This window comes from Rutidosis leptorrhynchoides, chromosome 9, assembly GCF_046630445.1.
Source record: "Rutidosis leptorrhynchoides isolate AG116_Rl617_1_P2 chromosome 9, CSIRO_AGI_Rlap_v1, whole genome shotgun sequence".
NCBI classification, from domain to species: domain Eukaryota; kingdom Viridiplantae; phylum Streptophyta; class Magnoliopsida; order Asterales; family Asteraceae; genus Rutidosis; species Rutidosis leptorrhynchoides.
In genome coordinates this window covers 157071835-157143923 of record NC_092341.1, presented here as the reverse complement: position 1 = coordinate 157143923, position 72089 = coordinate 157071835, and the positions used below count along the sequence as shown (strand labels likewise).

Genomic DNA, 72089 nt, shown 5'->3' with positions numbered 1-72089 from the left:
TAACTCTTCCGTATTCACCTCAACAAAATGGTGTTGCGGAAAGAAAAAATAGGACCATTCTTGATATGGCCCGGAGTATGTTAAAAAGCAAAAGGATGCCTAAGGAGTTTTGGGCTGAGGCAGTGGACTGTGCAATCTATCTATCAAATCGCTCGCCCACTAGAAGTGTCAAGAACAAAACGCCCATTGAAGCTTGGAGTGGAAGGAAGCCCGGCATCTCACACCTTCGAGTGTTCGGAAGTGTGGCATATGCTCATGTACCAGATCAGAAGAGGACGAAGCTCGATGATAAAAGCGAGAAACTCATATTCGTGGGTTATGACTCAAGTTCGAAGGGTTACAAGTTATACAATCCCAAGACCGGTAAAGTAATCTCAAGTCGAGATGTGGTGTTCGATGAAGAAGCAACATGGGATTGGAATGTTCCCGAAGAGGAGAACTACGACTTTCTCCCTTATCCATTCGAAAGTACTGCAAGGAACGAAGAATATCTAGAAGTTCAAGAACCTTCTAGTACACCATCTCCGCACTCTCCACGTACTCCAACCACTACACCTAATGAAGTGACATCAACATCAGGAGGAGAATCAAGTAGGCTACAACATCACACAAGGAGCATTGAGGAGTTGTACGAGGTAACACAGCCTATGGAGGATCTATCATTGTTCTGCCTTCTTACCGATTGTGAGCCAATAAGCTATGAAGACGCAACAAAAAGCCAAAAGTGGAAACATGCTATGGACGAAGAGATTCAAGCAATCGAGAAGAATAATACGTGGGATCTTGCCACACTACCAAAGGGACATAAGGCTATTGGTGTAAAATGGGTGTACAAGGCCAAGAAGAATTCCAAAGGTGAAGTTGAAAGATATAAGGCAAGGTTGGTGGCGAAGGGATATAGTCAACGAGCCGGCATAGACTATGACGAGGTATTTGCTCCCGTCGCTCGTCTAGAAACTATAAGATTGATAATCTCACTTGCGGCTCAACATAATTGGAAGATTTATCAAATGGATGTCAAATCCGCGTTCCTTAATGGCCACTTAGAAGAAGAAGTCTATATAGAACAACCTTTGGGATACATCGTGAAAGGCCAAGAGAATAAGGTGCTGAAATTGAAAAGGGCCTTATATGGGTTGAAGCAAGCGCCTCGAGCATGGAATAGCAGGATAAACAAGTATTTCCAACAGAATGGCTTTACAAAATGCCCACATGAGCATGCTCTCTATACCAAAGTAAGCAAGGAAGGAGATGTTATGATTGTGTGCCTATATGTGGATGACTTGATATTCACTGGCAGTAATCCCAAAATGTTTGAGGAGTTCAAGAAAGCAATGGTTCGGGAGTTCGAGATGACCGACATCGGACTTATGGCTTACTATCTTGGGATTGAGGTAAAACAAAAGAAAGAAGGAATATTCATATCCCAAGAAGGTTATGCGAATGAGGTGCTCAAGAAGTTTAAGATGAATGAATGCAAGTCAATGAACACACCGGTGGATTGCAATCTCAAATTGACAAAAGATGACGAAGGATACTTGGTGGACCCAACACAATACAAGAGTTTGGTTGGAAGTCTGAGATACCTAACCTGCACGAGGCCAGATATTCTTTACGGAGTTGGACTAGTAAGTCGATACATGGAAGCACCTACAATAAATCACTTGAAGGCGGCCAAGAGGATACTTCGCTACATCAAAGGTACGATTGACTATGGGCTGTTTTATTCACCTTCTGATCACTTTAAACTAGTTGGATACAGTGATAGTGATTGGGCTGGAGACATAGATGATCGTAAGAGTACGAGTGGTTTCGTGTTCTATATGGGAGATACAGCGTTCACATGGAGCTCGAAGAAGCAACCCATTGTGACTCTGTCAACCTGTGAAGCCGAGTTTGTAGCAGCAACATCGTGCACCTGTCATGCAGTATGGCTCAGGAAGTTACTAAATAAGCTTAAGTTTTTTCAAAAGGAACCTACAGAGATATATGTGGATAACAAGTCTGCGATTGCTCTAGCAAAGAATCCAGTCTTCCATGATCGAAGCAAACACATCGATACAAAATACCATTACATAAGGGAGTGTGTTACAAATAAAGAGGTGCAGATAAAGTACGCGAAGTCACTTGACCAAGTTGCTGATATTTTCACAAAGCCTCTAAAACACGAGACGTTTCAGAGATTACGGAATATGCTCGGAGTAACGAAATCAAGTTTAAGGGGGGCTGTTGGAAAATAAACTTGATTTTGGGCTATGTGTTTTGGATATGGGCTTGCAAGTATACAAGTATATGGATCAAGATTGTAGTCCAATATCTAGAAACTTCTTGTAATATTTAGTAGTGAAAGTGTGTAGAATGTGTGTAGAATAATCTTGTAAAATATCTAGGTCTAGAAATACTAGGAAATATCTAGATAGTAGTAGATGATGGAGTGATCTAGACTACTCCATTGAGTAGTATAAATAGAGGGCTTCACCCCTCATTTGTAATCAAGCAACAAAGCAATTCAATAAGCAATAAAAGAAGAGTTTTCAAGAACAATCAAACTTCTAAATCATCAATCCTCTCTTCCACAAATAATATACATAACCTCCTATTTCTAACAATTAGTACCTTCTTTTTGAAATCCCTAAATAGAAAGTCAACCAAGGTGTCCGAATTGTTGGAAATATGTTCTCGGGTTGGCTATGGTTCGACCGTGGTTTGACCGTGGTACATATATTCCGAAGATATGCCCATGACATTAAATAATAAAAGTCCATTTATCCTATTCGGTCACACACAAAGGCCAATCGTAAATTGTTTGATATACCTTCTAATCGGAAATTAATTTATTAATCATTAGTTAATGGTTTAATAAATTAAGTAAGTTTTTTTTTATGTGTGTACATATACTTACAAATCTAAATATGTAGAGATTTGATTAGATTTTGCAAATCATATTTTATATAATATATAAGATTTGATTTGATATAAATAAGATTTGATTTGATTTGTAAATCTTATTTTATATAAAGATTTGTACTATAATCATATTTTATATAATATATAAGATTTGATTTGATATAAATAAGATTTGATTTGATTTGTAAATCGTATTTTATATAAAGATTTGTACTATAATCATATTTTATACAATATATAAGATTTGATTTGGTATAAATAAGATTTGATTTAATTTGTAAATCTTATTTTATATAAAGATTTGATTTTGCAAATCTTTCAAAGTCTTTCCAAATCTTTATATTTGTATTATATGTATTATTGTATCAATTTTAATTCTATATAATACCAAATCTTGGTATTGAAAAGATATAGAAACTTGAGATACAAAAACACACATACAAAATGATATTTCTCTTTCTCTTTTTCAAGTAACCAAAATACTTGAGATCTATAATTGGGTTCGGTTTTGGTGGAAATAAGGAAAAGAAAAAATCCGTTAAGTAGAAGGTATAGATTGAAACAAGGTTGGAACTTTGGGTGTCTACCGTTTAGAGGAACTCTTCTTTGGGTTTTTCAGATTCGATCTTCAAAAGGCTACAAAGGTTGTATTCTAATCTTCTCTTGTTTAATTTCGTTAATTTTGTTTTGTTTGCTAAAGTTTTGTACAATGATCCGTGGAAGAGTATGATTTTGTAAAGTTTTAAAAATGCTTCCGCTCGCTTTGAATTTGTATCATACTCCAACACGAATGTGTCCTGCCAAAATTTTATTATGAGTTACAAGTACTGCATGCTATTAAAATGAGAGTAATGTTATTTTAGGTGTTTATGCACAGGATGGGAAGACTAAGTGGTTTCATACTTACGATCAGGGTTGGGTACTAACTTATACCCGAAGGGGGTGCCCGCCCCGTCCGGATTTAAAAAAAAAAATTACACTAAAAAAAGAATTTTTTTACTATAAAATATGAGTTTTTATAGTGTTTACCCTCTATCACTGGTGTCGCCCCATCTGTGGTTCGCTCCAAGTTCCGTCACTGCTTACGATACTCCATTTAGTGGCCTCGCGTCTGGTGCTGCTTATAGGGTATTCATGCTGAACATGAGAGAGTTTACATTATTTTATAAGTTGTTCAACATGGTCATAGTAAGAATGCATTGGAGTTAATTATGTACTCAAGATCAACCATGCTAATTTCATCTCGGGTGAGTTTTCATCTGAACGTAGTTGCATATAATTCTAAATTTTAAAGGCTCATTTGAAATTTATCGACACATACTATTTGTTACAGTACATACATTTATGTATTGACCCTAGACTGACCCATTTTGACACATACCCATAGTGGCCCGTTACTGTTGATCATGTATTATACAGTAATGTATGACTAATTCATGAGCACTTAATTTAAGCTAAGTTCAAATTAAATGAATCCTCCTAAATCATTTCACAATCAATAATGAAATAACATAAACCCATGCACACGATTTTAATAAATAAGTTTTTTAATGAATTGTTCAAACTCTTCCTAGACAGTTTCTTGACCCAATTACACATAGTTGAATATTGACACGCTGACATTCTGTAAAAAAATGTATCACCTTTGGATAAAAAGTCTTTGTTGTCAACCAAAACCATACCTGGAATATTTGTTATGCTTTTTGGTCACTTGGACTAATATGAGGATGAGCCAATTTTGCATGAAATATAACAAAGACACGCCCACATTCTAATCAAGCAATTTTAACCATTAAATTCTTGTGCACTCTTAAAAATGAAAAAAAAAAAAAAAGACATAAAAAGCTGATTCAAGGCAAAATTGATTCAACAAAATTACCTTCTATTTCCAAATGTTGCTCGATGAATGTTGAATGTTGTTTTTGACAGCGGAAATTGGTTTACGGGGAAGTACTTTCCAAGCGGTTACAGCGGAAATTGTAACCAAAAACTCAGATTTTAGTAACCTTATGACAGGACAGATTAAAACCCATTCGCATGATATAGTATCTCTCAACTAAGGCACATAAAAAAACATACCCTATTTGCAAATATAGTATCTCTCTTTCTGTTCTCAAAGAAAGCGAGTTGGAATTTTCCCTCCATATACAATGAGCTTGCAATATTTAATGTCTAAAACAACAAAACAAAGTTATTGTACCAAATGATTCACCACCGCAAAGTGTTCACATGACTTGCAAAGGTTTTCCTCCTTTGATATAGACACACTCAAGTGATTCACCACCACCAACTGTTTGCATAAGTCTGTGCACTTTTGATCTTTGCTAATTTATACCCTGCATATGTGATGCCAAAACAAACTCATTCAATTCAGCGAAAAAATTTGTGGTCACAACGATGGATCAACTATAGTATACCATCACTTTTAATGGTTAAATAAATCAACCGGCACACTATACTAATATAACACGTAAGGGTTTGATAAATTGCAATATAACAATACACATACATATAGAGCTTAAAATTTCTCTTAATACATAAACAAATAAAAGTTATACTCACTCTAGCATAAAGCATTTTCTTATCTCAACTTATCTTGTAAAGGGATCATTCAGAGTGGATAGAGGATATACAACAGCATACACCTTCAAGAAACAAACCACGGAGCAAACTTAAACAACATGTACTCAATACATGCCAATATACTGACTACAAAGCCCTCCAAATTTTAAAACGGTTGAAACACATAAAATTGTTCTACAAAAAACAAACATACCATCAGCAAGCAAAGGTGTATGATCATCTTCAGGAAGAACATCAGTAGAGTAGCTTATAACATTATCCTCATTTGAATAGTTTTCCTACCTTAAGAAACTGTTAGAAATAGGAGGTTATGTATATTATTTGTGGAAGAGAGGATTGATGATTTAGAAGTTTGATTGTTCTTGAAAACTCTTCTTTTATTGCTTATTGAATTGCTTTGTTGCTTGATTACAAATGAGGGGTGAAGCCCTCTATTTATACTACTCAATGGAGTAGTCTAGATCACTCCATCATCTACTACTATCTAGATATTTCCTAGTATTTCTAGACCTAGATATTTTACAAGATTATTCTACACACATTCTACACACTTTCACTACTAAATATTACAAGAAGTTTCTAGATATTGGACTACAATCTTGATCCATATACTTGTATACTTGCAAGCCCATATCCAAAACACATAGCCCAAAATCAAGTTTATTTTCCAACAGCCCCCCTTAAACTTGATTTCGTTACTCCGAGCATATTCCGTAATCTCTGAAACGTCTCGTGTTTTAGAGGCTTTGTGAAAATATCAGCAACTTGGTCAAGTGACTTCGCGTACTTTATCTGCACCTCTTTATTTGTAACACACTCCCTTATGTAATGGTATTTTGTATCGATGTGTTTGCTTCGATCATGGAAGACTGGATTCTTTGCTAGAGCAATCGCAGACTTGTTATCCACATATATCTCTGTAGGTTCCTTTTGAAAAAACTTAAGCTTATTTAGTAACTTCCTGAGCCATACTGCATGACAGGTGCACGATGTTGCTGCTACAAACTCGGCTTCACAGGTTGACAGAGTCACAATGGGTTGCTTCTTCGAGCTCCATGTGAACGCTGTATCTCCCATATAGAACACGAAACCACTCGTACTCTTACGATCATCTATGTCTCCAGCCCAATCACTATCACTGTATCCAACTAGTTTAAAGTGATCAGAAGGTGAATAAAACAGCCCATAGTCAATCGTACCTTTGATGTAGCGAAGTATCCTCTTGGCCGCCTTCAAGTGATTTATTGTAGGTGCTTCCATGTATCGACTTACTAGTCCAACTCCGTAAAGAATATCTGGCCTCGTGCAGGTTAGGTATCTCAGACTTCCAACCAAACTCTTGTATTGTGTTGGGTCCACCAAGTATCCTTCGTCATCTTTTGTCAATTTGAGATTGCAATCCACCGGTGTGTTCATTGACTTGCATTCATTCATCTTAAACTTCTTGAGCACCTCATTCGCATAACCTTCTTGGGATATGAATATTCCTTCTTTCTTTTGTTTTACCTCAATCCCAAGATAGTAAGCCATAAGTCCGATGTCGGTCATCTCGAACTCCCGAACCATTGCTTTCTTGAACTCCTCAAACATTTTGGGATTACTGCCAGTGAATATCAAGTCATCCACATATAGGCACACAATCATAACATCTCCTTCCTTGCTTACTTTGGTATAGAGAGCATGCTCATGTGGGCATTTTGTAAAGCCATTCTGTTGGAAATACTTGTTTATCCTGCTATTCCATGCTCGAGGCGCTTGCTTCAACCCATATAAGGCCCTTTTCAATTTCAGCACCTTATTCTCTTGGCCTTTCACGATGTATCCCAAAGGTTGTTCTATATAGACTTCTTCTTCTAAGTGGCCATTAAGGAACGCGGATTTGACATCCATTTGATAAATCTTCCAATTATGTTGAGCCGCAAGTGAGATTATCAATCTTATAGTTTCTAGACGAGCGACGGGAGCAAATACCTCGTCATAGTCTATGCCGGCTCGTTGACTATATCCCTTCGCCACCAACCTTGCCTTATATCTTTCAACTTCACCTTTGGAATTCTTCTTGGCCTTGTACACCCATTTTACACCAATAGCCTTATGTCCCTTTGGTAGTGTGGCAAGATCCCACGTATTATTCTTCTCGATTGCTTGAATCTCTTCGTCCATAGCATGTTTCCACTTTTGGCTTTTTGTTGCGTCTTCATAGCTTATTGGCTCACAATCGGTAAGAAGGCAGAACAATGATAGATCCTCCATAGGCTGTGTTACCTCGTACAACTCCTCAATGCTCCTTGTGTGATGTTGTAGCCTACTTGATTCTCCTCCTGATGTTGATGTCACTTCATTAGGTGTAGTGGTTGGAGTACGTGGAGAGTGCGGAGATGGTGTACTAGAAGGTTCTTGAACTTCTAGATATTCTTCGTTCCTTGCAGTACTTTCGAATGGATAAGGGAGAAAGTCGTAGTTCTCCTCTTCGGGAACATTCCAATCCCATGTTGCTTCTTCATCGAACACCACATCTCGACTTGAGATTACTTTACCGGTCTTGGGATTGTATAACTTGTAACCCTTCGAACTTGAGTCATAACCCACGAATATGAGTTTCTCGCTTTTATCATCGAGCTTCGTCCTCTTCTGATCTGGTACATGAGCATATGCCACACTTCCGAACACTCGAAGGTGTGAGATGCCGGGCTTCCTTCCACTCCAAGCTTCAATGGGCGTTTTGTTCTTGACACTTCTAGTGGGCGAGCGATTTGATAGATAGATTGCACAGTCCACTGCCTCAGCCCAAAACTCCTTAGGCATCCTTTTGCTTTTTAACATACTCCGGGCCATATCAAGAATGGTCCTATTTTTTCTTTCCGCAACACCATTTTGTTGAGGTGAATACGGAAGAGTTAGAGGACGTCGTAACCCGTTGTTGTCGCAAAATTTCTTGAATTCCTTGGATGTGAACTCTCCTCCATGATCGGATCTCAACGCCTTTATGGTGAGACCACTTTGATTCTCCACAAATGCTTTAAACTTCTTGAACATTCCAAAAGCTTCCGACTTCTCTTTTAGAAAATAGACCCATGTTTTTCGACTAAAATCATCAATGAATAGAAGAAAATATCTATTTTTACCAAAAGACGGTGGGCTGATGGGTCCACACACATCCGTGTGAATAAGTTCTAGAGGTTTCTTCGCTCTACTAGAAGCTTCTGTTGGAAAACTGTTTCGAAAGTGCTTTCCTAGAAGGCATCCCTCACATATTTGATCCGGATGATTAATTGGAGGCAAACCCTTCACCATTCCTTTACTTGATAATAATTTTAAGCCTCCAAAATTTAAGTGCCCGTATCTCATGTGCCAAAGCCAAGAATTATCTTTGAAACATGCTTTTAAACATCTTGGAATGTCATGTTGAATATTTAGCATGAACATCCTATTCGTTGACATTGGCACCTTAGCAATCAAACCTCCTTTTTGGTCTCTTAAAGAAAGGGTACGATTTATCATGTGAATATCATAGCCTTTCTCCAAGAGTTGTCCAATACTCAGTATATTCGTCTTCATATTGGGCACATAATACACGTTAGAGATAAATTGATGCCTTCCATTTTTCAAGCGGATGAGAATCTTACCTTTGCCTTTAACCGGGACTTTAGAGGAATCTCCGAAGGTGATATTTCCACTAATTACCTCGTCTAACTCCACAAACATGTTTTTGTCACCGCACATATGGTTGCTTGCACCCGTGTCGAGATACCACAAATTTGATTCTCTGTTATCTTCACCTTTGCATGCTAGTAACAAAGTGTTTTCCACGGCTTCAGTATCTTCTTGTGCAAAATTTGCTCTTTCTTGCACGTAATTGTTTGACTTCTCGCATTCCGAAGCATAGTGGCCAAATTTATGACAATTATAGCATTTGGTTTGAGAATTGTCATACCTTGGCTTTCTACTTGTGTAACCTCTCCCACGACCTCTTGTCGGGTGAAAATCTTGACTTCTTTCTTCATTTTTGTAAGAACTATAACCTCCACGTTTGATATATCCTTGCCCTCGTCCTCGGCCACGTACTTGACCACGACCTCGTTGACTCGTTTGATGAGTCTTTTCACTGTTCTCTTCCTTGAAAGAGAGTTTTGCTTGTAAAGCTTGCTCCAAAGGCTCCTTATTTTTCTTATTGAACCTCTCTTCATGGGCTTGTAGTGAACCCATGAGTTCATCGATAGTCATTGATTCTAGATCTTTAGATTCTTCAATGGCTACGACTATATAGTCGAATTTTGAATCTAATGATCTAAGAATTTTCTCAATGACCCTCACATCACTTAAAGTTTCGCCATTCCTCTTTAATTGATTGACAACCGCCAAGACTCTTGTAAAATAATCAGAAATTGATTCTGAGTCTTTCTTATTTAAGGATTCGAACTCACCTCGTAGTGTTTGTAGTCGAACCTTTTTCACCTTATCAACTCCCTTATAAGAATTCTCCAAGATCTCCCATGCTTTCTTGGCGGTGGTTGCACTTGCAATTTTCTCAAAAGCTCCATCATCTACACTTTGTTGGATGATGGAAAGAGCCTTTTGATCGTTCGTCTTCATTAATTTTTTCTCCTTGCCGAGAGGACCTTTTTCTGCAGGTTCCTCATAGCCTTCCTCCACAATCTCCCATAAATCTTGTCCACCTAGGAAGGTCTTCATTTGGATGCTCCATCGATCATAATTATCCTTTGTGAGGCGAGGAAACGTGATGACATTGTTGGCCATCATCTTGTCGAACCAAGCTCTGATACCAATTTGTTAGAAATAGGAGGTTATGTATATTATTTGTGGAAGAGAGGATTGATGATTTAGAAGTTTGATTGTTCTTGAAAACTCTTCTTTTATTGCTTATTGAATTGCTTTGTTGCTTGATTACAAATGAGGGGTGAAGCCCTCTATTTATACTACTCAATGGAGTAGTCTAGATCACTCCATCATCTACTACTATCTAGATATTTCCTAGTATTTCTAGACCTAGATATTTTACAAGATTATTCTACACACATTCTACACACTTTCACTACTAAATATTACAAGAAGTTTCTAGATATTGGACTACAATCTTGATCCATATACTTGTATACTTGCAAGCCCATATCCAAAACACATAGCCCAAAATCAAGTTTATTTTCCAACAGAAACGACCTACCCTTAGCAACCTGTATTGAAAACGACAATGATCCGACAATAACACCAATATCAGCAGACATAGGCTGACCAGATGCGAAAATACTGTCACCACTTACCTTTCGTTTCTTTCTAGTAGCCATATTGGTATTTTATAATACAAAAAACCAATTAAAAAAACAGCAGCTAAGAATACGGCCAAAAAATTACGATAGTATTTAAAATGAAAAACTAATAATGACTATATCTAGAAAGAAAACACTGTAACGGAAACCATACCATGCAACTCTTTTCTTTGAAACATTTCATGGAACACCTTTAGTGCACTTGAATGAAAACAATTCAATTGACACTTGCACACCTGGATCAAACTTTCTAAAGCAAAAGCCTGCAAAAACACCTAAATAAAAAATATGAACCTGTAAGTTAACAAAAAAACTTTATATGTTTTTTAAAAGTAAGCATTTAATCACGCCGGTTGTTATCTTAACAAATACAGCGCTGTCATACGTTTATATATTAGTAACACTTATCATATTTACTTAAAATCACTTGCAAACAACTTCATTCTGTATGTAGCCTCAAAATAGCTAATGTGCCACATAAATTAGACGTGTTCAAACATATTAGGCCCCGTTTGGCTCGTGGATTTCCAAAGGAATTTGATGGAATTGGAATTGAATTCCTTAGACCGCTCTGTTTGGTTGACATAATTTGGAAGGAATTATATTCCTTGGAATCTTGAGATTCCTTCATCTATGGAATGTTCATTCCTTCAGGATGTTGATGGATTTGAATTCCTTTCAACATTGAAATTTTCGGGTCGCGACTCTAGAGCGCCTTTTTGGCGGTGAATTTCGAGGCACGTTTTCAGGGAGCTATTCGGCGCGCAGTTTCGGAGCGCGTTTTCAAGGAGCGTTTTAGACACGCATTTTTGGGTCCGCGTTTTCGGGTCGCGTTTTTATGCCGCGTTTCGTGGCGCGTTATCGTGGCGCGTTTCGAGTATTGTTTTTGAGACGTTTTTCGCGGATCGGGTCACTTTTTTGGTGCGTGTTTTCGTGTCGCGTTTTCAAAGCGTGTTTACGGGGCGCGTTTTCGGCTCAAGTTTTCGTGAAGCGTTTTCGCAGGGCGCCCGGAAACGCGCGTTTTCGCGGGGCGCCTGGAAACGCGCGTTCTCGCGGGGCGCGCGAAAACGCGCCTTTTCGTGGGGCGCCCGGAAACGCACATTTTCGCGGGCGCCCGGAAACGCGCGTTATCGCTGGGCGCCCGGAAACGCGCGTTTTCGCGGGCCGCCCGGAAACGCGCGTTTTCGCGGGGCGCCGGAAACGCGCGTTTTCGCTGGGCGCCCGGAAAAGCGCGTTTTCGATTGCCGTCCGAAAACACGCGTTTTCGCGGGCGTCCGAAAACGCGCGTTTTCGCGAGCCGTCCGGAAACGCGCGTTTACGCTGACGGTCCGGAAACGCGCGTTTTCGCGGGCCGCCCGGAAAAGCGCGTTTTTGCGGGCCGCCGGAAACGCGCATTTTCGCACGGCGCCCATAAATGCGCGTTTTCGCACGTCGCCCGGAAACGCGCGTTTTCGCACGGCGCCCGGAAACGCGCGTTTTCGCACGGCGCCCGGAAACGCACGTTTCGCAGGGCGCGCGAAAACGCGCCTTTTCGCAGGGCGCGCGACAGCGCGTTTTCGAAGGGCGCGCGGAAACGCGTTTTCGCAGGGCGCCCAGAAACGCGCGTTTTCGCGGGCCGCCCGAAACGCGCTTTTTCGCGGGCTGCCCGGAAACACGCGTTTTCGGGGGCCGCCCGGAAACGCGCGTTTTCGCGGGCCGCCGGAAACGCGCATTTTCGCACGGCGCCCGAAAACGCACGTTTCGTAGGGCGCGCGAAAACGCGCCTTTTCGCACGGCGCGCGAAAACGTGCGATATCGCAGGGCGCGTGGAAACGCCTTTTCGCAGGGCGTCCGGGAACGCGCGTTTTCGCGGGCGTCCGGGAATGCGCGTTTTCTGTCAAACCCCGTCCCAATCAGTCTGGACGAAGTCACCAATGAAATGTCCCGTTCTTATTGATTAAAAACGTTCCATATTAATTGATTTCGTTGCGAGGTTTTGACCTCTATATGAGACGTTTTTCAAAGACTGCATTCATTTTTAAAACAAACCATAACCTTTATTTCATAAATAAAGGTTTAAAAAGCTTTACGTAGATTATCAAATAATGATAATCTAAAATATCCTGTTTACACACGACCATTACATAATGGTTTACAATACAAATATGTTACATCGAAATCAGTTTCTTGAATGCAGTTTTTACACAATATCATACAAACATGGACTCCAAATCTTGTCCTTATTTTAGTATGCAACAGCGGAAGCTCTTAATATTCACCTGAGAATAAACATGCTTTAAACGTCAACAAAAATGTTGGTGAGTTATAGGTTTAACCTATATATATATCAAATCGTAACAATAGACCACAAGATTTCATATTTCAATACACATCCCATACATAGAGATAAAAATCATTCATATGGTGAACATCTGGTAACCGACATTAACAAGATGCATATATAAGAATATCCCCATCATTCCGGGACACCCTTCGGATATGATATAAATTTCGAAGTACTAAAGCATCCGGTACTTTGGATGGGGTTTGTTAGGCCCAATAGATCTATCTTTAGGATTCGCATCAATTAGGGTGTATGTTCCCTAATTCTTAGATTACCAGACTTAATAAAAAGGGGCATATTCAGTTTCGATCATTCAACCATAGAATGTAGTTTCACGTACTTGTGTCTATTTTGTAAATCATTTATAAAACCTGCATGTATTCTCATCCCAAAAATATTAGATTTTAAAAGTGGGACTATAACTCACTTTCACAGATTTTTACTTCGTCGGGAAGTAAGACTTGGCCACTGGTTGATTCACGAACCTATAACAATATATACATATATATCAAAATATGTTCAAAATATATTTACAACACTTTTAATATATTTTGATGTTTTAAGTTTATTAAGTCAGCTGTCCTCGTTAGTAACCTACAACTAGTTGTCCACAGTTAGATGTACAGAAATAAATCGATAAATATTATCTTGAATCAATCCACGACCCAGTGTATACGTATCTCAGTATTGATCACAACTCAAACTATATATATTTTGGAATCAACCTCAACCCTGTATAGCTAACTCCAACATTCACATATAGAGTGTCTATGGTTGTTCCGAAATATATATAGATGTGTCGACATGATAGGTCGAAACATTGTATACGTGTCTATGGTATCTCAAGATTACATAATATATAATACAAGTTGATTAAGTTATGGTTGGAATAGATTTGTTACCAATTTTCACGTAGCTAAAATGAGAAAAATTATCCAATCTTGTTTTACCCATAACTTCTTCATTTTAAATCCGTTTTGAGTGAATCAAATTGCTATGGTTTCATATTGAACTCTATTTTATGAATATAAACAAAAAAGTATAGGTTTCTAGTCGGAAAAATAAGTTACAAGTCGTTTTTGTAAAGGTAGTCATTTCAGTCGAAAGAACGACGTCTAGATGACCATTTTAGAAAACATACTTCCACTTTGAGTTTAACCATAATTTTTGGATATAGTTTCATGTTCATAATAAAAATCATTTTCTCAGAATAACAACTTTTAAATCAAAGTTTATCATAGTTTTTAATTAACTAACCCAAAACAGCCCGCGGTGTTACTACGACGGCGTAAATCCGGTTTTACGGTGTTTTTCGTGTTTCCAGGTTTTAAATCATTAAGTTAGCATATCATATAGATATAGAAGATGTGTTTAGTTGATTTTAAAAGTCAAGTTAGAAGGATTAACTTTTGTTTGCGAACAAGTTTAGAATTAACTAAACTATGTTCTAGTGATTACAAGTTTAAACCTTCGAATAAGATAGCTTTATATGTATGAATCGAATGATGTTATGAACATCATTACTACCTTAAGTTCCTTGGATAAACCTACTGGAAAAGAGAAAAATGGATCTAGCTTCAATGGATCCTTGGATGGCTCGAAGTTCTTGAAGCAGAATCATGACACGAAAACAAGTTCAAGTAAGATCATCACTTGAAATAAGATTGTTATAGTTATAGAAATTGAACCAAAGTTTGAATATGATTATTACCTTGTATTAGAATGATAACCTACTGTAAGAAACAAAGATTTCTTGAGGTTGGATGATCACCTTACAAGATTGGAAGTGAGCTAGCAAACTTGAAAGTATTCTTGATTTTATGAAACTAGAACTTTTGGAATTTATGAAGAACACTTAGAACTTGAAGATAGAACTTGAGAGAGATCAATTAGATGAAGAAAATTGAAGAATGAAAGTGTTTGTAGGTGTTTTTGGTCGTTGGTGTATGGATTAGATATAAAGGATATGTAATTTTGTTTTCATGTAAATAAGTCATGAATGATTACTCATATTTTTGTAATTTTATGAGATATTTCATGCTAGTTGCCAAATGATGGTTCCCACATGTGTTAGGTGACTCACATGGGCTGCTAAGAGCTGATCATTGGAGTGTATATACCAATAGTACATACATCTAAAAGCTGTATATTGTACGAGTACGAATACGGGTGCATACGAGTAGAATTGTTGATGAAACTGAACGAGGATGTAATTGTAAGCATTTTTGTTAAGTAGAAGTATTTTGATAAGTGTATTGAAGTCTTTCAAAAGTGTATAAATACATATTAAAACGCTACATGTATATACATTTTAACTGAGTCGTTAAGTCATCGTTAGTCGTTACATGTAAGTGTTGTTTTGAAACCTTTAGGTTAACGATCTTGTTAAATGTTGTTAACCCAATGTTTATAATATCAAATGAGATTTTAAATTATTATATTATCATGATATTATCATGTATGAATATCTCTTAATATGATATATATACATTAAATGTCTTTACAACGATAATCGTTACATATATGTCTCGTTTAAAAATCATTAAGTTAGTAGTCTTGTTTTTACATATGTAGTTCATTGTTAATATACTTAATGATATGTTTACTTATCATAGTATCATGTTAACTATATATATATCCATATATATGTCATCATATAGTTTTTACAAGTTTTAACGTTCGTGAATCACCGGTCAACTTGGGTGGTCAATTGTCTTTATGAAACATATTTCAATTAATCAAGTCTTAACAAGTTTGATTGCTTAACATGTTGGAAACATTTAATCATGTAAATATCAATCTCAATTAATATATATAAACATGGAAAAGTTCGGGTCACTACAGTACCTACCCGTTAAATAAATTTCGTCCCGAAATTTTAAGCTGTTGAAGGTGTTGACGAATCTTCTGGAAATAGATGCGGGTATTTCTTCTTCATCTGATCTTCATGCTCCCAGGTGAACTCGGGTCCTCTACGAGCATTCCATCGAACCTTAACAATTGGTATCTTGTTTTGCTTAAGTCTTTTAACCTCACGATCCATTATTTCGACGGGTTCTTCGATGAATTGAAGTTTTTCGTTGATTTGGATTTCATCTAACGGAATAGTGAGATCTTCTTTAGCAAAACATTTCTTTAAATTCGAGACGTGGAAAGTGTTATGTACAGCCGCGAGTTGTTGAGGTAACTCTAGTCGGTAAGCTACTGGTCCGATACGATCAATAATCTTGAATGGTCCAATATACCTTGGATTTAATTTCCCTCGTTTACCAAATCGAACAACCCCTTTCCAAGGTGCAACTTTAAGCATGACCATCTCTCCAATTTCAAATTCTATATCTTTTCTTTTAATGTCAGCGTAGCTCTTTTGTCGACTTTGGGCGGTTTTCAACCGTTGTTGAATTTGGATGATCTTCTCGGTAGTTTCTTGTATAATCTCCGGACCCGTAATCTGTCTATCCCCCACTTCACTCCAACAAATCGGAGACCTGCACTTTCTACCATAAAGTGCTTCAAACGGCGCCATCTCAATGCTTGAATGGTAGCTGTTGTTGTAGGAAAATTCTGCTAACGGTAGATGTCAATCCCAACTGTTTCCGAAATCAATAACACATGCTCGTAGCATGTCTTCAAGCGTTTGTATCGTCCTTTCGCTCTGCCCATCAGTTTGTGGATGATAGGCAGTACTCATGTCTAGACGAGTTCCTAATGCTTGTTGTAATGTCTGCCAGAATCTTGAAATAAATCTGCCATCCCTATTAGAGATAATAGAGATTGGTATTCCATGTCTGGAGATGACTTCCTTCAAATACAGTCGTGCTAACTTCTCCATCTTGTCATCTTCTCTTATTGGCAAGAAGTGTGCTGATTTGGTGAGACGGTCAACTATTACCCAAATAGTATCAAAACCACTTGCAGTCCTTGGCAATTTAGTGATGAAATCCATGGTAATGTTTTCCCATTTCCATTCCGGGATTTCGGGTTGTTGAAGTAGACCTGATGGTTTCTGATGCTCAGCTTTGACCTTAGAACACGTCAAACATTCTCCTACGTATTTAGCAACATCGGCTTTCATACCCGGCCACCAAAAATGTTTCTTGAGATCCTTGTACATCTTCCCCGTTCCAGGATGTATTGAGTATCTGGTTTTATGAGCTTCTCTAAGTACCATTTCTCTCATATCTCCAAATTTTGGTACCCAAATCCTTTCAGCCCTATACCGGGTTCCGTCTTCCCGAATATTAAGATGCTTCTCCGATCCTTTGGGTATTTCATCCTTTAAATTTCCCTCTTTTAAAACTCCTTGTTGCGCCTCCTTTATTTGAGTAGTAATGTTATTATGAATCATTATATTCATAGATTTTACTCGAATGGGTTCTCTGTCCTTCCTGCTCAAGGCATCGGCTACCACATTTGCCTTCCCCGGGTGGTAACGAATCTCAAAGTCGTAATCATTCAATAATTCAATCCACCTACGCTGCCTCATATTCAGTTGTTTCTGATTAAATATGTGTTGAAGACTTTTGTGGTCGGTATATATAATACTTTTGACCCCATATAAGTAGTGCCTCCAAGTCTTTAATGCAAAAACAACCGCGCCTAATTCCAAATCATGCGTCATATAATTTTGTTCGTGAATCTTCAATTGTCTAGACGCATAAGCAATCACCTTCGTTCGTTGCATTAATACACAACCGAGACCTTGCTTTGATGCATCACAATAAATCACAAAATCATCATTCCCTTCAGGCAATGACAATATAGGTGCCGTAGTTAGCTTTTTCTTCAATAACTGAAACGCTTTCTCTTGTTCATCATTCCATTCAAATTTCTTCCCTTTATGCGTTAATGCAGTCAAGGGTTTTGCTATTCTGGAAAAGTCTTGGATGAACCTTCTGTAGTAACCAGCTAGTCCTAAAAACTGGCGTATGTGTTTCGGAGTTTTCGGGGTTTCCCACTTTTCAACAGTTTCTATCTTTGCCGGATCCACCTTAATACCTTCTTTGTTCACTATGTGACCGAGGAATTGAACTTCTTCCAACCAAAATGCACAATTTGAAAACTTAGCGTATAATTCTTCCTTCCTCAATACTTCTAACACCTTTCTCAAATGTTCACCGTGTTCTTGGTCATTCTTTGAGTAAATAAGTATGTCATCAATGAAAACAATGACAAACTTGTCAAGGTATGGTCCACACACTCGGTTCTTAAGGTCCATGAACACAGCCGGTGCATTAGTTAAACCAAACGGCATGACCATAAACTCGTAATGACCGTAACGTGTTCTGAAAGCAGTCTTTGGAATATCATCTTCTTTCACCCGCATTTGATGATACCCGGAACGTAAGTCAATCTTTGAATAAACAGACGAGCCTTGTAGTTGATCAAATAAGTCATCGATTCTCGGTAGTGGGTAGCGGTTCTTGATGGTAAGTTTGTTCAACTCTCGGTAGTCGATACACAACCTGAATGTACCATCTTTCTTCTTGACAAACAAAACAGGAGCTCCCCACGGTGATGTGCTTGGTCGAATGAAACCACGCTCTAAAAGTTCTTGTAATTGGCTTTGTAGTTCTTTCATCTCGCTGGGTGCGAGTCTGTAAGGAGCACGAGCTATTGGTGCAGCTCCTGGTACAAGATCTATTTGAAATTCAACGGATCGATGTGGGGGTAATCCCGGTAATTCTTTCGGAAATACATCAGGAAATTCTTTTGCGACGGGAACATCATTTATGCTCTTTTCTTCAGTTTGTACTTTCTCGACGTGTGCTAGAACAGCATAGCAACCTTTTCTTATTAGTTTTTGTGCCTTCAAATTACTAATAAGATGTAGCTTCGTGTTGCCCTTTTCTCCGTACACCATTAAGGGTTTTCCTTTTTCTCGTATAATGCGAATTGCATTTTTGTAACAAACGATCTCCGCTTTCACTTCTTTCAACCAGTCCATACCGATTATCACATCAAAACTCCCTAACTCTACTGGTATCAAATCAATCTTAAATGTTTCGCTAACCAGTTTAATTTCTCGATTCCGACATATATTATCTGCTGAAATTAATTTACCATTTGCTAATTCGAGTAAAAATTTACTATCCAAAGGCGTCAATGGACAACTTAATTTAGCACAAAAATCTCTACTCATATAGCTTCTATCCGCACCCAAATCAAATAAAACGTAAGCAGATTTATTGTCAATAAGAAACGTACCCGTAACAAGCTCCGGGTCTTCCTGTGCCTCTGCCGCATTAATATTGAAAACTCTTCCACGGCCTTGTCCATTCGTGTTCTCCTGGTTCGGGCAATTTCTAATAATGTGGCCCGGTTTTCCACATTTATAACAAACTACATTGGCATAACTTGCTCCGACACTACTTGCTCCGCCATTACTCGTTCCGACACCATTTGTTCCTTTCGTTCTATTAACCCCTGGTCCGTAGACCTCACACTTCGCCGCGCTATGACCATTTCTTTTACACTTGTTGCAAAATTTGGTGCAGAACCCCGAGTGATTCTTTTCACACCTTTGGCATAGCTGCTTCTGATTGTTGTTGTTGTTGCGGTTATTATTGTTGTTGGGATGATTATTGTAGTTGCTGTTGTTGTTGTTGTTGTTGTTGTTATTGGGCCGTTTGTTGTAGTTGCGATTGATGTTGCGATTGTTGGGATAATTGTTGCGATTATTGTTGTAATTGCTGCTGTTGTTGTATTGGTGATTCTTATCACCGTTTTCCTCCCACTTTCTTTTGACTTGCTTCACATTGGCCTCTTCAGCAGTCTGTTCTTTAATTCTTTCTTCAATTTGGTTCACGAGTTTGTGAGCCATTCTACATGCCTGTTGTATGGAGGCGGGCTCGTGTGAACTTATATCTTCTTGGATTCTTTCCGGTAATCCTTTCACAAACGCGTCGATCTTCTCTTCCTCATCTTCGAATGCTCCCGGACACAATAGGCACAATTCTGTGAATCGTCTTTCGTACGTGGTAATATCAAATCCTTGGGTTCGTAACCCTCTAAGTTCTGTCTTGAGCTTATTGACCTCGGTTCTGGGACGGTACTTCTCGTTCATCAAGTGCTTGAATGCTGACCACGGTAGTGCGTACGCATCGTCTTGTCCCACTTGCTCTAGATAGGTATTCCACCATGTTAACGCAGAACCTGTGAAGGTATGCGTAGCGTACTTTACTTTGTCCTCTTCAGTACACTTACTTATGGCAAACACCGATTCGACCTTCTCGGTCCACCGTTTCAATCCGATCGGTCCTTCGGTTCCATCAAATTCCAAAGGTTTGCAGGCAGTGAATTCTTTGTACGTGCATCCTACACGATTTCCTGTACTGCTAGATCCAAGGTTATTGTTGGTATGTAGCGCAGCCTGTACTGCGGCTATGTTTGAAGCTAGAAAAGTACGGAATTCCTCTTCATTCATATTCACGGTGTGTCGAGTAGTCGGTGCCATTTCCTTCAAAATAGTTAAATGGAACAAGTTAATCATACAGAATATTAAGAGTAGTTAATAGTATTTCGTAGCATAATATTAACTCATTTATAAAAGCTTTTTCTTCATATTAGCGTTTTATAAGTTTAAATTCGGGTAGTACCTACCCGTTAAGTTCATACTTAGTAGCTAATATACAATTCAACTACTACAATTCTATATGAAAAACTGATTATAATAATATTTCGCGTTCAAACTTTTATACAATATTTTACAAACTTACAATACCGCTTATTTTACATAAAGCATGAAATATAGCACACAATAACTTTGATACAAGATAGTTGTGAAGATAATTCTAGCTAGTACACAAGTCGTTCAGCAAAGGCAATAAAGACACGTAATTCATACGTCCAGAAACAAGTCATGCATTCTGGTTTTACTAGGACTACTTCCCATCCTTGGTCTTGTGCAACATAACCGTTATGGCCGTTGATAAGACAGCGTGTTGTAACGTCGTCAAAGGGACGAGGGTTACGTAATGTCCAACAGTCCCGTAATAATCTAAAAACCTCATTTCTTACCCCAATTACCGACTCCGTCACTTGTGGAAACGTTTTGTTTAATAGTTGTAGCCCGATGTTCTTGTTCTCACTTTGGTGAGAAGCGAACATTACTAATCCGTAAGCATAACATGCTTCTTTATGTTGCATGTTAGCCGCTTTTTCTAAATCACGAAGTCCAATATTCGGATATATTGAGTCAAAATAATTTCTTAACCCGTTGCGTAAAATAGCATTTGGGTTCCCCGCAATATATGCGTCAAAGTAAACACATCGTAACTTATGGGTTTCCCAATGTGATATCCCCCATCTTTCAAACGAAAGTCTCTTATAAACCAAGACATTCTTGGAACGTTCTTCGAATGTCTTACAAACTGATCTCGCCTTAAATAGTTGTGCCGAGGAATTCTGGCCGACTCTAGACAAGATTTCATCAATCATGTCTCCGGGTAGGTCTCTTAAAATATTGGGTTGTCTATCCATTTTGTGTTTTTAAACTGTAAAATAGACAAGAGTTAGATTCATAAAAAAATACTTATTAATACAAGCAATTTTTACATATATCATAAAGCATACGAACACTATATTACATATATTACACCACACGAATACAACTATCTTATTCCGACTTGCTCGTTTCTTCTTCTTCAGTTTTGGTTCGTTTTGCCAAGTTTCTAGGGATATATGATGTTCCCCTAATACGAGCCGTCGTTGTCCACATTGGTTTAGAAAAACCTGGTGGTTTAGAGGTTCCCGGGTCATTGTTACAACTTAAGGACTTCGGGCGTTGACGATACATATAAAGTTCATCGGGGTTGGAATTAGATTTCTCTATTTTTATGCCCTTTCCCTTATTATTTTCTTTTGCCTTTTTAAATTCAGTTGGGGTAATTTCTATAACATCATCGGAATTCTCGTCGGAATCCGATTCATCGGAGAATTGGTAATCCTCCCAATATTTTGCTTCCTTGGCGGAAACACCATTGACCATAATTAACCTTGGTCGGTTGGTTGAGGATTTTCTTTTACTTAACCGTTTTATTATTTCCCCCACCGGTTCTATTTCTTCATCCGGTTCCGATTCTTCTTCCGGTTCCGATTCTTCTTCCGGTTCCGACTCTTCTTCCGGTTCCTCTTCGGGAACTTGTGAATCAGTCCATGAATCATTCCAATTTACATTTGACTCTTCATTATTATTAGGTGAGTCAATGGGACTTGTTCTAGAGGTAGACATCTATCACATAATATCAAACGCGTTAAGAGATTAATATATCACATAATATTCACATTTTAAAAATATATAGTTTCCAACAAAATTTGTTAAGCAATCATTTTTCAAGTAAACACGGTCGAAGTCCAGACTCACTAATGCATCCTAACAAACTCGATAAGACACACTAATGAAAAATTCTGGTTCTCTAAGACCAACACTCTGATACCAATTGAAATGTCCCGTTCTTATTGATTAAAAACGTTCCATATTAATTGATTTCGTTGCGAGGTTTTGACCTCTATATGAGACGTTTTTCAAAGACTGCATTCATTTTTAAAACAAACCATAACCTTTATTTCATAAATAAAGGTTTAAAAAGCTTTACGTAGATTATCAAATAATGATAATCTAAAATATCCGGTTTACACACGACCATTACATAATGGTTTACAATACAAATATGTTACATCGAAATCAGTTTCTTGAATGCAGTTTTTACACAATATCATACAAACATGGACTCCAAATCTTGTCCTTATTTTAGTATGCAACAGCGGAAGCTCTTAATATTCACCTGAGAATAAACATGCTTTAAACGTCAACAAAAATGTTGGTGAGTTATAGGTTTAACCTATATATATATCAAATCGTAACAATAGACCACAAGATTTCATATTTCAATACACATCCCATACATAGAGATAAAAATCATTCATATGGTGAACACCTGGTAACCGACATTAACAAGATGCATATATAAGAATATCCCCATCATTCCGGGACACCCTTCGAATATGATATAAATTTCGAAGTACTAAAGCATCCGGTACTTTGGATGGGGTTTGTTAGGCCCAATAGATCTATCTTTAGGATTCGCGTCAATTAGGGTGTCTGTTCCCTAATTCTTAGATTACCAGACTTAATAAAAAGGGGCATATTCAGTTTCGATCATTCAACCATAGAATGTAGTTTCACGTACTTGTGTCTATTTTGTAAATCATTTATAAAACCTGCATGTATTCTCATCCCAAAAATATTAGATTTTAAAAGTGGGACTATAACTCACTTTCACAGATTTTTACTTCGTCGGGAAGTAAGACTTGGCCACTGGTTGATTCACGAACCTATAACAATATATACATATATATCAAAGTATGTTCAAAATATATTTACAACACTTTTAATATATTTTGATGTTTTAAGTTTATTAAGTCAGCTGTCCTCGTTAGTAACCTACAACTAGTTGTCCACAGTTAGATGTACAGAAATAAATCGATAAATATTATCTTGAATCAATCCGCGACCCAGTGTATACGTATCTCAGTATTGATCACAACTCAAACTATATATATTTTGGAATCAACCTCAACCCTGTATAGCTAACTCCAACATTCACATATAGAGTGTCTATGGTTGTTCCGAAATATATATAGATGTGTCGACATGATAGGTCGAAACATTGTATACGTGTCTATGGTATCTCAAGATTACATAATATATAATACAAGTTGATTAAGTTATGGTTGGAATAGATTTGTTACCAATTTTCACGTAGCTAAAATGAGAAAAATTATCCAATCTTGTTTTACCCATAACTTCTTCATTTTAAATCCGTTTTGAGTGAATCAAATTGCTATGGTTTCATATTGAACTCTATTTTATGAATCTAAACAAAAAAGTATAGGTTTCTAGTCGGAAAAATAAGTTACAAGTCGTTTTTGTAAAGGTAGTCATTTCAGTCGAAAGAACGACGTCTAGATGACCATTTTAGAAAACATACTTCCACTTTGAGTTTAACCATAATTTTTGGATATAGTTTCATGTTCATAATAAAAATCATTTTCTCAGAATAACAACTTTTAAATCAAAGTTTATCATAGTTTTTAATTAACTAACCCAAAACAGCCCGCGGTGTTACTACGACGGCGTAAATCCGGTTTTACGGTGTTTTTCGTGTTTCCAGGTTTTAAATCATTAAGTTAGCATATCATATAGATATAGAAGATGTGTTTAGTTGATTTTAAAAGTCAAGTTAGAAGGATTAACTTTTGTTTGCGAACAAGTTTAGAATTAACTAAACTATGTTCTAGTGATTACAAGTTTAAACCTTCGAATAAGATAGCTTTATATGTATGAATCGAATGATGTTATGAACATCATTACTACCTTAAGTTCCTTGGATAAACCTACTGGAAAAGAGAAAAATGGATCTAGCTTCAATGGATCCTTGGATGGCTCGAAGTTCTTGAAGCAGAATCATGACACGAAAACAAGTTCAAGTAAGATCATCACTTGAAATAAGATTGTTATAGTTATAGAAATTGAACCAAAGTTTGAATATGATTATTACCTTGTATTAGAATGATAACCTACTGTAAGAAACAAAGATTTCTTGAGGTTGGATGATCACCTTACAAGATTGGAAGTGAGCTAGCAAACTTGAAAGTATTCTTGATTTTATGAAACTAGAACTTTTGGAATTTATGAAGAACACTTAGAACTTGAAGATAGAACTTGAGAGAGATCAATTAGATGAAGAAAATTGAAGAATGAAAGTGTTTGTAGGTGTTTTTGGTCGTTGGTGTATGGATTAGATATAAAGGATATGTAATTTTGTTTTCATGTAAATAAGTCATGAATGATTACTCATATTTTTGTAATTTTATGAGATATTTCATGCTAGTTGCCAAATGATGGTTCCCACATGTGTTAGGTGACTCACATGGGCTGCTAAGAGCTGATCATTGGAGTGTATATACCAATAGTACATACATCTAAAAGCTGTGTATTGTACGAGTACGAATACGGGTGCATACGAGTAGAATTGTTGATGAAACTGAACGAGGATGTAATTGTAAGCATTTTTGTTAAGTAGAAGTATTTTGATAAGTGTATTGAAGTCTTTCAAAAGTGTATAAATACATATTAAAACACTACATGTATATACATTTTAACTGAGTCGTTAAGTCATCGTTAGTCGTTACATGTAAGTGTTGTTTTGAAACCTTTAGGTTAACGATCTTGTTAAATGTTGTTAACCCAATGTTTATAATATCAAATGAGATTTTAAATTATTATATTATCATGATATTATCATGTATGAATATCTCTTAATATGATATATATACATTAAATGTCTTTACAACGATAATCGTTACATATATGTCTCGTTTAAAAATCATTAAGTTAGTAGTCTTGTTTTTACATATGTAGTTCATTGTTAATAAACTTAATGATATGTTTACTTATCATAGTATCATGTTAACTATATATATATCCATATATATGTCATCATATAGTTTTTACAAGTTTTAACGTTCGTGAATCACCGGTCAACTTGGGTGGTCAATTGTCTTTATGAAACATATTTCAATTAATCAAGTCTTAACAAGTTTGATTGCTTAACATGTTGAAAACATTTAATCATGTAAATATCAATCTCAATTAATATATATAAACATGGAAAAGTTCGGGTCACTACAACCAACATCTGGTTCCATTGCGATGATCGACTCCAAATAATGTCTTTACAATGAGCAAATGCACAGCGGAAGATTTCTTTCATACCTGAGAATAAACATGCTTTCAAGTGTCAACCAAAAGGTTGGTGAGTTCATAGGTTTATCATAAAACAATAAAATTCAACATTTTGATAGACCACAAGATTTAAATGCTGCATGGTATAAATGGGCCCGAATCCTATACCCACCTGTAATGTACATGCGATATCTTTTAAATACAGTACACCTTTCTCGTGTACGAAATCATCTTTCATAAATCTTAGTAACCGTACACATATCTCGTGCACAAAAATAACATACACATAACCTGTGTATAAAATCATTCTCTCGATACATAACATTCATATCAACTGGTGGCAATTATCATGTCCACATAATTCAATGGTGGCAATTATCATGTCCACATAATTCAATCGTGGCAATTATCATGTCCACATAATTCAATCGTGGCAATTATCATGTCCACATAATTCAATAATAATCCGCAGAACTTCTGTCTGCATAATAATTCATTCGAGGAATGTTTTGCTTGTGTCTATCTCGTCAAACATTTATAAAAGCATTTCATGTATTCGCAATTCAAAATATATTTCAAAAGCATTTAATAAAGCAGTTATAAAAACAGCGCATGTATTCTCAGTCCCAAAAATGTAAAGAGTAAAAGGGAGCAAATGAACTCACGCATATAAATATTGTAAAACATTTAATAAAGCATTTGCATGTATTCTCAGCCCAAAAAGGTAAAGAGTAAAAAAGGGAATCAAATGAACTCACCATACTGTATTTTGTAGTAAAAATACATATGACTATATTGAACAATGCAGGGTTGGCCTCGGATTCACGTACCTAAAGCAGTTATATATATATATATATATATATATATATATATATATATATATATATATATATATATATATATATATATATATATATATATATTAAAACATATTCTTGTAACCAAATAATATATATTATTATTAGTGATGTAATTAATAATTTATATATTTTATTATTAAGTATATTCATTTTATATATAAAAATATTAATATAGTTAAGTTATGTATTTTAAATATATTTTTATATGAAGATAGTGTGATTGTGAAATTAACAATTATAATAATACTAATATTAATAATAATAATGATACTATATAATAATAATGATAAAAATGATAATAATAATAATAATAATGTTAATACTAATACTAATAATAATGATAATACTAATAATATTAGTATTAATTCTAATAATAATAATGATAATAATGATAATATTAATAAGAGTAATAATAATATTAATAGTCATAAAAGTCTTCGTTTTAAATTCTTAAACTTATAACTATAACTTCCAAGAATTCTAATTTCATAGTCACATTCATAACCGCACATGTATTAATATAATTGTAATCTTTTGCATAATCTTTACTATATCATCTTTTTATTAATTTCTTAATATAAATATGTTTGTAGTATTAACATGTTCATAATAATAATAATAATAATAATAATAATAATAATAATAATAATAATAATAATAATAATAATAATAATAATAATAATAATAATAATAATAGTTATACCTAATGTTGTAGTCCATTAAAAGTCCAAAACAAATATAGTCCATTTATATTTAAAAGAAGCCCAATCCATTTGCAAGTCCATCTAACATCCTAGTGACCCATTATCCACAATTACCTAGTTAGCCCAATTATCAAAACCCCATTTATCAATTTTAACCATTCGGTGTTCTCAATTTCGTATAGCAGACTAGCGACTATCATACTTCGGTTCACCAGCGTTGTTTATCATCATCGTATCATCACTGTATCATCATTCTATCCATAATCATCATCGTTAAATCGTATCAGGAAGTAGGGTTTGAACATCTACTGTTCATCGTCTTTTTCACATCATTTATCTTCGCGTTTATAAACAGAATCATAACAGCAATTATCATTATCAAGACCACAACAGCAACACACACTGTTCATCATCTTCATCATCTAACAAACCCTAACCTCCTCGCCATTTAAAGAGATATGGAACAGAAATAAAAACGCAGCGGTGGCAATGCAAATGGGTTGTGTTTTGGGTGTCGATAGGAAAGAAACAGATACAGTAACAGTAGCAACAAATTGATCTTCATCTTCTTCGAATAATCATCATCTTAATTCTATATAATTACAATCATCTCATCACCATCATCGTCATCACATAATAACGTCATCATTCTTGCATTATACAGTCGTTATCATCATTTTCAACTCGCTTTTTATCATCGCCATCATTAATTTCATTAAATGGGTTTCGTGAAAATTTAAATAAGAAAACAAATAAAACTTTACAGTTGTACTTAATGGTGGTTGGTGTCGAATTAACTCAGAAACAGAAACAATATTAATTAGGGACTAAGGGTGGTTGTTGGAGATTGATCCAAAATAGAAAACGATGTTGTGACAAGAGTTGAAACGAACTTGATCATAAGGCGAGGAAAAGAAAATAAATAGATAGATAGTTCAACCTTGGGTGGAAAAAGAAAAACAAAACAGAATATATGGTTTGTGGGATTTTCGAAAAAGAAGGGTGACAAGAAAAAGGTGGTGGTTTATGGTGATGATTTGATCCGAAAAAGAAATGAAGTTTGAGATGGAGAGCTACGGTGGTGATGGGTGTTCATGGCGGATGGTGGTTGAGATGGGTTGTGATTGCAGTCGACGATGACCACTTGGTTTGGTTTAGGATTTCACGAAAGAATAAAGAAAAAAAATATATAAGGTGGCTAGTGATCGAGCGAGTTAGATATCAAAGTGGTGATATGGGTGGCGATTTAGATGGGTTGTTGAGGAATATGGGTGATGGTTATGGAAGCCGGTGATGTGGTAGCGAAAGAAGAAGGGAGTGAGGTGTTTGTCACGATGGCTAAAAAAAATGAATGCATATGCAGCTGCAACAGTTGTCTCATGTAAGTAGCAATAATTGAGTCATATTGGCTATTTTATTGTGATGTGTGAGTGTTAACTGGAAACAGGAACATACTAGTAATATAATTAAATACGAAAACAGTGGGAAACACATATGCAGATGTGCAAAGTTTGTCAAGTAATAACAAATCATAGATGGTTGGTTTTCAAAGTGGGTTTAGTAAAATACAGTGCATGTGCAAGTAGATATATTCATATATATTATAAAGTTACTCTAATAATTAATAATAATAATATAATAACAATTAATATATAATTCAATAATACTCATGTGATAAATTGAGATATGTATTGACAAGAAACAGTTCAGTCCACATAATTCTTAAATTTATATGCCGGACCACTATTTGAAATTAGTGGCGGATAAAAGTGTTCAGAAAAATTCCATATTTTTAAATTAACTTTATTTATTTATTTCAGTCATTATGGTATAAAATTCGATCATTAATTTGTTAAATAAAAATTACATCAACTGTAACGACCCTGGAATTTCCAACGTTAATTTATTAATAATTATTATTATTAATACGTGTGATTAAACGAATGTATGTTATTACATTTACATGTTACCATGATTGCCCGTACTTGACTTTTAAGTGCCCGAAACGTCTTTGTGACACCCGGAACTTTCACGAATAATATTTTCAAGTATTATTTACATTCATGATTAAATTTATTAATCATTTTAATTAACTAAGACTATTAGTTAGTTACTTGGGCTTTAATTGGCTTAACTTGTTATTAATTGTACTTGGGCTTTATTAGTGTTATGGACTCTTGAACTTGGGCTTCCAAGCCCACCCTACTTATGTTAATGGACCTTTTAGCCCATGTCTTCCTTATGTAAGTATCAATTAAAGAGTAACTAGTTAGTTTGAACCATTAAGAATCTAGTTAGCTTGTTATCCCCATGAAACCCCATGCATTAACCACCTTTTGTAAGCTTTTCATGTAAGAGACCAATAAACAAATCCCTCCTCCCTCCCAAGCACCAAACCGTCGGCCTAGGTGGTACACAAGGGAGTTTTTATTTCAAATTTTGACTTCATATCACTAGCATTTTACTTCACTTCTCACTTACACACATACTTCTCATTTTCCTCTCAAACATTTTCTCTCTTTTCTCTACTTCTTGTAAGTAAACTTGAAGCTTTTCTCCTCTTCTTTTTCTTTGTAAAACCGAACCTAAACACCCCTAAATCATCATCATCTTTTGTTGTTTGTTACTTGATCTTGTTGTAGCTTACTTACTTATAGTTTATTGTTACTTACTTTGTTGTTGTTACTTACTTTCATGATTACAAGAATAAACTTACTAGTTTGATTCTTCATTTTATCTTGTTATAACAAGAACAACAAGAACATAATCTATCTAGTTATGTTCTACCTTACTTGTTTCAAAAGATTATAAAGTTCATGGTTGAAAGACATACTTGAAGTTCATGAAGTAAACTTTAAAGCTTACTTTCTAAAGATCAAACTTTGGTTTGAATCTTTAAAGTATGAACAACCATGAATAATTTACTTGTTTACTTAGTTTACTACTTCATTCTTGCACTTTAATTTCATGATTTATGTTCTTGTTGGTCAAATGTTACAAGTTAACTTTGATCTCATTAATCTTGAACTTAAGGTTAACTTTAAAGTTCAAGAACATATAAAGGAAACTTTTTAATTATAACTTTGTATACTTATGATCTTGATTAGTTAGTTAACTTTCAAGTTTAGAGTTCAATATTTCTATTATAGTTCATGTAAGTGTCAAACCTAAGACTTTGATGTAACTTTGGTTCATCAAACTACATGCAACTCTTAAGTGAGTTGTGCTTCATGTCTTAGACTTGCACTAGGGTTATGATGGTCAAGACTTGGTTAATATGATGTAGATACATCAATGAGTTGTACACTTGAAGCTATATGCATCAAGGATGAGAACCATGATGAACATCAAGCACCAAGACCACCGGAACCCTTTTAAACTTACTGTTTCTGTCCAAAAGCTACTGATCTGATGTTTCTGTAACAGACCATTAGACCTGGGCTGTTCTAACCTTTATTTTTAGATAGAACTTTTGGAGTAGATAACTTTTCATATAGGACTCGTCTTAATCCGAGTTACGGTTTAGGATTTATGGCCCTCCGATCGTCACTATGTCCTTTAACGTTGTGCAGAAATTTCTGACCTACTCGCACTTAGACCGTCGCCACGGTCAAATGAAGACGAGTTTGCTTCTGGAATTTTTACCACACTTAAGGGACTCATAGAAGGAGCCATGGCCACTAGTCTCACCTTAATTCAGTAAGGGTAGAGGTCGTGGTGACTGACTGAAGTCAGACTTTGTTTTAAACTACTTTCATAAACGAAACCTACTTTACGCCTTTTGTTTAATGATGAATGATGATGACCCTTAAGACCTTAATTACATACTTTTAAACCTATTATGAAGATTTACTGACTTAGTACTATTTGACTTAGGTTGAGTACTTCGGACCGTTTACTTGCACACCTTTCCCGACTACTACTTTACCGCTACATATCATTGTGAGTTATAGCATTCCCTTTTTACTTTAACTTATTTTGGGAACTGAGAATGCATGCGGATTTTATGTTTTACATACTAGGCACAAGTACTTAAACTTATATATGTGTGAGTTATATAACGGCAGAAACATTCCCTTTAGCTCGGTAACGTTTAATCATTGGTTTTTGAACCGTGAACGCGAATCTTAGATATGGATCCATAGGGTTTGACATCCCCACTCGAGCTAGTCGCGCAAGCATTTAACGAGTGTTTAATACTTCGTAGACATACGCACTTGCCAAGTATACTTTCAGGGGGTATAAACGTTAAGTTAGTTACCAAGTGCCCACGGTTAACATATACTTTATCACACTGTTTTGAAACGCTCTTTGTAGCACTGAAATCTCGTGGCCTACCTTACATACTGTTATACTTAAACTATAGCTCACCAACCTTTGTGTTGACGTTTTTTAAGCATGTATTTCTCAGGTGCTTGAGGTTGCTTCCGCTGTCTTACTTGTTGTGCTGTAGACACCCGCTGCTTAGAGTTGTCCACGCATGAACTACTTTACTTTGCATTCAAACATTCGTACTTTTGAACTATGACTTGTAACGACCATTGTGGTCACATACACTTATTATTTGCTTCTACTTAGTAAAGCATGCTTTTGGGATTGTAAAACATTCGATGTTGGATTAGACATCACTTTATTTATGAATGCAAACTCTTTTCGAAAACGCATATAGTACTTAACCTTGTAATGATCCTGTTGTTGATGATTCGTACACGATGGTTTTGTACGGGGCATCACATTTGGTATCAGAGCATTGGTTGTAGGGAATTAGGTTGCATTAGTGAGTCTAAGACCGACCCGAGTAGGATTCATTAATAGGACTAATCTACAACTTGCTAGTTTACTTGTTTCCGCTGAATTTACTGCATGCTACTGCTTACTTTTTCCGCTATATGCCGTATGCTACTACATGATTTCACTACTGCATGATGCTACTTGCTTTCGATTGCATGCTACTTTCATACGAATTACTGTTATTGCCATGCTAGTTACCGTTATACATGATTTAAACTGTTGGCCTATTATTTACTTGCTTTATGACATACTGACATGGAAAAATTTATTTTTCCTTGTTCAGATGTCGGATGTTCCACCTGCTGGCATTTCGGGCAGTACAGACTCAGACCCCGTCGCCCTACCTACTGCTACACCTGCTGCTGCTACTGCCGATACACCGGCCCCGACACCTACTAGTGATCCCGGCGCTTTCACTTCCGGAGCTGGTACTAGTGCACCTGCCCCAGTGTCTGCTCCCGGACCCTCGAGGTCACAGCCCCGCATTGGTGGTATTGAGATCCCCGCGGAGTTCGGGGAAGGGCCGTTTCGTAACCACATGCGCACGCCTTGCCGACGCACTCCCGACGGACGTTTAGTCGTGATTCCGCCAGGCAGACACAGACAGATGTTGGCCGCCTTCGGACGCTTCAGATTACCAGCTCAGCCACCAGTGTCACCACCACACGATTCGGATGACTCATCATCCGCCGATTCTTCATCGTCAGACGACTCCAGCGATGATGAGGATCCTGCTGATAGACCTATTCAGGCACCCTCCACCCCGCCGAAGAAGCAGTACCGTTTCGACGGCACCGTCATTCCAGGGGTGAATGGAGGTCGTGCTTTTACTGACGCATTTGGCCATCGTCGTAGGGTTACTGCTCGTAAACGAGTTGTGCCATACCCTGCCGACCCACAGATACGTAAGGTTCCCCGCTACATATTGACTATTCCTGGAACCGTACCACCTAGATTTAGATACGGACCACTTACATCTAGGGACGTACCGTCTACATCCGGAGCCGGACCATCTACATCAGCACCACCGGCACCACCCGCACCACCCGCCCCACCTGCACCGCCTGCCCCCACCAGCTCCCTCTAACGAGGAACTGATGAGGGAGATTGAGACTCTCCGAGCTCGAGTCACTGAGCTCGAGGAGCAGTTGGCTCGAGGAGCAGTTCACCCGCCTTCACCGTAGGACTTTGTATTTAGATTTCATGATGTAATCTAGTTATAGTTTCATGTATTTCATATGTATTGTACGAACTTATTCAGATGTATGAAACTTATTATTATTAATGAATGGAACTTTGCGTTATTTAATTCTTGCACGATGTTCTATTTACATTGCTGTACGATGATTCTGTGGTATTTGTACCTAGATGCATTATTTAATAACATGTGATGTTTTGATTCCATGTTGGTCACTATATACTGTATTATTACTACCTGCATACTGGATTTTGACTTGAGTCAAAAATTTTGTTTAGAATACCATGGCTAACGGAAGATCCACACCTACCGCCGCCCAGATTGAGGACATGATCAACGAACGGGTCGCTGCAGCCCTAGCAGAAAGAAATCTCAAAGCTCCACCGCCACCACCACCGGTTATTCCACCCGTTCGAAATGGGTGTACATACAAGGAATTCCAGAGCTGCAAACCGCATAACTTCAGCGGCACCGAGGGACCAGTTGGTCTCACCAGATGGTTCGAGAAACTTGAATCAGTATTCCGAGTTAGCAACTGTTCGGAGGACAATAAGACCAAGTTTGCATCTTGCACGCTATCTGACGGCGCGCTAACATGGTGGAACACGTTAGCTCAAGCGAAAGGTATCGATGAGGCTTATGCTACGCCATGGGAGGAATTCAAGGCGGCTATGATTGATGAGTATTGTCCGAGAACCAAAATTCAGAAGATGGAAATTGAATTCATGCAGTTGAAGGCCGTAGGGAATGACCTTAACAGTTACAATCGTAGGTTTTTGGAGTTAGCACTGATGTGTCCGACCATGGTCACCCCCGAATTCAAGCACATGGAGAAATACTTCTCAGGACTCCCTAAGTCCATCAAAGGAAACGTCACCTCATCCAAACAACCGAATGTTCCCGAAGCAATGCGCATGGCGCATACTCTCATGAATCAGATTCTTATTGATGAGCCGGAGAAGGCTAAGTTTGAGGCTGGTAGTAGCGAAAAGAGGAAATGGGACAACAACCACAACAACCACAACAACAACAACAACAACAGGGGGAGAAACTACGATCAAACCCCCGCCAAGAGGCACAACAACGGTGGAAACCCTAATCCCAACAACAGCACCAACTCCAACCCGAACTACAAGGGAACCCTACCTCAATGAAAGAGGTGTTACAAGCACCACACTGGGTATTGCAATGTTGTCTGTGAGAAGTGCCAACGGGCTGGGCACATCGGGAAGGACTGCAAGGTCACTACTTTGAATGGGAAGCCAAACACCAATGGACCAAAGAAGTGCTACGAATGCGGACAGACGGGACATTTCAGAAATGCGTGCCCAAACAAGCGAAAAGATGGCGGGCCACCCCGTGGTAGAGCTTTTAATGTTAATGCAAGGGATGCACGCGATAACCCCAACTTGGTGACAGGTATATTCACAATCAACAATCTTTTAGCTTCTGTCTTGTTTGATACTGGTGCGGATAGAAGTTATGTATGTAGACATTTTTGCGATAAGATTAATTGGTCATTAGTCCCGTTAAAAGAGAGTATGCTTGTCGAGGTCGCCAACGGTAAACTTGAAAAAGTTGACCACATTAGTCGAGGAGCTATTATCCACATAGCTGGTGCAGATTTCGAAATTAATTTGATACCTATCAAACTGGGAAGTTTTGACGTGATCGTCGGTATGGATTGGTTGAGCAAGATAAAGGCCGATATTATCTGTGGAGATAAAGCACTTCGCATACCACAAGGAGATGGCGAACCACTGGTTATCTATGGAGAGAGATGTACCTCGAAGATGAACCTCATTAGTTGCGTGAAAGTGCAAAAGATTATGAAGAAGGGATGTTTTGCTGTCCTAGCACATATGAAAGTGGTAGAAACTGAGGTGAAGAGCGTGAATGACGTTTGAATTGTGAACGAATTTTCCGATGTCTTCCCAGAGGAATTGCCTGGATTACCGCCACAGAGAGCAGTAGAGTTTCAGATTGACTTAGTGCCAGGAGCTGCACCTGTAGCTCGCGCACCTTATAGACTCGTACCTTCCGAGATGCAAGAATTACAGAGTCAACTACAAGAGCTATTAGACCGTGGATTTATCCAACCAAGTTTCTCGCCTTGGGGCACACCTGTGTTGTTTGTGAAGAAGAAGGATGGATCCTTTCATATGTGTATCGACTACCGTGAGCTCAACAAATTGACAATCAAGAATCGGTATCCTCTTCCACGAATTGACGAACTTTTTGATCAACTACAAGGATCGAGTGTCTACTCAAAGATCGATTTGCGATCCGGCTATCACCAGTTAAGGGTGAAGGAAAGTGACGTGATGAAGACTGCATTCAGAACCCGTTATGGTCATTATGAGTTCCTCGTGATGCCATTCGGTTTGACAAATGCACCTGCCGTGTTCATGGATCTCATGAATCGTGTCTTCAAGCCTTACTTGGACAAGTTTGTTATCGTCTTCATAGATGATATCCTCATCTACTCTAAGAGCGAAGAAGAACATGAGCAACACCTCCGATTAGTGCTTGAACTCTTAAGACAAGAGCAACTTTACGCCAAATTCTCCAAGTGTGAATTTTGGTTGAAGGAAGTACAATTTTTGGGTCATGTTGTAAGCGACCAGGGTATCAAAGTTGATCCCGTCAAGATTGAAGCCATCAGCAAGTGGGAGACCCCCACTACTTCGACGCATATTCGCCAATTCCTAGGTCTCGCCGGTTATTACCGAAGATTCATCGAAGGATTTTCTCTGATTGAGCGTCCTTTGACCGCACTGACTCACAAGGGCAAGAAGTTCATTTGGGAACCCTCACACGAATCAGCATTTCAAACTTTGAAGAAGAAGTTAACCACCGCACCTATCCTATCACTTCCTAAAGGCAGTGACAACTTTTTTGTTTATTGTAATGCATCGAAGAGTGGTTTTGGTTGTGTACTGATGCAACGATCAAAGGTTATTGCCTATGCCTCCCGCCAATTGAAGATTCACGAGCGGAACTACACTACACATGATCTTGAACTTGGAGCCGTTGTCTTTGCGCTTAAATTGTGGAGACACTATTTGTATGGAACTAAGAGCACTATCTTCACCGATCACAAGAGTCTCCAGCACATCTTTGATCAGAAGCAACTGAATATGAGACAAAATCGATGGATCGAGACACTCAACGACTACGATTGTGAACTCCGTTATCACCCTGGCAAGGCCAATGTTGTAGCTGACGCTTTAAGCCGAAAAGAGAGGACGGCACCTCTTCGTGTTAGGGCTCTGAACATCACCATCCATTCGAACCTCAACAGCCAGATCAGGGTAGCCCAAGATGAGGCTCTCAAAGAGGAGAACATATCTCACGAACATTTGAACATACTTGTCTCTTGATTCGAGGTTAGGGAGTCTGGACTCCGATGTTATGCCGAAAGAATTTGGGTACCTCTCTATGGAGATCTACGGAACCTGATACTTGATGAAGCACACAAATCGAGATATTCGATTCATCCTGGAGCGGGCAAAATGTACCACGACCTTAAAGAACAGTATTGGTAGCCGAATCTTAAGAAGGACGTTGCGACTTATGTTAGTAAGTGTTTGACTTGCTCGAAGGTTAAAGCCGAGCATCAGAGACCTTCTGGTTTACTTCAACAACCGGAAATCCCACAATGGAAGTGGGAAAGGATAACAATGGACTTCATCACCAAGCTACCAAACACGGTGGGCGGATACGATACCATCTGGGTTATTGTTGACCGCCTCACCAAATCTGCACACTTTCTAGCGATGAAGGAAACTGATACAATGGAAAGACTTGCTCAATTATACATTAAGGAGGTTGTATCTCGTCATGGTGTACCTTTATCGATCATCTCCGATCGCGATCCCCATTTTGCCTCTAGATTTTGGCGTTCTTTGCAAGAAGCCATGGGAACTCGTCTCGACATGAGTACTGCGTATCATCCACAGACTGACGGGCAAAGTGAGTGAACGATTCAGACCTTGAAAGACATGCTGCGTGCATGTGTCATTGATTTCAGAAAGGCCTGGGAAAGGCATTTGCCACTCGCCGAATTCTCGTACAACAACAGTTATCACTCTAGCATTAATGCTGCACCTTTCGAAGCGTTGTATGGCCGCAAGTGCCGTTCTCCTATTTATTGGGCCGAAGTAGGCGAAAAGCAAATCACCGGACCTGAGGTAGTCCACGAAACCACGGAGAAGATTGCTCAGATTCAAGCTAGACTTAAGACTGCCCGCGATCGTCAGAAGAGTTATGCCGATCTTAAACGTAAAGACTTTGAATTCAACGTTGGTGATCGCGTAATGTTAAAGGTTGCACCTTGGAAAGGTGTGATTCGTTTTGGAAAACGTGAAAAGTTAAACACACGATACATTGGTCCTTTTGAAATCTTGGAACGTGTTGGACCCGTTGCATACCGTTTGGATCTACCAGCACAATTGAGCTCAGTTCATCCTACCTTCCATGTGTTAAACTTGAAGAAGTGTCTTGCTGCACCTGAACTTATCATACCACTTGAGGAACTTACGATTGACGACAAACTCCACTTCGTGGAAGAGCCTGTTGAGATTATGGATAGTGAGATTAAAAATTTGAAACGCAACAAGATTCCGATCGTCCGAGTGCGATGGAATGCCAAACGAGGACCTGAGTTTACTTGGGAGCGAGAGGATCAAATGATGCGGAAATATCCTCACCTTTTCCCGACTCCTCCATCTACCTCAGCTTAAATTTCGGGACGAAATTTTCTTTAACAGGTGGGTAATGTAACGACCCTGAAATTTCCAACGTTAATTTATTAATAATTATTATTATTAATACGTGTGATTAAACGAATGTATGTTATTACATTTACATGTTACCATGATTGCCCGTACTTGACTTTTAAGTGCCCAAAACGTCTTTGTGACACCCGGAACTTTCACGAATAATATTTTCAAGTATTATTTACATTCATGATTAAATTTATTAATCATTTTAATTAACTAAGACTATTAGTTAGTTACTTGGGCTTTAATTGGCTTAACTTGTTATTAATTGTACTTGGGCTTTATTAGTGTTATGGACTCTTGAACTTGGGCTTCCAAGCCCACCCTACTTATATTAATGGACCTTTTAGCCCATGTCTTCCTTATGTAAGTATCAATTAAAGAGTAACTAGTTAGTTTGAACCATTAAGAATCTAGTTAGCTTGTTATCCCCATGAAACCCCATGCATTAACCACCTTTTGTAAGCTTTTCATGTAAGAGACCAACAAACAAATCCCTCCTCCCTCCCAAGCACCAAACCGTCGGCCTAGGTGGTACACAAGGGAGTTTTTATTTCAAATTTTGACTTCATATCACTAGCATTTTACTTCACTTCTCACTTACACACATACTTCTCATTTTCCTCTCAAACATTTTCTCTCTTTTCTCTACTTCTTGTAAGTAAACTTGAAGCTTTTCTCCTCTTCTTTTTCTTTGTAAAACCGAACCTAAACACCCCTAAATCATCATCATCTTTTGTTGTTTTTTACTTGATCTTGTTGTAGCTTACTTACTTATAGTTTATTGTTACTTACTTTGTTGTTGTTACTTACTTTCATGATTACAAGAATAAACTTACTAGTTTGATTCTTCATTTTATCTTGTTATAACAAGAACAACAAGAACATAATCTATCTAGTTATGTTCTACCTTACTTGTTTCAAAAGATTATAAAGTTCATGGTTGAAAGACATACTTGAAGTTCATGAAGTAAACTTTAAAGCTTACTTTCTAAAGATCAAACTTTAGTTTGAATCTTTAAAGTATGAACAACCATGAATAATTTACTTGTTTACTTAGTTTACTACTTCATTCTTGCACTTTAATTTCATGATTTATGTTCTTGTTGGTCAAATGTCACAAGTTAACTTTGATCTCATTAATCTTGAACTTAAGGTTAACTTTAAAGTTCAAGAACATATAAAGGAAACTTTTTAATTATAACTTTGTATACTTATAATCTTGATTAGTTAGTTAACTTTCAAGTTTAGAGTTCAATATTTCTATTATAGTTCATGTAAGTGTCAAACCTAAGACTTTGATGCAACTTTGGTTCATCAAACTACATGCAACTCTTAAGTGAGTTGTGCTTCATGTCTTAGACTTGCACTAGGGTTATGATGGTCAAGACTTGGTTAAGATGATGTAGATACATCAATGAGTTGTACACTTGAAGCTATATGCATCAAGGATGAGAACCATGATGAACATCAAGCACCAAGACCACCGGAACCCTTTTAAACTTACTGTTTCTGTCCAAAAGCTACTGATCTGATGTTTCTGTAACAGACCAATAGACCTGGGCTGTTCTAACCTTAATTTTTAGATATAACGTTTCGAGTAGATAACTTTTCATATAGGACTCGTCTTAATCCAAGTTACGGTTTAGGATTTATGGCCCTCCGATCGTCACTATGTCCTTTAACGTTGTGCAGAAATTTCTGACCTACTCGCACTTAGACAGTCGTCACGGTCAAACGAAGACGTGTTTGCTTCTGGAATTTTTACCACACTTAAGGGACTCATAGACGGAGCCATGGCTACTGGTCTCACCTTAATTCAGTAAGGGTAGAGGCCGTGGTGACTGACTGAAGTCAGACTTTATTTTAAACTACTTTCATAAATGAAACCTACTTTACGCCTTTTGTTTAATGATGAATGATGATGACCCTTAAGACCTTAATTACATACTTTTAAACCTATTAAGACGATTTACTGACTTAGTACTATTTGACTTAGGTTGAGGACTTCGGACCGTTTACTTGCACACCTTTCCCGACTACTACTTTACCGCTACATATCATTGTGAGTTATAGCATTCCCTTTTTACTTTAACTTATTTTGGGAACTGAGAATGCATGCGGATTTTATATTTTACATACTAGGCACGAGTACTTAAACTTATATATGTGTGAGTTATATAACGGCAGAAACATTCCCTTTAGCTCGGTAACGTTTAATCATTGGTTTTTGAACCGTGAACGCGAATCTTAGATATGGATCCATAGGGTTTGACATCCCCACTCGGGCTAGTCGCGCTAGCATTTAACGAGTGTTTAATACTTCATAGACATACGCACTTGCCAAGTGTACTTTCAGGGGGTATAAACGTTAAGTTAGTTACCAAGTGCCCACGGTTAACATATACATTATCATACTGTTTTGAAACGCTCTTTGTTGCACTGAAATCTCGTGGCCTACCTTACATACTGTTATACTAAAACTGTAGCTCACCAACCTTTGTGTTGACGTTTTTTAAGCATGTATTTCTCAGGTGCTTGAGGTTGCTTCCGCTGTCTTACTTGTTGTGCTGTAGACACCCGCTGCTTAGAGTTGTCCACGCATGAACTACTTTACTTTGTATTCAAACATTCGTACTTTTGAACTATGACTTGTAACGACCATTGTGGTCACATACATTTATTATTTGCTTCTACTTAGTGAAGCATGCTTTTGGGATTGTAAAACATTCGATGTTGGATTAGACATCACTTTATTTATGAATGCAAACTCTTTTCAAAAACGCATATAGTACTTAACCTTGTAATGATCATGTTGTTGATGATTCGTACACGATGGTTTTGTACGGGGCATCACATCAACTGTCCCTCTCAATTCTGGGTAAAATATAAAAAGTGTAAAAATTTAACCAATAGCTCATAAATGTTATAATTCAGTAGGCTTATAACTACCTTTAGTGGTTCTTGACTGTAGAAGGTATATAGAGATAGAGATACTGTAAAACGGAGAAAACAAAGGTTGAACAAAAGGTATGAGTAATTGGTTTTTTATTTATAGAAAAATGTACAATGAGAGTTTGGTGGCATTTGGAATCTAGAGAGAGAGAGTGTTTTTTGTTAACCAAAAAATACATCCAATAAACTCTAACTCAACACACCTATTTATACTCAAAAAAATATACTATGCAATATCTATAATAATAATAAAATTATCATCCAATTATTACTTTTATAACACTCCCCCTTGGATGATAATTTTATTAGTGAATAACTAGTACTGCCTCGTTAAAAACCTTGCTAAAGAAAACCCTTTGGGATAAAACTTTAGCTAAGGGAAAAAGAGTGCAGCATAAAGTTGACTCCCCCTCAAGTAGGCAACGCCTGAGTTGTTACATCTTCTGAACATGCCTCATGCCAATATTATGAACGTGTGTTCTGAAAATAGCAGTTGGAAGTGCTTTGGTGAAAAGGTCAGCAGAGTTTTTGCTGGACTGAACATATCTCATTTCAATCTGGTTGTCCTTAATGAGATTTTGAGTGTATGAGAAGAATCTAGGGGGTATGTGTTTTGTTCGGTCACTTTTGATATACCCTTCTTTCATCTGTGTTATGCAAGCTACATTATCTTCATAGATAGTTGTTGAACTTTTATTGCGTTCTAGTCCACAAGAATCAGTAATGAGTTGTGTCATTGATCTCAACCAAAAACATTCCCGACTGGCTTCATGTAATGCAATTACTTTGGCATGATTTGATGATGCTGCAACAAGTGTTTGTTTTTGAGAACGCCATGATATTGCGGTACCTCCATTTAGGAATACATATCCATTTTGAGATTTAGCTTTATGTGGATCAGATAAATAACCTGCATCTCCATAACCAACCAAATCTTGTTTTGATTCGTTAGAATAAAATAATTATAAATTAGTAGTTCCCCGAAGGTATCAAACTATTTGTTTGATCCCATTCCAATGTCTTTTGGTAGGGGCTGAGCTGAACCTTGTCAACAAATTAACTGCAAAAGAAATGTCAGATCTTGTATAATTTGTAAGATATATAAGAGCCCCAATTGCACTAAAATATGGAACTTCTGGTCCTAGGATATCTTCATGATCTTCACAGGGAAGAAATGGATCAGTGTCAACATTAAGTGATCTAACAACCTTAGGAGTACTTAATGGTTTTGCCTTGTCCATATTAAAACGTTTTAAAATCTTTTCAGTATATGTTGTTTGATGTACAAGTAAACCATTAGGCATATGTTCAATTTGTAAACCAAGGCAATACTTGATTTTTCCGAGATCTTTCATTTCAAATTCTTTCTTTAGAAGTTGAATGGCTTCATGGATCTCTTTATTTGTACCTATGATATTAAGACCATTGACATAAATAACTACGATATATATCTGGTCATTGTTTTTATAATTAAAACACATGTGCAAATAAGTTTATATGTATACACTTTTCTTATCAAGTAATCACTTAATCCGTTATACTATTGTATCAACCCATATAAAAATCTTTGTGATTCAATGGAATACATTTCTTTAGGTTTTGCGTTAGATGTTTCTGATACCTTAAACCCTTCAGGTATATTCATATATATCACTATCAAGTGATCCATATAGATAAGTAGTAACAACATCCATGAGATGCATTTAAGTAACTACCAGGTTGATTAAGTATCTAATAAGTAATTGTATCCATTACATAAGGATAAGTTTTCCTCATAATTCATTTCTGGTCTTTGTGGGAAATCTTGAGTTACAAGTCTAGTTTTGCCTTGTAACTTCATTTGCACATTTCTTTTCGGATAAAAATTCATTTGTATCCCATTGATTCACATCTTTAAAAGTGATAACGATTGATCCAAAAACTTTTCTTTTATTGAGCGATTCTAATTCAGCTCGTATTGCTCCTTTCCGTTGAGTTCAATCACGTCTATTTTGATATTCAATGACAGATTTTGGTTCCAGATCATCATCTTTATTCATGATGTCATTGTAACATTATATGAAAATATCTCATCAAGATTTTTCATTTCATTTCAGTTTCATAATATTGCATAATTTATTGCAATTTATGTATTTACATTTATCAATATCCTCTGCAGAAGGAGTATTGATTTGTGGTTCTTGTTGAACACTTTCTTTTACCTCATTATCAGCTGATTTTCTTTTTCGAGGATTTTTATCTTTGGAACCAATTGGTCTCCCACGTTTCTGCCGTAGCAAAGACTCATGAGTGACATTATTGCCAGCTTTTGTAATTTCAATTCTAGCTGAAGCATTTACTGCTGGTATATATGATTTAGTCACTTATTTTTTGTATCTTTAAATGCATAAAGTAATTAATTTGCAAGTTCTTGCATATGCATTATATTTGAACTTTCTTTTCGCATTCTTTTGTGCGATGATCAATATTCCTTAATTGATGTTCACACCATGAAACATCATTTTATTTATATTTCATTTCTCCCCCTAATATAGGGAACAATGTTTAATTAAAGTGACAATCGACAAAACTTGCTGTAAAAACATCACCCGTCATGGGTTCAATATATCTTATGATTGAAGATGTTTCATATCTAACATATATTTCAATCCTTCTTTGAGGAACCATTTGTTGTGGTTGTTCAATTAAAAATACACTGCACAATCAAATGTTCTAAGATGGAAAATATTTGGTCTCCACCAAAATTAAGTTGGTAATGGAGAATATTTATAACTTGCACTTGATTTAATGCGAATTAATGTCACATCATGTAAATTTACATGTCCCCATATAAATATTGAGAGTTTTGTACTCATTTCTAATTGTCTAGTTATTAGCTGTAAGCGTTTATCTATTGATTCAGCTAAACCAATTTTGTGTATGCACATGAGTAACTGGATGTTCAACAACAATCCCTGTAGACATATAATAATTATTCAATACTTGAGATGTTAACTCACCAGCATTATCAAGTCTCATCCTTTTAATGATGTAATCAGAATAATGTGTTCTCAATTTAATAATTTGTGCAAGAAACTTTGCAAATGCCATATTACGGCTTGATAACACACAAACATGAGACCATCCGCTAGATGCGTCTATTAGAATCATGAAATATAAAAATGGTCCACATGATGGATGAATTGGTCCATATATATTCCCTTGAATTCTTTCAAGAAATATTGGTGATTCTTTCTCAATGTGCTTTTCATTAATCACCATATGCACTTTTAATCATATGCGCTGCGCTTTTCATCATATGCGCTTTTTATCATATGCGCTTTTAATCATATATGCGCTTTTCATCATATGCGCTTTTCGGTGCTACATAGATATTTCTCATTATCTGTTATCATTTACTGATAATCATATCCATTATGATATATATATATCAGAGAAACTCAATTAATTTCTCTTTGATTTTGAGAAAACAAGGCATTATTTATCAGAAAATTTTTACCATTTGGTAATATGAATTTTTGCCTTTTTCATTCCTTATATCAAGTTTCCAAGACCTGATATAGTATTTATAATTCCTTCATTTGATTTAAATCAATGAAATATTTCTTAGATTTGATCATAGTGTGTATGTTACTACTATCTGCAATACATAGGACTTTACCATTTAATTGATGTTGTATTTCTGCAGGATTCATACTAAAACTTCAAATAAGATAAGCAAATAATGAGTTATATTTCAGCAAGATAATCAAATTATATTACATGCAAACAAGTTATAATCTGAAGTACATAAAAGATAACACTTAATAAAACATATGCGTTATGGTCTAAAACCATTTATTTATGAGTGATACATAAAAAAAAAACTAGGCATCTTAGAAAATTCAAACCATTCAAGTCTCAAGGTAGCTCAGGGTTAATTTAATCAAGATTTGTCAACAGATTCACTCTCGTTTTCTTTTCTTTTGGGACTTATTTGTAGAGCTAAACAAGATGTTCATGTATTCAAGAAATACTAGACTGATGATCCACGTTACCAGATCATTAATAAGAATCTACGGAATTCTTATAAGAGCGTCTACTAATATCTTTAATTTTATTCTTTCATGGATCACCGTTATTATTATTATTATTTTTTTTTTTTGATAATTAATATCGTATCTATCTTTGAGTATTTTCCATAATACACTTGGATTTTCGATCATATAATATGTAGATTCTAAGGACTCGTCAATATGTTTGCTAAGAAAAATACTTACTATTGCTTTCTCTTGTTCGGAATAATTGTTATTTTCATTCAGGGTTTCTAAAATACCGTTTGATTCGAGATGTTTTTCTACATTCATAACCCATGTTAAGTAGTTGTTCCCACTTGTTCTAAATGAGCAAATTTAAGCCTTTTCAAATTCGACATTTTCTATTATCAAAAAGATGAATAACATAAATCATAATCATAATCAACTTCTATTCATAGACAAATAATAAAATGAAATTAGAATCATTTTAAATTCATAAGTAGCAAACAACAGAATAATGGTATGATTACAAATAATAAAACCACAAGGGCAGGATAGAATATAGGTTCACCCGGTGGTATATTAGCAACAATGATGATAGTTAATATGACCAATACAATAGGAAAAATCATCCTTGTGTGAATCATTTTTACAAAAACTTTTTGAGAGTAGTAATCTGAAAAATGAAGATTGATTTGTGAAAATGTGAAAACGGAGATGTTTATTTTATATTTGAAAAATATAGTTGTTGTAACGTCGTCAGTTGACGTTAACAACCGTTATGTATATATGACCGTTGTAACGTCGTTAGTTGACGTTAACGAATAAAGTCACTATATCAAAACGCGTATGAGTAATATAAAGGACAAGATTTTTTTTTTCTTATTTTAACTTTTAAGGTTTACTTTTAATAAAAATACAAACTACTTTTTCTTATTTTAACTTTTAAGATTTACTTTTAATAAAAATACAAAACTACTTTTCTTATTTTAACTTTTAAGATTTACTTTTAATAAAAATACAAACTACTTTTTCTTATTTTAACTTTTAAAATTTAATTTTAATAAAAATACAAACTACTTTTTCTTATTTTAACTTTTAAGATTTACTTTTAATAAAAATACAAACTATTTTTTCTTATTTTAACTTTTAAGATTTACTTTTAAGAATAAACATTAGTATGCATGAAATAAATAATGATTAATTGCATAAGTAATCATAAATGTTAGATAACATATAAAGACCCCATCGTATTCGTATTGATCGGAATTAATCTCGACCCATGGTACCGTGTTGTCAAATGACGTGTTGCGTACATAAAGTACCGTGTTGTCAAATGACGTGTTGCGTACAATCATGAGGTCTTATTAACATAAATATAAATGTTAGTGAAGTTAATAAGAGTTAGATTACAGAAAATATAATTCAGGTGGTATAACCGACCATATATAACTTAAATAACATAAATATAAATGTTAGTGAACATAACTGTAAATGTTAGTATACATAAATAAATGTTAGATAACATAAATGTAAATGTTAGTATACATAAATAAATGTTAGATAACATAAATGTAAATGTTAGTATACATAAATAAATGTTAGATAACATAAATGTAAATTAGGCGACAGTGTCGACCATATATCATTTAGGTGGTATAACCGACCATATATTAGTTAGGTGGCAGAGCCAACCATATTTAGTATAAATGTTGAGATAATCGTGCTGATAACGTGTTATAATTCAGTAGGCTTATAACTACCTTTAGTGGTTCTTGACTGTAGAAGGTATATAGAGATAGAGATACTGTAAAACGGAGAAAACAAAGGTTGAACAAAAGGTATGAGTAATTGGTTTTTTATTTATAGAAAAATGTACAATGAGAGTTTGGTGGCATTTGGAATCTAGAGAGAGAGAGTGTTTTTTGTTAACCAAAAAATACATCCAATAAACTCTAACTCAACACACCTATTTATACTCAAAAAAATATACTATGCAATATCTATAATAATAATAAAATTATCATCCAATTATTACTTTTATAACAATAAATACATTTTTAATAAGCCTATAATTGATACCACTCATTTTCGGATCACCGTTTATTTTAAAATAATATAAGTTTGAATTTTAACTTGCTTATCATCAATCGAAACATTAAACGAGTATTACAATCATTAAATATTTATTTTTTATTTTTTATATATATACTTTATATATATATTGATATATTTTAAATAATAATTATTATAATATCCTATTTTTATTTTATTAATTTTTAATAACAATAACATATAATACTTCAAATTATATTTCAAAATATACATACACACATATCTATTTACAATTAATTGTTCTTGAATCGTCGGGAGTAGTCAAAGGTCGAATGAATACATAAACACAGTTCACAGTTTTTGAGACTTTAACATTACAGACTTTGCTTATCGTGTCGAAATCATAATAAGATTAAAGTTTAAATTTGGTCGGAAATTCCCGGGTCATCACATTTTCGCGGGCCGCCGGAAACGCGCGTTTTCGCGGGCCGCCCGAAAACGCGCGATTTCGCGCGCCGCCTGGAAACGCGCATTTTCTCGGGCCGCCCGGAAACGCGTGTTTTCGCGGGCCCCCGGAAACGCTCGTTTTCGCGCGCGCCCGGATACGCGCGTTTTCGCAGCGCGCCTGGAAACGCGCGTTTTTGGATCCCCTGCTGAAACACGCATTTTCGCAGGGCGTCCAGAAAATGCGGATTTTCGGATCCCCTGCGAAAATGAGCGTATTCACAGCGTGCCCGGAAAAACGCATTTTCGCAACGCATACGAAACACACGATCTCGCAGCGCGTCAGAAAACGCGCGATCTTGCAACGCGCCCGAAAACGCTCTTTTTCACTGTCGAAAACTCGCATTTTCGACACGCGTTTTTGACACGCTTTCTCAAATCGTGAATCTAATTTTTTTTTTTTTTTTTTTGAAAAAGTGAGTCTGAAAATGAACACAAAATTTAGAAACGTAATTCTTTTTATAACCTTTTAATTATTTTATAAAATGAAATTCAATTCCATTCCATGTAAAATATAACACATTTTTCAAATTCCATGGAATTTATCAATTCCAATTCCATCGAATTCCAATTCCTTTGACACATTCCATTCCATCCAAAAACATTACACGAGCCAAACGGGGCCTTAATTTTCCAAATTATAAATCAAGAGTTAGAAGATGCGATATCAAAATCTTTAAGCAACAAAAACTATAAGTAAAAGATGTGATACACCAACCGTTGTGTATGATTCCGAAAACTCCGAGTTCTTGATGCGATTGTTTGAAGGGGAATGAACATGACGGTTTAGGGTTTTTAATTTGGGGGAGATAATAACTTGCACGACGCAGTTGATTTTAGGGTTGTTATAATAAGGGTAATTTAGGATAGTCACCTAATTTTAACGTCAGTTGACATTAGATAAATAATATCCATTGGATTATTCCCAAAAATCCTCATCTAAGGGTTTGGAATTGGCTGTTGTAATTTGATTTGTTAAAATATGAGGTAAATAGTAGTTTACTTTAATGTAGAGAGTAGAAGTAGATAGATAGATAGATATAGTCAAGAGGGAAAAAAATAAAAAATTAATAATAATAATCTGAAATCGTATGTTTGCGTTTATTGTGTTCTCAAACACTACCGGCGACTAATTCGGTCTAAACTCTCTCTCAAGAACATTAGTTGACTTTTTAATGCCGTTAATTTATCGTTAACTCACCGTCGTACTCCGTTACATTCACCGCCTATTTCCCTTAATGGTTATTGTCACTCAGGCACGGCACCTCCGCCTCTCTCCGCCACCAACCACCACTGTCTCCGCCATTATTTACGACCCTACTTCTCTCTGTCTAGCTCTCAAACACTCCGATTCCTCTTTCTCTCTCTACCCTAACATCTCACCGTTTTCTCAACCTTCCGCCACCACCACCGCCTCCGCCGTCGTCGTATCTCCGCCGTCTTCCGACGCGACATTCCTCCGTCTCCGGACAACCGACACGTCACGTGTTATCTTCGTTGTTTCATCACCACACCTCGCCGGTAACGAGATACTTTTACGGTTTTATAATGTCCGTACGGATAATAAATTTACTAGGGTTAGGGTTTGTTGTAACCAAAGTGATTTGAGCTATGATGAGAGGAAATTAGGGGTTTTGTTTAAGGTAAAACATGGAGTTTCAATTAAGCTTGTTGGATCAACTAATGTGTTTGCTATGTATTCTGTTAGTGCGCGTAAAGTTTGGGTTTTCGCGGTGAAAATTGTTGGTGATGATATTAAGTTGATGAAAACTGCTGTGATTGATTGCAATTTGCCGGTTTTTTCGATTAGTGTTTCAGTTGAGTTTTTGATATTGGGGGAAGAGAATGGAGTTAGGGTTTTTAATTTGAGGCCTCTTGTGAAAGGGAAGTTAATTAAGAAATCCGATAATTTGAAGTTGCAGAAGATGAATGGAACGATTTCGCAAACGAATGGAAAATCGATATTGCTTTTGAAGCCTGGTAAAACAAGTGGAATTAGCAGCAAATTGATAAATGTCAATGCTAATTCAGGTAAGATGATACTCAGTATTCTATTTGTTGTACCATATTAATTACTGTAGTTATTCGAAAGCTCATTTGCCGTATATATATAAATTGCACGTTGTGCCATTTAGTGTCTATATTTTGTCCACGCCAAATATGTTATGGATAACTAGTGTGGGATTCATTTATTATTCCATTGTGTTTTATGTTCCGAATTTGTACTTCATCTAAAGGACATAAAACTTTGTTGCCATAGGACCCCAAAGATTATTGAGTTTTGTGGTGCTACTGCTGAATAAAGTATTGTATTAGTAACTTTGTCTTTCAGTGTTTGTACACGTGAAAATGATTATGTGAATAATTAGATTAATGAAAATGATGATCGGAAGTGTGATGAATGAAAAACAACTCCTATTCAGATTGCCATTGCGTTCCCAGTTATATTAATTTGAAATATGGCATTCACTGAGTTGGTCTAATGTTCTTATATATAGTATATTGAAACTACCAATCTACATTAACAAAATTAAAAAGAATTGGGATGAAGAGGGGACTATGTTGTGGTTATCAGTTTATTGAGAGATGGATTTAATCTTTCAGTTTTGATGGATACTCCAAACAATTGAAGTCATAAGAAGATTGAGAAATAGAGCAGAACATGTAGTAATGTACATAAATAAATAGATTTTAGAAATTTTGTAAATAATTGATTTAGCAGTTAGTTGGCGGTTACATTTTTAGCCTTAGAGATATGATTCCTAATCTTTAAGATTGGAAGTTGTTGGGGAAAAAATAGTGTGGTGATTTTTTTTTATTGTAATTAGAATGATTTATGATTTATATATACTATATTATGCATATGCATCTTAGAATCTATCTTATAATTATAGAACAGAACAAGGAAGAAAAAAGGATTTGGCGCGAATATTGATGACATGGAGCATGTAGATGTTGCCTAATCTATAAGAAGAAAATTATTTTTTTGTATATAACTATTTATGCTGAGATGAAACATAATAAATGTATTACTATCATTCATCCCACCATAGCAATATATAGTTTGTTATTCCAGTCTTGATAGTATACTATGTGTACTGACAGCAAAATTGAAGACTCTGAAAATGATACAGAACTCAAATGAAGATGGAGTTCGTTTTGTGGCATTTAAAAGCGCAGAGTTTGAGGATCCCAACTCTTCAAAAGGACCATGGATGTCAATAAAGGCAATTTCCATCCACTTTTTAGCCAATAATAAGTTTTTGATTCTAGACTCTGTTGGAGATCTATATCTGCTACTATTATCGAATCCTATTTCTGGATCAGTATCAACTTGTGAGATGAAGAAGTTGAATCTCACAATGAAAGTTCAGATTGTAGCAGTTCATCCCGATGATTCCACAAGTACGCTGAGTTATTTATTTAATTTTTTGTATACAATATGCTGATTTAAATTATCAATGGTATGCTGCTATGATGTCATGCGTTCTCAAAGAATTGATTGAATTGGTGACGTTTAGCAACTTTTAATATACACATTTTCTATAATTAATAGGAGCTAAAACAGTTTGGGTATCAGATGGGGAGTATACTATATATGCAATTATTGTATCCGATGCGGATTCTACCACCAATGAAAATGACACCGAGGATATTGCTGAAAAGATTCAAAGCTCAGGTATCAAATTTCATTATTAAGATTCTTATTGACATTTCTCTTAGAATTTACAAATTCTTAATGTTGAGAATTGTAACTTTTGTTGCAATTTCCTTTACTTCTTAAGCCTCTTTGCTGTATAATTATGTGCTAGCTATTCAATTAGCTGCTATTTAGAGGAGTTTTTTATGATTAATGCGCTGTTGATGATTTAGATTAATGCATAACTTATCTCACGTTTAATTAACATTATTGTAACCGAGGTTTATTGGCCATATACAAAATACTTCTTCAATATCCCTTAATGTAGATTCTCCTTGTTTTGTTCTATGGTTGAAAACAGAGGTTGCGACGGTTTGGTGACTAGCCAGTCCCGTTTTGTCTTAAAACATCTGATTAGTCGGTCAACGCGTCGAGAAAAGTCAGTCAAAGGTCCACTTTTTGTCTGGCCGGTTCTATTGTAAATGAAAATCACAATTTCATATAAATATTAGTTAGGAAAAACACCGATTTACATAGTATCCTTTCAGATAAATTAATAAATACACTATTATGGCACACATTATAAAAAACCTCTATATAATTTAACCTAACACCACATCATCTTAGTTCTAAATCATTTACTATTTTTTAGAACTTTTATGTTTGAAATATCTATATTTAACACATTTTTATTTAAAACTCAACATTGTGCAATGTCAGTCTCGAGTCTTTTTCAACCTTATTTCGTTCTCTTCCATCGGATAGAGGAATGATTGTTTACATCTCACCCCCCACATATCTTACATTCATGGGATTGGGTATTGTTGTCGTTCTTGTTTTTTCTTAATAATCTTGCTTTGATACTCATAAATGCCACTCCGTAAATGCTAATATTTAGACTCCTAAACTTTTTAATTCAGCTTATTCATAGAAGATTAAAGATTAATAAATCTAGTACTAATACTAATACGTGATAGAAAAGGTATCCCTAATAAACCTGGTCTTTCTTAACTAAATTAATTCTGAAGCAAGGGTAAATCATGCATGTTTTATTGGAGTAATTTTGAATGAAAATTTTAAACAAGATGCTCTATACTATATTTTATTTTTCATCTTTAATTGGCTGCCATACATTCTTAAAAGACGTTTAGAATTATATATATTTTGATATATATATATATATATATATATATATATATATATATAGGGGCAGGATCAATGGGGAAGTAACCAATCGGGGGAAGCGGGGGGAAGCAAATTTTTTTTTTTTTTTTTTTCGTTTTTTTTTGGAATTTGTTTTTTCCGGCATCAAGATCACACGAAAATATGAACATTTAGAAGAGACACTTCGTGATGAATGTTATTATTTAGGCGGGAAAACGATCGACAAAAATAACATTCAAGATAATATTGTTCGTGAAGAATATGAACGTTTTTTTTTTCATGTTTTGTGAAGTAAAATTTAGCCCGGTTTAGGGTTTAGGGTTTAGGGTTTGGTGCTAAACTCTAAACCGTTCGTGTTAAAAACTCAATCTAAATCCTAAATCTAAACCCTAAATATAAACCCTAAACCCTAAATTTCTAAACCCTAATATCTAAACCCTAATATCTAAACCCCAATAGCTAAAACCTCAATATACGCTCGAAAAACACGATAATTGTTATATATTACTTCTTCGAACGTTTTCCCGCCAAAATAAAAACATTTATCACAAAGTGTCTCTACTAAATGTTCATATTTTCATCTCATCTATAATGTTCGTGAACAAAGTTTTTTCAAAAAACGAAAAAAAAAAAGTTTTTGCTTTCCCCCGCTTCCCCGATTGGTTACTTCCCTCTTGATCCTACCACTATATATATATATATATATATATATATATATATATATATATATATATATATATATATATATATATATATATATATTTACAATTAGATTGGATTTATCTATATGTATCGCTTTGATTCTTGACCAGCCAGTGAAGTGATCTTTACCAGTGAGAAGATTCAACAAATTATACCTTTAGCTGCAAATGCAATATTGCTTCTTGGACAAGGTACTTTGCCGTATGGCCTTATGTGGTTACTTTACTTGATAAACTCATGATATTCAAAGAATCCATATTATAGCTGTTATTTTTTGTGCTATTGTTTGTCAAAACATCTTTTTTATTCTTTTATATAATTATTTATTTTTCCAGCTAATAACATCTTCGCGTATGCAATATCTTAATTAACAATGCTGGATGATTTTCTTTCCAAACTGGTATGCTCGTTTCCTGTTTTCAGTATTTAGTAACTAAGTACTTTTAACTTCATATAATGATAGAGTAATTATCAGGACGTTTCAGCATTTAGTAATCATTATCTTATCTTCTCGTATTTGAATTAAAAATTATCAGGGCGTTTATCTTCGATCAAATGTTGATGACTAACCAAATATGAAATTCCTGGATTGATCTTTTTGTTTAATGAGTAAGTTCTCTACATTATTGTATACTGTATTTATTAATAAACTAGAATCATTTATTGCCAATTGAATTTAGTTGTACAATTGTTATCAGACGCTTGATTATTATATTGCTAATATTGATATTGACACTGCAGATGGGTGTCATGTTTTCTCTTCCAACATGCATTGTCTCATTGTTATATTCAACCAATCACAAGCTTCAGTTGTCTCTAATTTCTATGCTATGGACAACACCGAGCTTTTGAAGGTATGTTTTGGAAACTTTGTCCATCTGAAATAATCATGGCATTTGACCAAAATGCCGTCTCCCTTCTTTATTGGCTCTATTAATCGAGTCAACAACAAGTGTCGATTTATTGGCGACTTGACTATCGCTTAGAGCCTTAATTGAACTTCAGGCAGGTTTAAACCCATGAAAACTTGATTCTATCATTTTCATGGCGTCTCACACTTTTTTTCTTTCTTTTTACCTACTTATTGGCAATCTCTCTATCCATAGAACTTTGAGAGGTTGAGAGGGAGGACTTTCTCTACTCTTGGGGTATTTCACTCTGGGTGGAGAAATGACTTCTTCTTATATAAGGAATAGGGGAAAGATTGTCTACAGCTTACCTACCCTATACCTCACTTATGTAGGATTGAGTTTTGTTGTTGTTGTACCCTCTTCCTTTTTGCTCCTTACCCAAAGAAGAGTTCACTTGTGCTTTAGATATCCAAGCCTATTAACTTATGTGATCAGATTCACATATATTTACCTACCTAACTGAACTTGTTAATGAAATTGCAAAATTTTGACTTGGTACATTGTCTTCTACTCTTAAAGGGACCAACTTTTTGTGCATATTTGCAAGGTGAAAAAGCTACGAGACAGAGACGAGGCGGTCGGTCGTGACCTCGTCACGTTGACTAACCTTGACTTTTAGTAATATGTACGGAGTATTTAACATATATATATATATATATATATATATATATATATATATATATTACACATAAATATTTCAAACATATGTACATGGCCAAAAATTGAATAGAAAAAATACTAAAAGTTTGACCTAACCTTCATCAACCATGACTTTGACCTACTTTGACTGACTGAGACCCAACTCAGACTGACTTTGACCCAACTTTTTAGCGTTGACTGACTTGTTCGATGATTTTGAGAGAAATGGAATGGGCTAGTCACCGAACCGACTAGTCGGTTGAGACGGCCACCATTTATAACACTACATATTTGTTAAACAGGTATAAAACCCATGAAAATTTGATTCTACCATTTTCGTAGCGTCTCACATTTTTTTTATAACCTACTTATTAGCCGGAGATCCATTTGGAAGCAATCTCTCTATCCATAGAACATTAAGAGGGAGACTTTCTCTACTCTTGGGGTGTTTCACTCTGGGTAATAGAGAAATGACTTGTCTTTATTCTAGAATAGGGGAAAGATTCTCTATATCTTACCTCCCCATACCCCACTTTTGTGGAATTGAATTTTGTTGTTGTATTCAATAGAAAATCTATGTGGGGCCAAGTTCCCAACGTGAATGAATCATGCCTTAAATATGTTGTTAATGATAATGATGGAATTTTTTCCAAGAAGGTGATGCAAATTTGGGTAGATTGAATCGTGCCTTAAATATGTTGCTAACAAAAATTATGGAGTTTTTTTCCAAGAACGTGGAAATTCAACAGTTTTTATGGGAGCTTCTTAGATATTTTGAAATGTATATTAAGTTATGAGTTGTAACCATGTGAATCCAACTATTTGCCGCGACGATCACATGTGATTGACTCCTCTTATTTTTTTTCAATATTTTTTTTTTCCAAAAAATATATTTTGTTTTTTTATTTTTTATTTTTTTTGCTTTTCAAATTTTTTTTTTTTTTAAAGTTAGGCCGATTTAGAGTTTAGGGTTTTGGGTTTAGTCTCAAAACCTTAAACCCTAAACTATAAACCGTTCGTGTTATTCTAAACCCTAATTTCTAAACCCTAATTGCTAAACCCTAAACCCTGAATATAGGGTTTAGGGTTAAGGGTTTAGGAAGTCAATCACATGTGAACCACATTTTAGAGTAGTTTTGACTACACGTGAGAACAAGTGATTGTCCCGCTCTGATTGGTCCCTTGGATTTCAAACAAATTGTTGGATTCAAATGAATATTTCACATTAAGTTATGCTCAAATCCTGAATGAATCACTTGGCACCAAGTGAAATCTTTTTTGGAACGTAACATTTTATTTGGTTATGTTTAGCCACATGAAATCTGTAATGATTGGTAGATAATCAGTTTTTCCTTTTCTGACCAGAGATTGTTATGGAACCCATCTGGTGGATTGGTGTTTGAGTTTTATCATGGTCTGATGCAAGTTTCCCAACCGTTCATGACATATTGCCATCTATGGAAGCAACCTGCACAATACACCAAACACATGCATACTTGTGATTCTGCTGTGGGAGGAACTATTTCCAGAAGTTTAGAAGCTACTACAGTTTGTATGTCACTAGACACTTCTTTTATGTTTTTGCTGCCTTATCTCATCAGTTGCTAATAAATTATTAACCTGACTGGTTTTCTCAAAGCAATAATGTACTAGTTACATAAATGGTTGATTATACTTATCATCCTATAAAACCTGCCATAATACCCCCTTGATGTTTTGCAACTTTGTTCTCCTTTCTGATTATCCTAGTTCACATCAAGATTCTATTATGTGAGTTTGATATTAGTGACGGAAATATCAAGTTTTCCTTTGTTCCAGTGTTAGTGTGATGACTAACGATCATAGTTATTTCTTAATAGGTAAATAGTGATTGTGCTGGACAATCTAGAGTTAATTCCAATAACTAATTCGATTAAAACTTCCAAAACCTGTAACAAGAGTTGCAAAGTGAAAAATGCTAGTATTAATGTCGGTAAGCTCGTAAAAGTTCAATTTGATCAACAAGTAATACTACGTTTTGGATATTGTAAAATTAATTACGTTCTTATTCTGTTTATGTTATTATTATGTGAAGTTATTGCTACATGAGAACACTGTAAGAGACATCACACTACCATTTCATGTGCTCATATCATGGTGTTTCATGAGACCTAATCTCTATCTTTCAATATCCTAAAAACCATCTGAGCCTACTCCAACTATCCCCCACAAGTTGAACACGTAGACTTTTCTGCATCACTTACGAAACTAGCTAACTGCTAAGACAGTTCTTCAACAAGTTAATGAACTCATAATTCTCACAAAATTCCGAATACTTGGCACATGGGCGAATATGCGTACAAGGTTGTGGGGTCCAAGGTCTGGAAATTTATTTTCTACAAAGTAACATTAAAATCACTAAATCAAAAACAGAATCCCGTATATATTTTTAGTTAATGGTTTATCGTTGTAATTTCTTTTACAATGTTTCACTCAAATTGTATAGGACCTATTTTGCTGTTGACCCAAGACTAACTTATGCCTTTAAACATCATTAAAGTTTGTTCGTCTCTTCCTAGGCTCATCAAACCAACTACAGGAGTCATTTGATTAAGCTTTTAACAACGATACATGCCTTTGTAACGTTGTGAAGGTGTTCGACGAAATCCCAAAATATGGATGTGAAACTAATAAGTGACGTCTTTGGACAGTTGTGCTGTTCATTTAAAAGGATACAAAAAATTATGCTTCAAAAAGGTTAACACATATATAGTTCAAAAGAGTTTAATACAATTTTAATTGAGAATTCATGTGTAACTATAATCATCCAGTTGCAAGATTATTGTTTATCAAGTTCTCTATATTTTAGTGTAGCATCAACATAACGACGATGTGACCCAAGTCCCTCTTGTGATTCATTATGATGATCTGTTTCGTCGAATATCTCATCCTACATGAAACCAATATGAATGCAAGTTAATGATTGAGATGATGGAATAACATGTCCTTTTTAAAAGTTAAAATGTTACGGAATCAATCGATATATAAGTTCTTTTTAAAGGTGGTTAAGACGTGGTCTAAAAGCTATCGGAACCCACCCACCCGATCATTTCCTCGACGAACAGCTACCGTCCTGCTACCCCTCGGGAGAGAACCCCGACGACGATTTCATACGAGCATCGCTTGTGGTAACCATACCCCCAACCCCGGTGAGGCTCAAACACATAGGCGTCCGAAACTTTCGAGACCCATGAAATGGGCAGGTAACCACAAGGAAAATATTTTTGCAGCACATAGGAGTCGAACCCCTGACTTCCAGTTCACCACCAACATACCTTGCGGTTCAATCGATAAATAAGTTAATAAAGTTAGATATATACGTTTAGTAGCTCTTCCATGACATCTTCCATTGTTATGATGCCTATAACTTTCCCTTCTTCTTGTCTAAAAGATGAATAAGGTTTCTCCATTATATTAATAACTTCTGGCAAGTATTTATCTGACCATCTTCTGCTTTTTGAAGATTCGGCAAGTGATACATTTCCACTTCCAGCAACGGACTTAAACTTATTAAATATTCTCCTGCTCCTAACACCTCGAGAGCTTTCGTACAAAATATCTAATCTCACATCACTCGACAACTTGTTGCTGGTTGATTGCTCCAGTGTTTGATTTGGTTGATGTATGACTGCAGCTATGTGACTTAATCCTTTTTGGAACTCATTTAGTATGTCGTATAATGGCATTGTGTCTGAAACTCTATAATAACATAACAAAAATATAATCAATGAGTTTTTTCTTTTCTTTTGGAATCAATATATAAATATAAGCGCAAATAGAACCATAAAAAGGTATCATAAGTTATCTAAGTTGACAATAAAAGCAATATCACTTTTGCTTATGCATGAAAATGACTGTGTACTTTAATTTGGACCAGAAAATGATTATGTTTTTCAAAAGCATTAAATTGAGGTAATACTGTCAAAGTGACGTTTAGGTGGTGATGAAGAAGCCGCTACGTGTCCACATGAAATAATGACATGTGGACAATATTACCTCGATTTAACACTTTTCGAAATTTTCTGATCCAAATAAAGATACATGGTCCTTTTTATGTATCAGCAAAAGTAATCTCATTTTTATTGTCAATTTGAGTAAGTTATGTTATTTTTTCGGGCTATTTGCTGCAAATATAAGTATATACCTTGGAATTAGGCGAAGAGTAATGTTTTTAATAGGCACACAATCTGCTGGATTAATAGTCATTAGATTTTTCACTAAAAGCGCTCCGATTATGTTTGTTGGTTGATCGTAGTACACTGGGACTCTACTATGCCCCTTTTCAATAATCAGATTCGTCAAGTTTTTATCTAATCTGGCATTGATATCGACAGAGAAAACTTCCGATAGAGGGGTCATTGCATCACGTGCGGTTTTCGAGCTAAGTTCAAGTGCTCCACCAATAATCATTGTCTCGTGAAGTGACAGACTTCCACCTTTTCCTGCCTTAATTTTTGGTGTATCAAAATTTACAAATCATCTTACTACTTGACGTTATAAATAAAAGTTAATTATACCATTTGTCCCTGTAGTTTACCCAAAATTATAGTAGTAATCCTTTTCTTTTTAAAATTATATCGGTAGCCCTGTGGTTTGATAAAAACACGAAGATTGTCCCAAACCTAACATCATGTAGTTAGTTAACGGGACAAATTAACCGACGTTAAGTTTAGGACCAGCGCTATGCATATATCAAACCTAAAGGGACTACCCGTATAATTATCCCCTCTTTTCTCACCTTCATCAACATCGTCTCAAAACTATAAACCCTAATTTTATAAACCTTTATCTTCATCATCTCAATTACAGTAACCTTAATTTTATAAAATTTCATCTTCATCACTAAATTACAATCACCCATCATTCATTTTAATCGACAAATCTAAATAAACTGAACATGAGACACTTGTAGTAGATGAATGTAAAGTCGCTGATAATCTTTGAGTTGAGAGAAGAAAGAACAAATTGTTATTTCTTCCAATAGACATTATTATATAATACAAAAGATAATATAATTGATAATTCACAATTCCTAATGGTGGCTAAATTAGACCTGTTAGTCTGATTTTACAAAATCGGAACCTTTAATTCATATAAGTATAATTTAGATTCAAGATAAAAAGAATACACCAAAACAAAATAAAGCGATAAGGCAAATGGAGATCATTTTAAATTATCTACTAACTGTATTGTGAATTATAAAACGGATATGTCAGGGGTGCCGGAATAACCATTACTCAAAGTTCCACTTGTAATCTGAATCGAAGGATCCAAACAAACTCTATTCTCTTTTGCAAATACGCGTTTGAGTTGTGGTCTAAAGTCTTTGATTGGTGGGGTTTATCTTTTCATTCGAATCTAAGTATTGGTGAGCTTTTTGATGAACAGCCGAGTCTTGCCTCAACGGTTCAGGGTTCAAAAATATGTCAAGCGGTTACTTGGATTTGTGGATATCTCATTTGGGGGATAGGAATCAGAAGGTTTTTAAAGGAAAGTCATGGAACGCTCCTACGGCCAAGGTTGGAGAACTCGGATCTCGGGGAGATCTCGTTTGGACATTTTTGAGGAGATCTCGGCATCTCGGAAAAATCTCGGGGAGATCTCGGACGTTGACTTGTGTTGACTTTCTAGTTTTTTTAATATAAATATGTATAAATATATTAATATATGTATATTTATATGGATTTTTACGAGAAAATTTGAGAAATGAGCGAAAAATTAGAAGAAAATCCGAGAAATTGCGAGAAAATCCGAGAAATTACGAGAAAATCCGAGATCTCACCGAGAAAATCCGAGAAATCGTGACGTTGACCGAGATTTTAACCGTTGACCGAGAAATCTCAACGAGATGGGAAAATATTCTCGGCTGAGTTTTGAAACCGAGATCTCCCCGAGATCTCGCCGAGAAATTCCGAGATCTGCAACACTGCCTACGGCTCTATGTGAGATTCAAGTGAAGACTCATGAATGGATCGCTAGACGGTGCAAAAACAAAACAATCGATTGTCATAGTTGGCTTCATAATCCACGTAGTTTTTTGTAATAGTTGTGCGTTTTTCTCTAGTCGCTTTAATTTTTGTGTAGACAATGTGTAGGTCGTGACATTTTGCTCGTAACCTCTTGTTCCGAGCTCGTGGTTGCCCTAAATGGGTTGTGCTCTGTAATCTCTAGGGATTTTTTGTTTGAATATAATTTGCCTTTCTAAAAAAAGAAACCTAACAAAATAGTAAAAAGGTCGGTATAACCTAATATTTTTGGATTGGCTCTTGAATGAAATGAATGATTAGGGTTGATAAAATTTATTATTGAGATGACAAAGATGAAAATTTATAAAATTAACGTATAGTTTGAAATGATTAAGATGAAGATGAGAAAAAAGAAGAATATTAGTCATTTTCTTTTTGAAATTTTATCGATAGTCTCTGTGGTATGGTAAATGCACGGTAGTGCTCCTAAACTTAACGCCAGTTAATTTGTCTCGTTAACTAATTAAATGGAGTTAGGTTTATGACCAACGCCATGAATTTATCAAACCACAGGGACTACCGATATAATTTTAAAAAGATAAGGACTACCATCCATCCCATATTTATTGTATACTATTTATTTTTTTGGGTTGTCTCATATTAATTATTCACCTCGATAAATAGATAAAAAAATAAGATAAAGCTTTTTTCTTCGTGTCATCGATTTATGCAAGTAAAACAAAAAAGTAGACAAAATGTAAGGGGTAAAACTGAAAATTTAACAAAAGTAGATGTAACAGTCATTTTTTTAGTCACTTTTTCTTAAACTAGTGAAATGACCCGTGAAATTACGGGTTTGTTTAAATGAAACAATTTAATGATATATTTTAGGTATTAAGTGAATGTAAATGTTAAAGTCATTTATTTTAATGACCCGTGGAACCATGGATTCGACTAAGAAACTTGTCGTTGTTTTTACCAATATATAGAAACATGTATTTTCGCATACGTATGTAACGTTGTTAATCTCGTAAATAGAATTCATATTTGAATATTGATAATATAATAATTATAATTATAATTATTATAATAAAAATAAATCATAATAATAATAATAATAATAAAGTTTGCTCAAAGTTGAGTATTTATATTTTTAATAATAATTATTAGTAATAATAAATGTTTTTTTAAATTTTTTAAGAAAATTAAAATACAATAATTATATAAAGTTGTACAATATGCTTTAAAATTTATAAATGTGTTCATCGGGTGTTCTATAGAAGATTGTACAATTTGTTTTAAAGTTGTAAATATGGTCATGTGGGTGTTTTATCATAAGGTTATACATAATGTTTCAAATATTGTACATATAGTCATGAGATGTTTAACCATAAGATTGTATATAATGTTTCAAATATTGTACATACAGTCATGTGGGTGTTTTATTTTATTTCCATAATAATCGTAAAATTTATTTTTATTTTGTATGCTTTTTATGGCATTATCGTGTTTTTTAATATTTAATTAATTAAGTTGGATTTAATAAAATTAATATATAAAATATTAATTAAATCATCATTTATTAAAATTAAAATGTAATTAGTTAAATGATGAAATATCATTTTAAAAGTTTATTAGACTATATAAATAGATAGATTGTACTATAATTTTTTATCTGAGAATAATAAATATTGCGGTTAAACCAAGGTTAACATGTTACCTTATTTCCATGAAAATCAACTAGAGTTTTCAACTCAGCTCGACGGAAAAGACTAACATGCCCCTTCCCTAATATCCAATCAAGCACCTAATAATAATTTAAGAATCAAATTCAGTTGAATTGAATGCCTTATTTTCTATTAATTTTTTATTTTTTATATAAAAAATTACCTTGCTGATGGGGTATGCTACAGGAAACCAAAACCAGACAAGAACACGAACTAGTGGAGTCACAGCTGAACCGATTTCCAGACCATATCGTGTGCAAATTGACTGTGGTATTATCTTGTAAAAGGTAAGGGTACTGATTCAGTTCCAATATTTTTAAATACATACGGAGTAATTAATTATTTAGCTCATGTTTTATAACACTAGTACACAATAATAATCCTGACCTCACCAAAGAGAAGAATTAACGTCACTGAAATGAGAATAGCACCAGATTCTGGGACCAGTTTGTTCAAGAATATAGGAAGCGCCTAATATATTAAATATACACGTTTTAATTATGATTATAATTAATAATTATAATTATATTATAATTATAATTATAGTATATGTTAAATGTTAATGTTAAATTTTAAGGTTTGACTTTGTTAACGCATATTTTGTATTATTGTATACCTCCATGGCTGTAGCATTGCTGATCAATAGAGTGCAGAGAACTAAATGATGTCTCTTCACCACTGACAAGATTTTTGCTGAATTTGATACAATATCCTTAATTAATTACAGTATTAAATGAATATAAATAAATCAAATTAAAAAAATATGTTAAAAAAGAAAGAAGATTAAGCATACAGGCACGGATACGATCCATGGGCTTTCCCGATGTAGCAACAACTTCGAGATCAACAAGACTCATTGACATGAGTCCAAGTGTGAGTCCAGACATCATTCCAGCAAAGCACACGATCATAGTAATCACTACTACGTAAACGAAGAAGTTTGAAGTGCAACATGATAAGTACTCCATTCCACTCTCAAAAATCCACAATTCTGAAAATGTTTAATTTTCATATAGATAGAAAAAGGCCATATATTTGATTATAACATTGCTAAAATGGACAAAATACTACATTTGGAAAGCTACTAGAAGATTGGAAACAAAGCAATTGTAACTTTGAGCATATTCCAATGAGATCTACACTCTTTATTACTCCCTCCGTCCCAAATCTATTATCCCCAGATAAAAAACACGCAGTTTTAGGAAATCCCACTAACTTCATTCTCCACCAATTATATATCTTTTCTCTCTAGATTAACCTCTTTTGATTTAACCGCTTTTGATTGGTTGAAAAAAAAATCTGGACAATTAATTTGATACATTCTAAAATGGAATAATGGACAATAGATTTAGGACGGGGGAGTATCAAAGAATAGAAATGTACAAATCCAAAACTATTGTATTATTTCTAATGCCAGACATTTCATCGATGACTTCAAAGCCTTGATATTGTAAATCATTTGACGTTGAGCTGAATGAACATCGATCAACCAAGTCTTGATTCACTTAGAAACTCATAACCAAAAGGCTCATAGGTGTGAGATCAGCACTTTAATCAAGAGGTTGGGAGTTAGTGAGATGTAGTAAATAATATGTGTTATATATATTGTAGGTAATTTTTCTTTATAAGAGAATTTAGAAATGTTATAAGTCAAAGTGGTGTATTATTACTCCATGAATTGTAGGTAAACAAACAATGGCTTATATAGCATAAACTCTAATACTAGAAGTTGGGCTGAGCTCATATACAAAGTGACATGTACTATATAACATCCCCGCAGTTGGAGCGGGAGTGAGTCGGACATTCAAACTGAATCGAAACAAAATATTAAATAAATAAATAAAAATACAACTATTATTCTCTATTGTGTTGCATGTAGCAAAATGTTATTCGTCAATATGGCTGCATTGCTTGACTGCGTCCTCTTTTTCCATAACGCTTGTTTTCTTTCACGTCGTGGCTTGCTTTCCCTAAGAAATGAGCAGAACTTGGACAGACGGCTTTTGTCAACGATAACAATTTTCTTCAACACTGAAAATAGAGGGCTTTTTATTACACTATTTTTTTTCGAGGTTTGGGACCCAATCAATCTAGACGGCTCAGCCCCACGCCGATTATTATAATTATAAGAGGTTGGCTATAATAAAATTAACATAAACGGAAAAAAGAAACCAAAGCGTGATATTAAATAATAAGTTGTGCATAGTTTAATAAAACACAAGAAACGGAGGAAAAAAATGACAGCGTTCGTAATAGTTTTTTCTTTTTAGGTAAACAAATAGAAAAAAAGGTTCTTACTTAAAGGATAATGATCAGTGAATGGTGACTAAAAAATAGAAGATAAATTAATAACAAGAAACGTAAGTTATCTGTTGGAAATCTTGAACAAAGAGAAGAAAAAAAAGCAATTATAAGAATATGAGAATGAAGATTTTTTTTTTTTTCACAGAAGCTTTTAAGTGTTAATATTTTTAATGATTGGATGGGACGTCAATTAGGGGATGATTAGGTTTAACCAGGATCATATCCTCTAATACCATGTTATAAGTTAAATTGGTGTATTATTACTCCATGAATTGTAGGTACACAAACAATGATTACTAGTGAAATGACTCGTAGAATTACGGGATTATTTAAACGAAACAGTTTAATGATATGTTTTAGGTATTAAGTAAATGTAGATGTTAAAGGTATTTACTTTAATAACTCGTGGAACTACGGATTCCGACTAAGAACTTCTCGTTGTTTTTACAAACATATTGATATACTGAATTTAGTATGGATAAATGGACTACATTAATTTTTCTACCATTCTCTTCTAATTTTCATTACAATTATTATTTTTTTTTGTCATAAAAGCCTACATTACAACCTTTTTTTGGGACATGTATTGCGCATAAATATGTAACGTAATTAATCCCGTAAAGAGAACCCGTATTTAAATAATAATAATATAATAATTATAGTTATAATTATAATAATAAAGTTTGCTTAAAAATAAAGTATTTTTATTTTTAATAATAATTATTAGCAATAACAAATGCCTCTTGAAATTATTTAAAAAATTAAAATGCATTTATTATGTAAGGTTGTACAATATGCTTCAAAGTTTGTACATATGTTCATAAGGTGTTTTGTAAAAGATTGTACAATTTGTTACAAAGTTTGTACATATGATCATAAGAGTATATTATCATAAGGTTGTACATAATACTTCAAATGTTGTACATATGGTCATGGGGTGTTTTATTATAAGAGTGTATATAATGCTTCAAATATTGTACATATGATTATGGAAGTGTTTTGTCATAAGGTTGTACATAATGCTTCATGTATTATACAATTGGCATGATAATATTATTATTGAATATAATTAATTATTTTAATAACATCATCATGTGAGTCTTAAAATTTTTCTCTTTATTTTTATTTTATATTTTATTTAAGCTTGAATAATTCTTATTTATAACATCATCATTATAGGGATTTATTAGATACTATAGATAGATATATTTTTAGTAAATAATTATATTTTAATTCTAGATTAATTAATATTAATGACAGCGTCCATATTTTTATAAATGGCAAGTTTTAGCAAAATGAAGAGTTAAATTGTGAAATAATAACATCATCATTTTAGAAATTTAATAGAAGTGTTATAGATATAGCAATAAACCTTAATACTAGAAGTTTGGCTGAGACCATATACAAAGTGACACTAGAAGTTTGGCTGAGCCCATATACAAAGTGACATGGAATATAATAATGGGCTAACAAGAAACATAGAATGAAATAAAATTATCAAAATAACACTATTTAAAGGTTAATGTATGTACTAGTTGAAGAAATTATCAAAATAAGCTTAATGTATGTACTTGTATAGGATGATGATTGTACAATCTCTTTACAGTATTTTTTTTTCTTTGACAGGTTGCTAAAAGAAGAAATACTATACCACTAGGTTGATCAAGCACTGCATGTGTTCTTCTGAGGACGTTTCAAAAAAAATTTAGTCATCAATTATTTTGAAAAGTAGTTTTATGTATACTGTAGTTTGATATTTAGAGGATTTATGCTGAAAATAGGTTATATACTTTTTTTTTAACCCGATGTAGGTCATATACCCCAAATAATACTAGTGTAGTACATGAAGTTTCAAAATGTGTTCTAATGTAAACAAATATGACCGGCAACCTGATGAACCGGTAAAACTACCTATGTGGCAGGTCATATTTGTTTACAATAGAACACATTTTGAAACTTTATGTACTACACTAGTTAAAAAAATAAGTATATAGCCTATTTATGGCTTAAACCCCTTTTTTTATCACTTTTATCAATCGGTTGATTTAAGCTTCCGGATTACACAAATTAATTGGTAAACCACGAGTCACAGAGATAATACGATGATGGTGAATCGATGATAATGATGAACAATCGATGATGGTGATGATAAATAATGATGGTGAATCGACGATGATGGTGATGATGAATAATGATGGTGAATCGACGATGATGATAAACAATCGATGATGATGATGATGATGATGATGATGAACAATCAATGATGATGATGAATCGGAGATAAATGAATGAATAAATAAATAAATACACTTAATTATAAATAAATAAAGTATATTGGTTTATATTAGCACACTTTTAAAATATTATAACCTACACTTGTGACGCCCCGTACAAAACCATCGTGTACGATTCGTCAACAACAGAATCTTTACATGGTCAAGTACTACATGCTGTTTGAAAACCAGTTTGCATTCATAAAAAGATAGCGTTTACAAAAGATAACGTGACACAAAGGTCGTTACAAAGTCATTATTTGAAAATAACATAAGTTACAAATGCAAGATAAAAGTTCCATGATTGAGTCATCTCTAAGTAATGCAGCGGAAATCTAACACAGCAGGTCCATAACAGCAAGTCTAAAACACCAAGATAGCAAGTCTAACAACGGAAGGAACATCGTCTAAGCACCTGAGAAATACACGCTTAAAAGTCAACACGAATGTTGGTGAGCTATAGTTTGTAATCAGTAAAGTAATGTAGACCACGAGATTTCAGTGCTTCAACCAGCAGTTTAAATCAGTATGAAAAGTATATGCTTGTCCGTGGGCACCCGGTAACTAACTTAACGTAATAGTAATACCCCTAAAAGTACACTTGGCGAGTGCGTATGTCCTCGAAGTATCAAACACCCGTTAAATGCTAGCGCGACTAGCCTGAGTGGGGATTTCAAACCCTATGGATCCATATCTAATATTCGCGTTCACCGGTTCAAAACCAATGATTAAACGTTACCGTGCTAAGGAAAATCTTTATGCCGTTATATAACCCACACATATGTAAAGTTTAAGTTCTCGTGTCAAGTAAGTAAAACATAAAAAGCGCATGTGTTCTCAGTCCCAAAAATAGTATAAGTAAAAAAGGGATGCTATAACTCACAGTGAATAAGCAGTAAAATTCGATATGAAACGTATGCAGGTAGTAAGTCGGTCCGAAAGGTCGTCAACCTAAGTCATAGGTCACAAGGTCAGTATGTTATCCCAATAAGTTTAAAAGTGAATAAATTAAGTTTAAGTGTCATCATCATCATCATCATTCATCATCATAAAAGCTAAGTAAGTTTGACAAGAATAGAGATCGAAACAATAGGCTGACTTCGGTGTAGTGACCCGAACTTTTCCATATTTATATATATTAAATGAAATTGATATTTACATAATTAAATGTTTCCAACATATTAAGCAATCAAACTTGTTAAGACTTGATTAATTGCAATAGATTTCATATAGACTATTGACCACCCAAATTGACCGGCGATTCGCGAACGTTACAAATTCGTAAAAACTACATGATGTTATATATATATATAGACATATATATGGTTAACATGAAATTATGATAAGTAAGTATCTCACTAGGTATGTTAACAATGAGTGATATACATAAAAATGAGTTTATTGAATTAAGAAACTCGAAACGATATATATAACGATTATCGTTATAACAACGTCTTACTAAATACATATGAATCATATTAAGAAATTGATACACTATGTTTAAATATGATAAATGATAAGTAAACATATCATTAAGTGTATTAACAATGAACTACATATGTAAAAACAAGACTAACAACTTAAGGATTTCGAAACGAGACATATATGTAACGATTATCATTGTAACGACATTTAAATGTATATATATATATATCATATTAAGATATATTAATACATCACAATATCATGATAATATAATAATTTAACATCTCATTTGATATAATAAACAATGGGTTAACAACGTTTAACAAGATCGCTAACTTAAAGGTTTCAAAACAACACTTACATGTAACGACTAACGATGACTTAAAGACTCAGTTAAAATGTATATACATGTAGTGTTTTAATATGTATTCATACACTTTTGAAAGACTTCAAGACACTTATCAAAGTACTTCTACTTAACAAAAATACTTAAAATTACATCCTCATTCATTTTCATCAACAATTCTACTCGTATGTACTCGTATTTATACTCGTACAATACACAGCTCCTAGATGTAGTTACTATTGGTATATACACTCCAATGATCAGCTCTTAGCAGCCCTTGTGAGTCACCAACACATGTGGGAACCATCATTTAACATCTAGCATGAAATATCTCACAAAATTACAAACTAATGGAGCCTATATGACAAAGCAACCTTCACGTGAATGAGGCACATCACAAACACATTCACTTTGCAATTTTCTTGAATCAAAATACTCTCTATCAAGTGTTCTTCCATTGTTCTAAGTGTTTTCCATCATCTTCAACAAAATCTAGCTCAATCTAGTTCATAAATCCTAACCTACATTACAAAACAACAACTCAAGAACACACCAACAACACTTCCAAGTTTGCTAGCTTACTTCCAATCTTGCAAATTCACTTTGAGTGATCATCCAACCTCAAGAAATCTTTCTTATTTACAGTAAGATATCTTTCTAATATAAGGTAATACTCATATTCAAACTTTGATTCAATTTCTATAACTATAACAATCTTATTTCGAGTGAAAATCTTACTTGAATTTGTTTTCGTGTCATGATTATACTTTAAGAATTTTTAAGCCATCCAAGGATCCTTTGAAGCTAGATCTATTTTTTTCATTTCCAGTAGGTTTATCCACAAAACTTGAGGTAGTAATTATGTTCATAACATCATTCGATTCATACATATAAAACAAACTTATTCGAAGGTTTAAACTTGTAATCACTAGAACATAGTTTAGTTAATTCTAAACTTGTTCGCAATTAAAGTTAATCCTTCTAACTTGACTTTTAAAATCAACTAAACACATGTTCTATATCTATATGATATGCTAACTTAATGATTTAAAACCTGGAAACATGAAAAACACCGCAAAACCGGACATACGCCATTGTAGTAACACCGCTGGCTGTTTTGGGTTTGATAATTAAAAACTATGATAAACTTTTATTTAAAAGTTGTTCTTCTGGAAAAATTATTTTTCTTATGGACATGAAACTATATCCAAAAATCATGGTTAAACTCAAAGTGGAAGTATGTTTTTCAAAATGGTCATCAAGACGTCGTTTTTCGACTGAAATGACTACCTCTTACAAAATTGACTTGTAACTTATATTTTTGACTATAAACTTATACTTTTTCTGTTTATTTTCATAAATTTTAGTTCATTATGAAACCATAGCAACTTGAATCACTCAAAACGGATTTAAAACGAAAAAATTATGGGTAAAACAAGATTGGATAATTTTACTTGTTGTAGCTACGTGAAAATTGTAACAAATTTATACAAATCATAACTTAACTAACTTATATTGTATTATACATGTATTCTAACATATATTATGTAATCTTGGGATACCGTAGACACGAATACAATGTTTTGACATATCATATCGACCCATCTATATATATATTTCGGAACAACCATAGACACTCTATATGCAGTAATGTTTGAGTTAGCTATACAGGGTTGAGGTTGATTCCAAAATATTATATATACTTTAAGTTGTGATCTAGCCTGAGACTTGTATACACGAGGTCGTGGATTGATTCGAGATTATATATATTGCTTTATTTCTGTACATCTAATTGTGGACAACTAGTTGTAGGTTACTAATGAGGACTGCTGACTTAACAAACTCAAATCATTAAAACGTAATAAAAATATTGTGAATATATTTCGAACATCCTTTAATGTATATGTACATATTGTTATAGCTTCGTGAATCGACCAGTGGCCAAGTCTTATTTCCGACGAAGGAAAAATTTGTGAATGTGAGTTATAGTCCCACTTTTAAATCTAATATTTTTGGGATGAGAATACATGCAGTTTTATAAAGGTTTTACAAAATAGACACAAGTACTTGAAATTACATTCTATGTTGGATTATGAATACCGAATATCACCCTTTTAGCTTGGTAGCCTAAGAATTAGGAAACAGACACCCTAATTGACGCGAATCCTAAAGGTAGATCTACGGGCACTAACTTTCCCCATACTGGAAAATGGTATGCTTTAGTACTTCGAGTTATTAATACAGATGGATTTCTGTTTTGGGGATATTCTATATGCATTTTGTTAATGTCGGTTACCAGGTGTTCAACATATGAATGGTTTTTATGCAGTTCGCATATTATTGAAAAATGAAAATGGAAATCTTGTGGTCTATTATTACGATTTGATATATATAGGTTAAACCTATAACTCACCAACATTTTTGTTGACGTTTAAAGCATGTTTATTCTCAGGTGATTATTAAGAGCTTCCGCTGTTGCATGCTAGAATATGGACAAGATTTGGTGTCAGCATGCTTGTATAATATTGTTTAAAACTGCATTCGAGATTTACTTTGTTGTAACATATTAATATTGTAAGCCAATATGTATTGGTCGTGTGTAAGTGTGATAATTTTTAGATTATCATTTCTTGATAATCTAGGTAGTGTCCTTTTAACCTTGTCGATAAAATAAAAGTTATGGTGAAATGTCCCGTTCTTATTGATTAAAAACGTTCCATATTAATTGATTTCGTTGCGAGGTTTTGACCTCTATATGAGACGTTTTTCAAAGACTGCATTCATTTTTAAAACAAACCATAACCTTTATTTCATAGATAAAGGTTTTAAAAAGCTTTACGTAGATTATCAAATAATGATAATCTAAAATATCCTGTTTACACACGACCATTACATAATGGTTTACAATACAAATATGTTACAACAAAATAAGTTTCTTGAATGCAGTTTTTACACAATATCATACAAGCATGGACTCCAAATCTCGTCCTTATTTAAGTATGCGACAGCGGAAGCTCTTAATAATCACCTGAGAATAAACATGCTTAAAACGTCAACAAAAATGTTGGTGAGTTATAGGTTTAACCTATATATATCAAATCAAAATAATAGACCACAAGATTTCATATTTCAATACACATCCCATACATAGAGATATAAATCATTCATATGGTGAACACCTGGTAACCGACATTAACAAGATGCATATATAAGAATATCCCCATCATTCCGGGACACCCT

General features: G+C 34.9%; 2 protein-coding genes across 6 annotated transcripts; one reads left to right on the top strand and one right to left on the bottom strand.

Moving 5' to 3' along the window:
• The first annotated feature begins 48842 nt into the window (after positions 1 to 48842).
• Positions 48843 to 56470, top strand: LOC139867180 (uncharacterized). Of its 5 annotated transcripts, XM_071855511.1 has the most exons (8): positions 48843 to 49744; positions 50819 to 51118; positions 51270 to 51392; positions 53330 to 53410; positions 53555 to 53619; positions 53756 to 53828; positions 53961 to 54073; positions 56135 to 56470. In XM_071855511.1, the coding sequence occupies exons 1-5, from the start codon at positions 48952 to 48954 to the stop codon at positions 53584 to 53586; spliced, it is 1329 nt and encodes a 442-aa protein (XP_071711612.1). In that variant the 5' UTR covers positions 48843 to 48951; the 3' UTR covers positions 53587 to 53619; positions 53756 to 53828; positions 53961 to 54073; positions 56135 to 56470. The 5 variants fall into 5 exon arrangements, with proteins under 5 accessions (XP_071711612.1, XP_071711613.1, XP_071711615.1 ...); XM_071855512.1 differs by lacking the exon at positions 53555 to 53619; XM_071855514.1 differs by lacking the exons at positions 53330 to 53410; positions 53555 to 53619.
• A 1117-nt stretch (positions 56471 to 57587) lies between these two features.
• LOC139868429 (DUF21 domain-containing protein At2g14520-like) lies at positions 57588 to 63469 on the bottom strand. Its single transcript, XM_071856761.1, has 8 exons — positions 63295 to 63469; positions 63118 to 63194; positions 62889 to 62972; positions 62665 to 62778; positions 62495 to 62581; positions 58953 to 59254; positions 58129 to 58507; positions 57588 to 57698 (listed from the first exon to the last, which is right to left on the bottom strand). Exons 1-8 carry the CDS (start codon positions 63467 to 63469, stop codon positions 57588 to 57590), a joined length of 1329 nt encoding a protein of 442 aa, XP_071712862.1.
• Between the last annotated feature and the right edge of the window lie 8620 nt (positions 63470 to 72089).

Excerpts from the sequence above, each read along its gene's own strand:
- LOC139868429 (XM_071856761.1), bottom strand. The coding sequence starts at position 63,469 with ATGGAGTACTTATCATGTTGCACTTCAAACTTCTTCGTTTACGTAGTA. Across the intron at positions 62,973-63,117 it reads GCAATGCTACAGCCATGGAG|GCGCTTCCTATATTCTTGAA; the intron begins GTATACAATAAT and ends TTAATATATTAG. Across the intron at positions 62,779-62,888 it reads TAATTCTTCTCTTTGGTGAG|ATAATACCACAGTCAATTTG; the intron begins GTCAGGATTATT and ends ACCTTTTACAAG.
- LOC139867180 (XM_071855511.1), top strand. The coding sequence starts at position 48,952 with ATGGTTATTGTCACTCAGGCACGGCACCTCCGCCTCTCTCCGCCACCA. Across the intron at positions 49,745-50,818 it reads AAATGTCAATGCTAATTCAG|CAAAATTGAAGACTCTGAAA; the intron begins GTAAGATGATAC and ends GTGTACTGACAG. Across the intron at positions 53,411-53,554 it reads AATATTGCTTCTTGGACAAG|CTAATAACATCTTCGCGTAT; the intron begins GTACTTTGCCGT and ends TTATTTTTCCAG.